This window comes from Abrus precatorius, unplaced genomic scaffold, assembly GCF_003935025.1.
Source record: "Abrus precatorius isolate BTA unplaced genomic scaffold, Abrus_2018 Scaffold2, whole genome shotgun sequence".
Taxonomy (NCBI): Eukaryota; Viridiplantae; Streptophyta; class Magnoliopsida; order Fabales; family Fabaceae; genus Abrus; species Abrus precatorius.
In genome coordinates this window covers 22,246,497-22,318,585 of record NW_020874362.1, presented here as the reverse complement: position 1 = coordinate 22,318,585, position 72,089 = coordinate 22,246,497, and the positions used below count along the sequence as shown (strand labels likewise).

The window sequence follows — 72,089 nt, the reverse complement described above, 5'->3', positions numbered from 1 at the left end:
TTGTAACATATCATTATTTTTAGTAATTTGCTAAATTCATTAATTATTTATTTATAAAAAAACTAAAAGGTGAATAATAATAAAATTTGACTTTAAATTAGAGTAAATTCGGAATATTATTTTAAGAATCAATACATTAACTACTTTTAATGTTATTTTTTAATTTGTATTATTTAATTAAAAAAGACATAAATAAAATTAGAAAGGAGTACAATGAAATGAGGAGTAAGAAAATATAGTAAAAATTTATTGTAAGAATAGAATAATGCTTAAAATAGTAATTAAACATCAAAATCTACTTCTACTAAATGTTTTATACTTCATTGTAAAATCATGAATTCAAGATTGGTCAACTTTTTCATTGTCATTTTATTTTTCTTCGTCCCTATCACACCACCCTTTAGTTTATACATAAAATATTAAATATGAATAAGAGACACATACCTATAGAGATAGCATCTAATTGAGAATATATCCATGCAGTTCGTAATATAAACAAGAATAAATGTTGATATAAAAGGAGATGAAGGTAGCTAGATCCGCTACACTTATGCTCAGTCGAAAAGCTCTTGTCATTAGAAATTAGGGCACTGAATAACTTACATATGCATACCTTTTCTTTAGACCAACATAATTAGGTGACCTATGTAATACCCTCTTTTTCATTATTTGATTAATTGGTGAATTGTTTGATATTAGATAGTGTTATAATGTGTTTGGAAATGAGTTATGAGTGTTTTGAAAGAAATCTGGTCAACGGATCTCACTCAAGCAAGATAGGTCTCGCTCAAGCGAGACTGAACGCTTAGAACCACAAGATTTTAGGGCATTCTTGTAACACCCCGGATTTTTATAATAATATTTTAATATGTTAATATAAGTGTATATGTGTATTTTCATGTGATTGTACGTTTGATTTACTTATATGATGATATGTATGTATATGTGTGTGTGTGTGTGTGTCTGTGACGTGAACATGCATGAATGAGTGAAATGTAATGTGGATTGTGGCTAAGCTGGAGTTGATTGAATATATATGTATATATGTATATGTATGCAGGTTGAATGGTTGAAAGGATTGTATGGGACATAGTGTGTATAATGGAATAAATTGCTGGATGAGTATTATGTTGAAATTGGTGTGTGTGTATTGGAAATATTATGCGTTGAAGTAACGTGAATGAATATCAGCACTTATGCCATTTGTTGAAAACGAATGTGGGTCTATGTGCCGTGTAATGTGAATGACTATGGGCATTGTGTCGTGTGCTGTGAATGAATACTATATGTGGTTGAAATGTGTGTGAATGAGGCATGTCAAATGCCGTTGTAATGATGCTATGAATAGTTCAGCAATACATTGGGAGTGTAGAAGACGGAGATGGTAAAAATACCTTGGGGAAGAGAGAGTGGTGATGACACCAACACTGAGCATAGGTGCACCACAGGCACACACTCTCCTTCTTACTAGACCTCTGACCAACACCTTTGCTGAGAAACTTATAACCGCCCATGTAGTATCCGTGAGGTGGGGGTAACCGACGACCATTCATGGTGTGAATCTGTATTCACAGTGCCATAGTAAGCGTGACTACGTACGCTGAGTGCAAGTGTGTAAAATGTTTGGTGCTGTGAGTGCATCAGTCATGAATTGAAACGAAATGCTTGAAAGTGATGCTTGTGATTTATTATACTTTTGTAGAATGTATTAGAAATTATGTGAAGTATAGGCAAGGTGAGACTCTATGTTTGCTTGTGTGTTAAATAGTGTTGAGTACCCACCCTTATATTTATTTTTCAGGTGACCGAGACGATCAGCACCAGGCTTAGTGAAGGGATGGATGACACTACTATAGGACTTAGAATGTTTATGTTGTCCTGAAAACCGAGATGTATTAACTAAGTCCTGTAATAATTATTTGACTTAAATTGTAATCCATCCTTATATTTTGAAATATTTTGCTGAACTAAACATTGGGAAATCGTTTGCATGAAAGATTTTTTTTTTTATCATTCCTATTTTTGTGAAATTTATTATTTTGAAATTAAAATTAAGGTGTTATAATTCTTGCTCAAGTGAAATGAGTCTCACTCAGGTGAGAATGAGATAAACTCAGCCCAACTATCATCTTGCCCAGGCGAGATGAGTCGCTCAGGCGAATACTCATAGAAAAAATATTCAACTCTCTGGATGTCATCTCACTTGAGCGTAATTTATTGATTTATTATCCCTGTTTATATTGTTTGACTTAAATGTGAATTTATGTTTGGTAATGAGAACAGAGACATTCTTATAGAACCTTTCAGGGAATAAAGATGATGGACCCATAGAGACTTGTTAGATTGTCTGAGTTACTTATCACCAGTACAATAGATTATATAGCTAGGAAGTGGCAATGGTTATGCCATTGTAGTTTTATTGTACACAGTAATGATGGTTCTGATATTATATTTACTTTAGAGATGACTACAGGATAAGATGTACTCTTAGATTACTCTGTGCAATATCTTTATTTTATTCAAAACAATAAGAAAATAAGTTTGGAATTAAGAAGGAAAAATTTAGTTAAATCTATTTACCAACTGAATATAACAAGTGGAATTATAAAATATTCCGTTTATTTTGCTCAAACTCATAAAAAATTAAATAACAAAATAATAAGAATTAAACCAATTTTAAGAGGAAACATTAAAATGACATTAATATACATGGTTCTTATCATGTACAAGATGTTGACATTTGTAAAATATACATCAAAACACATTAAGACCCATTTACAATATTTACAAAATATAAAATATAACAAGTACTAATGAGTAGCCCATCCACCAAAAGATTCAAATAAAATACTAGTCATTCCCATACCATTCCTCTATCATCATGATGTTGTCGAAATTGAGATTATCATTTGATCAAAGATATAGGTCGCCTGAATCTGCAGTAACCTGTGTGTCAGTAATTTGCTCAAAAGTCTATCTAGATGGTCTTTCGAGATGGTCATGGTCGCGATACGTAAACAAATAGGTCACGACTGCTGGAGTTCTCACGGTACTAGGGAATATATATACACAGAGGGTATGATATATTCTACTTACAAGGAAATTAAAAGTGATACTATAGTATAGTTCCATATCTATCATAACGATGTTCTTAGGTACATCATCAACACGTAACAACAATTTTAAAGTAGCATAGTCTTTGATATTCATTAAATACAAAGTTGTCCTTATCGTATTCCTTTCTCATTTCATTTCTCTTTCCATATTTCATATCTCATCTCTCTATTTTACGCTAGTTCATTAGTACATCATACATCAATCAATCATTGCTGAGAGTAGGTGACCCTCGGACTCAGTCTATAACATACATACATATACACTAAAAAATAAGAACTATACACATCATCAAATACCACACACATGCTTCAAACATAACAAAAACATATTTTCATCCAGCATATACTCAAAATCAAACATTTCATCACAATATTTTCATGAACACAAACACACCACTTTCTTAGTAACAAGATAGAGCTCTCCTTACCTTAAAAGACAAGTTTGGTGAAGAAAAATGAGAAAAGGATGGTTCACGGACCAAGGTAGTTTTACACCTTACAGAAAAGAGTATTCTTTGAGTAAAAAGGAAACAAAGAAGATAGAAGTAAGAACGAGAAGTTCGAGCTTTGAGATACTCACCGATGATTTCATGGAGTCAAAGTTTAAGCTTGGTTTCAGTGTAGTTTTAGAGTTTTCAAAGATTTTCTCTATAATAGGGAAGAGAGAGTTTAGAGAAAATGATAGAGGAATGTGAGTTTTGAAATAAACTAAAATTTTTATGCTGAAAATCTCTTAAATACCCCTCAGTCCCGTACGCTCTCGCTTGAGCAAGGAATATCTCACTTGAGCGACGCATTGCTCGCTTAGGCAAGATACATCTTGCTTGAGCGAGATCTCAGCTCACCTGAGCGAGATCACTCTCACCTGGGCGAGGTGACAATTGAGATAAATTTATCGTATCGCACCTAAGCGAGATTCATATCATCTGAGTGAGATTAGCCTGAAATAAAGTGTTTCTGGGCGCTCTGTGTCACTTGAGCGAGATCCCCTGCACCAACTTCTTCTAAAAGCTCTTCATAATTCACTTCTAACACATCCTAATACTTTTTAACATAAATTAAAACATCATTTTCTAAATAATGAAAAGAGGGTGTTACAATTCTCTCACTTTTTTAGAAATTCCGCCCCCAAAATTCATTGATTCAGAAAGAGATAAGGATAGGCTTCCTTTATTTTGTCTTCAAGTTCCCAAGTGGCATCTCTTTCATCACTCGCGTTCTATATTACTTTCACTAGAGATATATCTTTGTCCTCGAAATTCATTGATTCAAAAAGAGATAAGGATAGGTTTCCTTCAATTTGTCTTCAAGTTCCTAAGTGGCATCTCTTTCATCACTCACGTTCCATATTACTTTCGCTAGATATATATCTTTGTCCATCAACTGCTTGATCCGATGATTGGCAATCCTCTCCGGTAAAACATTATAAGAGAGATTTTCCCAAACTTGGATAGGGTCAAGTTCTATCACATAAGATGGATCTGGAATGTATTTTCTGAGTTGAGACACATGAAATATAGGATGCAAATTTGATAAATTTGGAGGCAATACAATTTGATATGTTACAGGACCAACTCTACTCAAGATTTCGAATGGTCCAATAAATTTGGGGGATAGTTTTCGGGATTTCAATGCCCTATCGACTCCAGTAATGGGAAAAACTCTCAAGAACACATGATCTCCCACTTGAAATTCTAAAGGTTTCCTTCGACCATCATACTAACTTTTCTGACTATCCTGAGAAACCTTGATATTTTCCCTAATCATCTTGATTTGATCTTTCTGCCTTTGAACTAAGTCAGGTGCATATAGAATTACTTCCCTGACTCGTACCAACACAAAGGTATTTTGCATTTTCTTCTATATAATGCCTCGTACGGTGCCATCGCGATGCTAGCGTGATAGTTGTTGTTATAGGTAAATTCCACCAAGGATAGCCACTCCTTCCAAGTTCCTTGTTGCTCCATCACGCAGACTCGTAACAAATCTTCAAGAGTTTGGATGGTCGCTGCATTTGTCCATCGGTCTGAGGATGATATGTTGAACTAAGTCTCAACTTAGTTTCTAATGATCCTTGCAAGCTTTCCCAAAATTTAGAAGTGAATCTCAGTTCTCGATCAGACACGATGCTCGAAGGCACTCCATGTAGCCTAACTATCTCCTTGATATATAGCTTTGCTAGCCTTTCCATCTTGTACTTCATATTGACTAGAAGAAAATGGAAAGGCTTTTGCTTAGTCTTTGGCAGACTATCCCACTTCCATTCAAAAATTTCCAGTGGTTATAACTCCCCTAGCATACATTGGTGTTCCGTCTTTGACTTTTTGCAAGTCAAATATTTCACCATATACTCTGCTACCTCTTTCTTCATCCCATACCACCAAAAGTTCTTTTGCAAATCTTGGTACATTTTTGTCACTCCCGAGTGGAAACATAGCTTACTTTTATAGGCTTATTCTAAAATCATTTGCTTCAGCTCTTTGTTTTGAGAGATACACACTCTGTCCTTGAATTTTATTAGCCTATTCGAATCACAATGAAACTCCAAGTTCTTTCCTCCATCTTTTTGGTGCATCATTTCTTGCAAATAGAGATCTTGTTGCATGGACCGAACTTGAGCCAAGAAATCATTACTGATCTTCAAAGTCCCAAGATATAGACTATTGGGTTATAGCTCTATCACTAAGTTCAAATATCTAAATTCTTCAATCAGCTTCCATTCTTTCATCATCATGGCCGATATGTGCAAAAACTTTTTACTCAACGCATCCGCAACCACATTCGCTTTCCCTAAATGATAGGATAACGCGAAGTCGTAGTCTTTTAGAAATTCAATCCACCTCCATTGTTGCATGCTAAGCTCTTTTTGATCGAACAGGTACTTCAAGATTTTGTGGTGGCTAAAGACTTCAAATATTGCCCCAAAGAGAAAATGTCTCTAGATTTTCAATGTAAAGACCACTGCTGCCAGTTCCAAATCATGCGTGGGATAATTGATCTTGTGAGGTCGTAATTGCCTAGACGCATATGTCACTACTCTCTTATCTTGCATCAAAACACATCCAAGACCTTGTCCTGATGTATCACATTATACTTTAAACTTTTGTTCATGATCTGGCAAAATTAACACAAGTGCTAATGTCAATCTCTCCTTCAATTCTTAGAAACTTGCCTCACATTCCTCATCCCAGTTAAAATCATTCTCTTTTTGCGTCAACTTTGTCAAAGGTAAGGCTATCTTAGAAAATTCCTAAATGAACTTTCTATAATAGTCGTCCAATCCTAAGAAACATCAGACTTTCGTCGGAGTAGTAGGTCTTGACCATTGAGAAATTATTTCAACCTTAGCTGGGTCAACCATAATTCTCTTACTTGATACTAAATGTCCCAGAAATTGTATATGTGATAACTAGAATTCGCATTTTGAACACTTAGCATATAATTGTCTCTCGCTCAAAATCTGTAAGACAATCTTCAAATGCTCAGCATGTTCCTCATGGCTCTTCAAATAGATCAAGATGTCATCTATGAATACCACCACAAACTGGTCCATATATTGATGGAAATTTTGGTTCATGTAATCCATAAATACCGCTGGAGCGTTAGTCACACTAAAAGACATAACTAAGTACTCATAATATCCATAACGAATTCTGAGCGCAATCTTTGGGATATCTTCATTCTTCACCTGAATTTGATGGTAACCAGATTGCAAATCGATCTTTGAGAATACCGAGGCTCCTCAAAGTTGATCCACTAAGTCATATATTATAGGAAGAGAATATTTGTTCTTGATTGTTACTTTGTTCAATTGGTGGTAGTCCATGCACATTCTCATACTTTCATCCTTCTTCTTTACTAAGAACACAGGAGCTCCCCATGGTGATACGATCAGTCTCACAAATTGTCTCTCCAACAAGTCCTCAACTTGTTTCTTTACTTCAGCTAACTCAATTAGCAATATCCGATAAGGTGTAATGGATATTGGGCCTGCTCTTAGCATAAGGTCGATCGTGAATTTAATCTCTCTCTCTGGTGATAGTTCAATTATGTCCTTTGGAAGGACTTCAAAGAATTTGTTCACCACTGGTATGTGCTCTGCCTTCACACTCCTTTCTGCCTCTCTAGAAAATAGTACCATAAAGGCCTTGATGTTGACCACGTTTCTTGAGTCACCCTGACATATATAGGAACCTAGGACTTCTCAGTACACTATGACCGAAAATTAGTGTTTTCTCTTTACAATAAAAAAGGACATGATTGAATGACAATCAATCCATTCCTAATACAACTTCCAACTGAGAAAGGGGCAGACAAATCAAATTTACCAAGAAATTCCTACCATGAATTCTCATAGAACAACCTAAACATGCATACAAAGTCACAACAGGTTGATTTATGGGAGTAGATACTACGATAGTATATGCCAAGGAAGAAACAATTAATTCAAGACCACACACACAATCCAAAGAGACGAAAGAATGGGTAGCACCAAAGTCAAATAAAACATCTACAAGCTTTTCTTTCTGAATACATTTACCTCGAATTAGGTTGTCCGACTTTGCTGCCTCAGAGCCAATCATAACAAACACCTTGCCTTGTACATTGGACTTCAATCCACCACTGCTCTTAGATGCTGGTTTGTTGCTCCCATTAACATTTTCTCTCTTTTGGGGTGCAAACCAACAAGCACTAGTTGTATGCCCCATATTTCCATAGTGACCACATGCGGCAGTTGGCTGTGGGCAATTTTGGATCATGTGAGGTCCCCCGCATCAGAAACACTTCAATGGTTCCTGAGGAATGTTGGAGTTGTAGCTACTACCTCTGCGAGGTGCAATCTCGCTCTCTTGAGATTGAGTTGGGCCTGAATAGGGTCTCCTTTGAAATCTCGATGGCCTTCTATCTTGCCTCACCAGTCCTCCAACTCGACTGTCCATAGACTTCCCTTTTGCGTTTGCTTCATAAACTCAGCATTTGCTCACTAAGGTAGGGAGGTTCGTCACTTGGAATACACTAACTACCGTGCGTATATCAGCTCTAAGCCCATTCTCAAATTGGGTGCACAAATCCTCCTCGCCTCTGTCATGCTAAAAGTAGGGCCAATATTTTATTAACTCATGAAATTTGGCAGCATATTCCTCCACTAACATGTCTCCTTGTTTCAGCTCCAGAAACTCCCTTTCCTTTTGTTTCTGTAAGTCTCTAGGGAAGTAATTTCTCAGAAAGCAAGTCTTGAATGCCTCCTAAGAGATATACCCATTTTCTTGAGATAGGGTTTGGCTACTGAACCTCCACCAGTCTTTGGCTTCTCCATTGAGCATGTAGGTGACATAATCCACCTTGTGCTCTTCATAGCAACTCATTGCGCTAAAGATCTTCTCTATATCCATAATCCATCATTGAGCTCCTTTAGGATCAAATTTTCCCTCAAATCTCAGAGGGTTGTGTTTTGTAAAGGACGATAGTCTCTGATACTTTACCAGCTCAACTTCCTGGTTCTATACTAGAGCTTCTAGTACTTGAGTCACGCGATTCAGAATTTCATTTGTGATTCCTGCAGGTCTACCTTTACCAGCCATGATTCTATATTGAAAGAGACCAATCGAGCTCATCAGTAACCAATATTCACGTCAGTACGCATAAGCAATCAAGGCAAACAGGTCATGCAAATTCCTATTTGGAGAACCAAACATGCAATTCTAACAATCAATCAACCTATATTATTGTTAAGCAAGAATATAAGAGTACATAGCACAAACAACTAGTCCCATACCCCAGTCCGATTTGTAAGAACTACTCTGATATCAAATTGCAACATCCTTATTTTATTCAAAATAATAAGAAAATAAGTTTGAAATTAAGAAAGAAAAATTTAGTTAAATCCATTTACCAACCGAATATAACAGGTGGAATTATAAAATATTTCATTTATTTTGCTCAAACTTATAAAATCTTAAATAACAAAATAATAAGAATTAAACCAATTTTAAGAGAAAATATTAAAATGACATTAATATACATGGTTCTTATCATGTACAAGATGTTGACATTTGTAAAATATACAAAAAAACACATTAAGACTCATTTATAATATTTACAAAATACAAAATATAACAAGTACTAATGAGCAGTCCATCCACTAAAAGATTGAAATAAAATACTAGTCATCCCCATACCATTCCTCTATCATCGCGATATCATCATAATCGAGATTATTATCTAATCTGAGATATAGATCGCCTAAATCTGCAGTAACTTGCATGTCAGTAATTTGCTCAAAAGTCCTTACATAAACAAATAGGTTACAGCTGCTAGAGTTCTCATGGTACCAGAGAATATATATACACAGAGGGTATGATGTATTCTACTTATAAGGAAATTAAAAAAGATACTATAGTATAGTTCCATCTCTATATCATAACGATATTCTTAGGTACATCATCAACATGTATAGCAATTTTAAAGTAGCATAGTCTTTTATATTCGTTAAATACATAGTTAAGTCTATTATGTACATAACTATCTACAAACCTAATTCTGTCTCTGGGTGCTGTCATCTTAGTCTCCTGAAAGATTTATGTAACGATGAGTCTCTATTCATATTACCAAGCATACATTCACAATTAATAACACAGTAAAATAAAGGTAATACAACAATCAATTATGTTACAAAATTATATTCATATGCATGCAACAATCTTTGTATATTCAGCTTATTACTCTTCATCTCTCTCTTAATACTCAGACTTCTCATTTTGCACTTTCACTGCCTCTGGGATCCCTCGAGGTCTTCCTTAGCATAGATAGCCACTGTATAACCGTAGCTACACAGATACAAGGTGTGCTGACCCGGCTCTTTTAGTAAAAGCATGATCAGAGTATCAGTCAGGAAACAAGTGTGAAGCCTGTAGTGCTTCTACTCTCATTTGTTTTGCGCAATTCAAGAGAAGCATTCACCACCCTCATTTTTCCAAAATTTCTCATTCGTCTCTATCTTCCACACTCTAGTGTATCTCTGAACTATCCATGCTTGTCCTTATCGTATTCCTTTCTCATTTCATTTCTCTTTTCTTATTTCCTATCTTATCTCTCTATTTCACTTTAGTTCATTAGTACATCATACATCAATCAATCATTGCCGAGAATAGGTCACTCTCGGACTCAGTCCATAACATACGTTCATATACACTCAGAAATAAGAACTATACATATCATCAAACACCACACACATGCTTCAAACATAACAAAAATATGTTCTAAACATTTTCAAGAATACAAACACACCACTTTCTTAGTAACAAGATAGAGCTCTTCTTACCTTAAAAGACAAGTTTGGTGAAGAAAAATGAGAAAAGGATGGTTCACGGACCAAGGTAGTTCTACACCTTACAGAAAAGAGTATTCTTTGAGTAAAGAAGAAACAAAGAAGATAGAAGTAAGAACGAGGAGTTCAAGCTCTAAGATATTCACTGATGATTCTATGGAGTCGAAGTTTGAGCTCGGATTCAGTGTAGTTTCAGAGTTTTCAAAGCTTTTCTTTGTAATAGGGAAGAGAGAGTTCAGAGAAAATGATAGAGAAACGTGAGTTTTGAAATGAAATGAAATTTCTATGTTGAAAATCTCTTAAATACCTCTCAGCCCTGCAGGCTCTCGCTTGAGTGAGGAACATCTTGCTTAAGTGACGCATTGTTCACCTAGGCGAGATGTATCTCACCCAAACGAGATCTCAGCTTGCCTGAGCAAGATCATTCTCGCCTGAACAAGATCTCTCTCGCCTGGGCAAGGTTGCAGTTAAGCTGAATTTATCGTATCTTGCAATCTCGCTCAGAGCGAGATTCATCTCGTCAGAGCGAGATTACCTTGAAATAAGGTGCTTCTGGGTGCTTTGTCTCGCTTGAGCGAGATTTCTCTCTCTCGAGTGAGATCTCTTGCACCAATTTCTTCTAAAAACTCTTCATAATACACTCCTAACACATCCTAATACTATTTAACATCAATTAAAACATCATTTTCGTAATAATGAAAAAGAGAGTGTTACACTCTGGTAGTGGTAGAATCCACCATACCATATGCGTAGTTATGTAAAGAGATTTGACAGGCCACCAAATGCGTGGAACTATGTGTATACTTTTTTGGGCCATGATCAGCATGGGAGACCAAGACATTGCACCGCCGAGCAGATTAGAGGCCCTACACTGGTTGATGACGGGGTGACCTTGATGAAGACAAAGACTTATCCTAAGAAGAGATAAAGAGGTGATTTGGAGATGATGACTAGTATCGTCTTCGATCCTTTGGTGGATAGACTACTTATTAAGACTTTTCATATTTTATATTTTGTAAATGATATGAATGAGTCTTAATGTATTTTGATGTTATATTTTACAAATGTTAACCTCTTGCAAATTTATGAGAACAATATATATCAATATTATTTCAAATTTTCGTTTAAATTTGTTTAATTCCCATTACTTGTCATTTAAATTTTTATAAGTTTGAGTAAATTAAATGAAATGTTTTATATTTTTGCACCTTGTATTTTCCTAGCAAACATATTTAAATTAATTTCTCTTCTCAATTCTAAAATTATTTTTCTTACTATATTAAATAAATAAAGATGTTACAACTCATATGGGACCAAGCTCTATTACCAACATGCCAAAAGATTCTTAAAGGGCTATGTATAATTTGTGTAACATCAATTACACAATTTTTTATTAAAATTAATAACTGATTCTTTGAAAAAGTCATTAAGTATAATTTCAAGAATTTTTTGATAATTTTAATTTAAAAAATTTATCTATTTATAACGGCTAAGAGTCTTAGAAAATTTGTAAAAATTAAAAAAAATAGTAAAAATAATATTTTAAGCATTTTTTTAAATATTTGATTTATTTTGACTTTTTGCTGAATTTATTTCTTTTAATTTTATACGTAAATTAAAATATTTTGTTCAACCTTCTTAAACACGAAATAGAAAAATTTAGTGTTAAAAATTAAATTAGATTCTTGTCTATTTAATTTTATAATTCTTTTGAATTATGGAGCCTTCTGCACATTATTTCATAAAATTACTTAAAATTAATTAATTGTAAGAATGAATGATCAAACTTACTTTCACTTTCTCCTATTCTAACTAGCCGTGTGAAGTGCTCTTTCATTTTCTTTGTTTTCTTTTTAATTTTCAAGGTAAAAACATTTTTAAATCACTTTTTTTATAAAATTTTTATATTATTTTTATTTAAAGCTAAAAATTTGTGTTATATATGGCCAATTTTTTTTCTAATAATTTGGTTTTAAATTAATGGCTTCATTCTTTTTCAAAAAATATATTTTGTGACATCTCACCAGAAGTCATGACTTTATCATGACTTAGTAGTATATCAATACTGCATCTCTTAAGTAGTGGTTTTTATTTTCCTACTTTGACCATCTCTTGGTGTATATATTATTTTTATGAACTCAACATGAGTATCAATGTTAATGTTACATCAAAGTGCACACATATTTATCTATAATATTCATTCACATAATTGCATGAAAAGAAATTCATTCTTAGTCTCAATATGATTAACCATATTAGCACTTTTAGTGCTTCTCAAACTAGTCTCTTTTGGATACCTAAAAATAAAATTTAACATGAATAAGGGTCTAATCCCTACTAGGGAATAATCTAATTCCATTCACACGACTTGACAATCATTCCCTCTGGCAAACATCTAATTGGAATTGAATTTTAGAACATCAACCTGTTTATATGAAATATCCTATGATTTATTTATTCGTAATGCATATCATGCACTTCAAACATTCTATATGCTAATCAACTGAGTACTAAGCAGCCTCTATTAGTCCCTTAGATCTTGATAAATTTAAATATATACCCATGAAAATCCATATCCAAATATAATGTTCCCCTCCATGCACATAAGGTAAAACAAGTCTTATTTATATATAAATTTGATTACACATTCTTGTTTTGCAACACATAGTCGAGAATTTAAACAAGTATGGAATATATTACAACCCAAAATAACCACATAAGTCCTAAGGCTTCATCCTCCTTAAGAATGATCTTGATATTTATGAAAGTTCAAAGAATTGACATTTTCTGAAACACTAAAGATAAAAGAGCAACTAACAACAAATAGTGACCAAGAAACAAAAGGAGTGAAGTGTGTAACAAGTGTCAAAATTCAGGAAAGAAATAAAGGAGATCACAATTCAATCACACAACAATGGTCATAATGATACATGTTGAAAATCTATATTTGTAGTTATTAGTGGTCTAACTAAGAAAACCTTAACAAAACTTTTCACGCAACTTTTGGATCCACACTTATCGTTGCAAGTTGTTAGGAGTTTTACTAGCTAGCTAGATATTCATATAATGGTGGGGACTTGAATCTCCACCTACTACAATTAGCTCCACCAACATTATATGTCTTAGAAGTAAGTAGGGATAAAAGAGTATTGCACAAAGACTCAGTGAAAGCCCTTTACCAAGTTCACTCATAGGACTCTTAAGGAAAATCAAACTCTAATCATCCCCTAGGTCGCTATGGCATCCCTCCATACCATTCACCTCGCATCATATAATGATACATTGGCTTTCTTTTCTATAGGGGAGAGACATTTATACTCATTCGTCATCTGAATAGTTTAAATTTATTTATTTTTCATTTTGCCACATCATCAATGAAGGCAATTTCTTTTAGGGCTATGCCTCTTTTCCAACAATTTAGATCTTGTAAATTGAGATGGGCAAGAACTCATCCTCATGCTTTCAAGCATGCTTTTTCTCTCAAGGCTTATATATTTAATTCCTATGGATTGTAATTTCCCTTTTTCAAGAAAACATGATTTTGACATTACACTTAAAGATTCATTTATTAATCTAAACCTTAAAGTCTTGGGGTAAAGCGATAACTCGCTTATTAGTTATAGTATGATTTACATGCAAATACTTTTTATATTTTCACTAATTTCTTTGTTTTTATAATAATTTTAGTTCATGAATGAGGAGTCTCAATCTAACTACCACATGTTCATGTATGCTATATATGTCATCACACACAATAGACTACTAATACCAAGATGTCATTTTTGAATTTTATCATTTCAAAACTCAGAATCAGGTACATGTGATAAGTCTGTAATTAAGCCCTATTTTACAGCCTATATATTTATATTGACCTATATTTTAGTTGGGGTTTATACTAATTTATATATTAATTATGCAGTTTGGTGTAAAGATGCCGCAAGTGGACTTTAGGTGCGTTTTGGGCCCAAATTGATGGAAGATTAGAGTTTCGCAGCAGTCAACACGCCCAGACCTTTTCAACAAGCACAGAGGTGCTTAAGCATGGCCGTGCTCGTCTACGAGAAGCCTAATTATGAAGAGTCTTTAAGGTTTTCAAACCCTATTAAAACGAGACCATAGGCCTCGTGCGTGACACCATTTTGATATTGGCTTTTGCTCTGGGATACATCTCATCTCGTCTCTCTTGCACGGGATCTTTGGCACACTCTTGGCGGAACATGGAGCTTCGAGCGATCATACTTGAAGATTGGGAACACATATCACACTCTAGTTTGCTATTTCTTTTAATTATAGTTTTGGTTATAATTGTTTTAGTTCTTTTCTTTAGCATGAGTAACTAAGTCCATAGCTAGGGTTATAGGAACTATTGTTCATGAATTTATAAGGTTTTGACGTTTGAATATATATTTGATTTTCGTTTCATGATTAGATTTTATCCTATTGTACTTCTCTCTTAATCCTAATTAATTATATCGTCAGGCGACCATACCTCGGTTAATTAATAGATCTATAGGGTAAAACGAGACAAAGAATTAGGTGAACCAAACCAATCTTTCTCTTCATTAAATTAACAAATTCATAAGTTCCTTAAGCTTTCTTAAATTGATGTCTTGCATGACCATTAGGGATGTTAATCTAGAAAAAAGAATATTAATATTGCATGACCATTGGTATTAATAGTATTCGTATGAATGATTGGCACAAGGAAATCAAATTTAGAGTTAAACAGAAAAATAACATAAAGGATTGAATGAGAAAACTTGTATGCCCTAGGTTCCTCTCTGATAAGTTTAACCAAGACATACATTATATTTCTTGCTCTTAGTTTTATAATTGATTTTATAAATTCTTGTTTTAATTAATCTCGTATCTTTGAAGCTTAAACAATTGAATTAGAAAATTCTTAGTAATTGAAAATCAATCCTTGTGGGAAGATATTTCAGAAACTAAATTTAAGAATCATTTATTACTTTTTGATGGGTACACTTGTCCTTCGAACAACATGCATTCAAATCAAACAAATACAATCAATAGGTCCAAATCATAAATCAAGCATTTAGAATTTAGGTTAAGGGAAACATATCTCTTTTATCTCAATTTTCCTTACTAGCTACTTGAAAACATCTCTTTCCCTTACTGATTTTTGGTGTGATTATCGGTATTTATTGAATATAGGAAGTGTCCAAGTGGTTCCTACATGAGGGATTATTGTTCGTGGGCAAATGTACCTGTTAAAAAGTAATAAAGGGGTTCTCAAATTGATTTCCTATAATATCATCTTACAAATATTATTTTCAATTACCAACAATATCGTGATTTAATTATTTTAACATAAATAGTGCATAATTAAGTAAAATAGAAGTATAAAATAATTAAATGAGAAAGTAATAAAAAAAATCAAGAAAATAAAACAATTTATAACCAAAAAAACTATTCATGATGAATCTAGGACTTTTGGTTTCACTTTTACACCTCCTTAAGTTTTAGTTCAATCTCAATTCCTGTTTTCGTATAATCCACAATGACTTATACCAAAACTACTAAAACCTAATGGTTATGCAACGTTAGCATTTTTCTCCCTAAACTATTATCCCTAATGGTCATGCAAGGCAAAAAGATAGAGAAAACATATAGAATCTTTGAGTTTGTTAATTTAATAACTGATTGAAAGGAAAAAAAAAAGTTTGATTCACTTAATTCTTTATCTCATTTTACTCTATAGTTCCATTAATTATATGTGGTATAATGACTTACAATGCAATCAACTATAATAAGTTAAGAGTTATTAATTTCAAACATATAGAAATATAAACAAGTTAGAGAAAAACCAATCTAGAAAGAAAATCACAATTGTCATTAAACATAAAAATAACAAAAATTGTGAAAAGGGTCTACTATAGCCATACCTATGAATTTACCTACTCATAATGAAATAAACAAAGAAAAAAAATTACAAAGAAGTCTATATTCATTCGAATTAGAAATGCAAATAAGAGGAATCTTCAAAGAAAAAAGATGAAAATAGTTCTTGTCTCTAAAAAGTATTCTCAGTATCCTACATATTCACTAATAATTCCTACTCCTAAAGGGCTCCAAGAGTTGTAAGAAGTTAGGTAGGTAAAAGTTCATCTCGTAGGCAACTTAAGTTCCTTTAAATAAGGTTTCCAAAATCCTAAAAAATCTCCTTATTTGAACCACTAAATAAGTAGCATGATTGTGTACACCATTAAGCATTGTCGTGCTTAACCTCAAAGCACCCCCAAGCTGACTTTTAAGTAAAGTTATGCTTCATTTAGAGCGTAACCTTGCTATCCATAATATTTTTTAATTATGACCAAAATGCTTTTTTGATTTGTCAGTGATCTTCTCATGCTAGATTGCACCAAATCATAGAAAATGACAAAATTTTAAACTCTTAGACATAAGCATTTCACTATGTACCCTATTATCGACTAGGCTGAATTAGGTTGATTTTAAGTAGCTAGCATCCTAACTTGCTATGTATATATGAGTTCTTCTTTGTAGAAACTACTTGGATGTTTCTCCATTTTCAGTGAATATCAATAATTGCATTAAAATAGGTAAGAAGAAGATATGTTCTCAAGTAGCTAGGAAGGAAATTGAAATGAATGGATAGGGTTTCCTTAACCTTGAACCTCTAAGGCTTGATTTATGTTTTGTCCCTATTTATTGTATTGTTGAATTAGATGTGTATGAACGACCTAAGATTCTAAAATAATGAATTTTGAAAAAAGATACTTTTGAGTACTAGTGGTATGTTATATGTGCTAAATATGGATGACATACATGAATGTATTAGTAGGTGGATTGAAACTCACGAATGAGGAGTGAAAGTTGTCATGAGACAAAAGTGTTAGTAAAAAAGCAAGGAGTATTGGCATGCAAATTATACTATAATTGTTAAACAAATTACTACTTTGCCCCGAGACCTTAAGGCTTAAACCAATAAAAACGAAACTTTGAGTGTTGTGTCCAAACTATGTCTTTTCGAAAAAGGTAGCTAGAAGTCATATGAAACAAATATATGAGCCTTAAGGGAAAGAGGTGAGGTTGGTGAGTCAAAATTTGCTAAAAAAACATGCTTAAAAGCATAAGAATGGATACTTATCAATCTCAGTTTACAAGGTCTAAATAGTTAAAAAGAAATTGCTTGCACTAATAATACAATGACATGTAAAATGAATGAACTAAACTATTCAGATGGCAAATGAGTACAAATGTTTCTCTCCTATGGAAAAAGGAATTCATTATATCATGATGTCATGCGAGATGAATGGTATGGAAGGACACTACGACAACTTAGGGGATAATTAGGGTTTGAATCTTTGTAATAGTCCTATGAGTGACATTGACCAAGGGCTATGACTGTGAGTATTTGTGCAGTGCTCTTTTATCCCCACTTACTCTTAAGACATATCATGTTGGTAGAGTTAGTTGCAACAGTTGGAGTTTGAGTTCCCACCACTATATAAATATTTAGTAGGTTAGTAAAACTCCTAACAACTTCTAACGATAGGCATGAATCCAAGAGTTGCATGAAAAGTTTTACTAAGAACTTTTGAGTTAGAACACTAACAATTACACACATGAATTTTTAGCATGCATTGCATTAACTCGAGGAGATGAATGTGTTGTATGATTGTATTGTAATCTCATTTTTTTTCTTCTAAATTTTGGCACGATGTTACATCTCACTCCTTTATTTCTTGGTGAACAAATTATACTATAGTTTGCTTTTTTCTTTTTAATGTTTATATATTTAGAAAATATCTATTTCTTAAGCCTTCATAGATATTGAGATTGTCTTTGAGGAGGACGGTAGAGAATGAAAAGAAAACTGCCGTAAAAACATTTTATTTATGTATTGCATTTTAGTACCTATTGTTTAAATTCTCTAACTATGTGTTAAGAAAAATGTGTAATAAAATTTATCTATAAATATGACTTGTTTTACTTCATATACAAGGATGATAATATGTTTAAATATGAATTCTTTTGGGTATACAGCTAAATTCATCAAAGTCTAAAGGATTAGCAAAAGCTACTGAATTCTTAACAAGTGTGTTCTTTAAAATGGATGAAGTATATGATACGCATTGCAGGTAAATAAATCTTAATGTATTTTTTTTATAAACAGTCGATATATGATCTAAAATTCAATTCTAGTTGGATAACTAATAGTTAGAATGACAGTCAAATTGTGTAAATGGAATTAGATTGTTCCCCTAATAGAGAAAAACCCCATTTATGTTAAACTGTATCCTCAGCTACCTAAAAGAAAATCAGTTTGATAATCACCAAAAGTGCTAACATGGTTAACTATTTTGATGTTAAAAATAATTTCCTTTCCATGTGATAACAAGAGTGAAAACTTAATCACCGACTCTGATATAACATTAAGATTGATGTTCACGTCAAGTTTGTCAAAAACAAAAAATTCACCCAAAAATGATCGAGGCAGAAAAATAAACAACAATATTCAAGAGATGCAGCACCAATGTACACCAAGTCATGATAAAGTTACAACTTCTATGTTGAACATAATTTATATATATATATAATATGATGTTGTTACTATTAATAAATTAATTAATATTATTTTTTTAATAATAAAAGTGAGAAGTAATCCATTGATAAATCGGTTTGACTTCGTTGGTTTCAACTTTCAAATTCCAAATGATTCTTTCGTCCAATTTAGCAGACTAAACATACACATATTAGCCATCCGATGTGGGATCGATAGATCCAAAACTTCTGCAATGGACAAATGTGAGCTTAACAGGGGCATGCATCACGCCCTCCCCCGTATAACTAAAATTGATCAACTGTAGCTGTTCGCAGCTATAAAATCATTGTCCTCCGTCAAAACGTGTAATATATATTCCACCTCAAACATGTGCCTACAGGTAAGCATCAATTCTTAAAGGTACCCAGATTAATGTATTACTTACTACTACGAATAAGTAAGTTTAAACACGTACCTTCATGATGAAGCTATTACAATAAAAGCATTGGATTCTCCAACAAAATCACTTTCATTAATTAGTTTTTTGTTTGTGAGAGAGATTCATGTAGAATGGGTATACAAAATGTGTGCGTTACACTTTGGTCTTAAAGAATAGTACATATGTGGCGTGTGTATATATGTTCCCGCTAATCTCAAGCTTCTTTCAAAGGAACCAGCTTCTGTTCGCAATCTATGATCTATTGCTAAAATGTACATGTTCATATATACACTATCAATTTAGCGTAGATATTCAGTACGGTTATATCCCTTTAGTTCAAGGGACAAAAGTATAATGACGCTTATAATTTGCAATCAAAGGGTATTTCTAAAGTGTGTTTGTACACTCACGTGTGCCATTTGTCTGCAGCAAATACCTTAGTAGCAGGTATAGAGCATATATATGATAGTGAAAAATCTTAGTGAAAAATCTTACAAAGTATAATGTTGAGAATCTGGAGGGATTAATTAATTAGTAGAGTTAAATAGGTCATATATCTAACAGGTTGTAAATTCAAATTTACAGTTGTATTTTTAGAGTAAAATAAATGTATATTCTTTATAAATACTTTTTGAGTTTGACAGTTTTTCTCATCTTAAGATAAAAGTTATAATATTTATGTGAACATATTACTTTCTATTTGATAAAGGTTATATATTAAGGGAGATTAATCTAATGTTAGTTATTATATAAGTGTGTTAGGTGAGTGGCATTTGATCGAAGATCTTTTATTTCTATTCTCAACAGTTGATTAGGACTCTAGTTTGTTATTTCAATTAATCGCTAAAAACTACAGTGGTATAAAAAATGTTTCCCCTCTTTTATATTCCTTTTAAATCATTGTACTCGTACACAAAGTGTTACGTTGGATAAAACGTTATCTTTTGTTACCGTAAATGCATGAAAATACACAAATCAAGTGTCGTGTAGGGACCTTCTCATCAGTATAAAGCAAAGATTTCAGAATCCCTCCCACCTATATATAAAGAAAACAAAGCACACACCTTATCCTATGTGGTAAAATAAACTCGTCTTGGACCACCCTTTCCCTTCTCTTACACGCTTCTTCTCTTGTCTTCTCTTACAAACCCAACCTCACCATAATCGTAACGCAACGATAAGCTTCTCTGTTTTTCACTTGCATGCATTAATTTCATTGCACGGCATCTCCTTCCTCCTATGAAATAAAATATAGACACACACACATATATATATATAACTCAAGAGAAAATTGCATATGGGTATTATTAGTAGTTATTGTATTCCAAGGTTCTTCCTTGGAGCACTCTTGGTGGGGCTTGCTTGTCTTCTAGTTGCTGGAAAGCCAACTACACTATCAACGCAGTTAGCAGAAAGTCTCAAGCAGGAACATGTGAGAGGTAGAGATAAGCCTATCAACCATGCAAAGTTGGATATCAACCACATAAGCAAACGAAAAGTTCGCAATGGACCAGATCCAATTCATAACAGGTTTGTCTAGCTAACCCCAACACATATGCCAGATAGTCAAATTATGCTTGTTAAACATTTCATGGAATCAATTTGCATCCATAATAACTATTTGATATCGCAACATATGATGACATGCCTTTTACCTCTTCCTCTGTTTAACAATTATCAATAAATTTTGTTAAATTTCGTCCATATTTTGACTAACTTTTTTCTCGTAGCACTACACAATACATATGCCTCTGTAATTATAATTTAATTGGTCACTGTTAATTAGATTTTTATTGTGTTTTAATTTTGACTTTACGACAACCTTACTAGCTGTGGAATCTATCATTTATGGCAATGTAAAATTTGCGTTTGATTATTCTTTCAACAGTACCATACCCCTACTTACAGATTCTTTATTCATCTATTTCATGGTGTTTAATTAGCTCCCTCTCTTTCACAGAGCTTAACAAAAAAGTAGGACTAGCCAACTATGAGGGGGTCATAAAGAGGCGAAGTTCTTTCGTAATATGTTGTAGGGAATATATCCTCTTATCATATGTTTGAAGTAGATATTAATTAAGATAAATATTTAATAAAGAATTGTGATAATATTCATGAACAGATATCTAATTACGGAAAAAATTTACATAAATAATGTTATTTCTTCCTATTGATGATATATTTTTCTAATACTTCTATAAATAAAGTACTAAATGAAAACACATTTAATATTTTTTTATAAAATATAAAATTGATAAATTTAATCATTAAATCATCTTGTATTACTTGTTTGATTATGTATATAAAATTTCATATAATTTAAATATTTGTATGTGTGTTATCTAAAATTTAATATTTATTTATATTTTAAAAATTAAATTTTTCATTAAAATAAAGTGATAAAATACTTAATAATTTTATATTTTTCATAAAATTTTATTAAGTTGATATACTTAATAAATATTTTTAACTAACGGTTGGATTATATAAAAATTTATTAAATGATATGAGTGTGTAAGTTTGACATTAAATTAGTGTTAATGAATGTTAACTCTTTAATGAAAAGCAAATGAATTTTAATATCTTAAAATAAAAAAAAATTATTCATTTCGTAAGCAAAAGGATTAGTGAAAAAATGTTAAAGGTATTTAAAATTATCCAATTTCTATATGGCAAGATCGCATCAAAACTTCACACGAGAATTTATGTATATTCCTAACAGCTGCATTAAGTAACTAGTTAAAGATGATTTAATATTAAATGTATTTATTTATTTAAAGAGGTATAAAATGATTTTAAAAGTATAATAAAAAATTTCTTTTCTTTAGTTCATTCATATTAAAAAAACTTAATAAAAAGATTATTTATCACATTAAAAAATTAAAATATAAAATTTCTTATTATTTGTAATAAATATTGTTTTATCAATTTTTACAGTTTTTTTTCTATTTACAGTTTTTTTTAAACACTACTAATTTACCCCTTAACATTTTCCCTTCATAAAATAAAATAAATATTTCTTACTCGATGCCCATATATAGTTTGCAAGATCCAAGAATTAAAGCATGGCTATTCACTTTATTCCACTTACTCTAACAGTTACGAAGAATTCTCCTGATAGTCTTCCTTTCGATTTTCCTTTAATATATTTAGCGCTAGACACATAGGTATGCATGAAGCACAGGACTTAACACAAAATATTATATATAATTATTTTCATTGTATTGAATATGTATATTTTAAGAAAACACAGTAAACATAGAAGAAGGAAGAACTGAAAATGTACAAAAAACTTGTTTAAAATCTTGTTCTTAGCACAGATAAAGTATTCTTAGTCAACCACACAAACATTAGATTGACCTATTTTTATAATTTGTTTCAGAAGAGTTGGAAATTATGGTCGACCTCCTGGTCAAACTTAGTTAAATGGGAAATCGACAAGCTTCAGAGCCCTGTTGCAGAAAACGATGACATATATAGGATATAAGCCATCCACTTGTGACATACAAGAGATACAAGACTAATTCAAGTACGCACATGCAAGGGACTGTTTCACTTGCACCAATTGAATTGTTACGGGGAGAGTTGGGAAGCTAAAGTGGGAGAAAAAAGGAAATTTAATTGTTCCATGATTAAAATAAAAAAAGGAATTAGGATTCTCTCATATTAATAAACAATGTGATATGGTTATGTTAAAAAGAGAAAATTTTAATTTTAATTAAAAAAGGAACTCATCTTGATTGATTTTAGATCTTATTAAATAAATTTGATAAAATAATAATAATTCTTTCTTTCTTTCTCTTACGTGACTATACATCATGTTACTCAAATACCATGAGATAATCCAAAGTACAAAAGAATAATCAAAAGGTGTGTTAGTTTCTGCTGAAACTGGAATTTAGGGAGTAATTACAGTTTTTTGGACTTATCTTGAGAGGAGGCTCAAGAGGGAGAGAGAAAGAATTGTTATCATCAATTTCAATGGAGTGGTTTTAGTGTATGCATATAAAGCAAATTGCACAGCTTTAAAGTTTAAAAAAGCTGAAGGAATAGAACACAACTTCACAAGGACAAGATATTATTGTAGCAATGGCAGCTGCAATGCATACTTTGGAGGACATCATCAAGTACAAGTCTCCATGTCAAAGAAAAGAAACGGCTTTAGCCTGTTCACCGTTATTTTAAAACATCTTTTTTCGTTTTTTCTTGTTATTTATTGTAAAGAATAAGCATGAGTTCTTAAATTAAAATAAACTCCAGCATTTAAAGGTGCCCGTTGGCGCACTTGTTAAAAGAAGGGTCTCCTTGCATCTTGTGTTAGTCTTTTTCACTGAATTCTTTGGTGGGTAGGGTGAAAACTGATTAGTCTTCGGTCCATTCAATCATTTTAAACTCTTAATATAGAGTTTTTTTTTTTTTTTTTCAAAGTTGAGTCGTATTATCTCCCCGTAACAAGACGTATGCCTGACAAATGGAGGATCAGTTTGAGTTAATTCAATCCTAATATGCGTGGATTAGGACTAAAAAGTCTGCATAATCAAAAGGTTCATTGTATAAAAAGTTTATAGGACTAAAAATCTCAAATGTTAAGTAGTTTAGGACAAATCTATATAGGCCTATTACTTTTGATTCATGTTATTAGATACTCAAGTTGATTGAAGCATTTCATAGAATATCAATTCATAGCAGAACAAAATCAAATTTTAAGAGTATGTTTGATTTTATTCTTAAAAACAGTTTTTAATTTTTAAAAATAAAATGTAATCTAAATTTGTATTGTATTTTATTTTTAAAAAATAATATACTCTAAGTTCTTTTTATTTTATTTTTTCCTGATTATTTAAATTATTATTTCATGATTTTCTTTAAAAAAATATTAGGAACACATTTTTTTAACGCACACTTAAATATAGACTAAAATTTATTAAAAAATATTAAAAAAGGGAGAGAAAAATATTACATTAAAAGTGAAAAATAATGAAATCACGTCATTTTTTTTAAATTTTAATAAATTTTAATTAATAATTAAAAATATATTAAAATATGTTATTAAGATTCCACTTTACTTTAACATCAATTTTGCTCTTATATTATGATAATTTTAGTAGATAGCATTTACACAAGTTATTTACAAAGAGATGCTATTAAACAAAAATTGAAAAATAGAAAAAGGCATAAAATGGACACATATATGCTATTAAAAGTTATGATTAATTATTATTATTATTATTATTATTATGAAAATTTTAATTTTATTTTATTAGAATGGATATTAGAGTAAACTTGAACTAAGTCCTTTAAATTTAAAAAATAATAAGGTAATTTATATGGGGCCTTGTGAATTAAGAGGACATTTATATCCTCTTATAAGTAGAATAATTATCACAATTAATTGTATATTAATAGATGGTGAAGTTAGTAGAAGTAGACAATGTTTAATAGTTTCTTGAGAATTGTGACATATACAACATATGCCACATAAGATAGCCTTTTATTAACTAGAATTGCAAAATCAAAAACTTCATTATGATTTTACAAAGTTCTAATCTTATAAAATATCTTGGTTTCCTATATTATCATCTAATTATTCTTTGGGATTACCATAAAAGAGAAGGTTGTGTTTAAGAACTAGTTTCTTCTATTCCTCTAGCTACATAATAAGTAAACCTAACAATAAGTAAATTTGCCTTTGTATATAGCCAAAAAAAGGTAGTCTACTCCTTCAGTCCATCTAATTTATGTTTGCACGACCTTTAATCTTAGGGATTATGGGATTAATTATGTAACTTGAGTAAAATTTCAAGTGTGATTGGTTTGATAAAGTGAGGTGGTTGACTCTTAAATTGAGAGAATACTTATTCTCTAATACTAATAAACCATCCATGATCCACTTGTCATCATAAATGTAATCTTGTGATAAATTGTCATTTTATTACTTTATCTATGAGATTTTAACCTATTTTTCTATTGTAATTGTTATTTTAGAAATCAATTTCAGAATCCACTCATTCTTTGTTCATTTTTAACAACTTTTTTTTTATAATTTAACTTCTTCTTTTTTTTATCAAAGTTGTATTGTTACTGCCTTCTACAATAAAATCAAGAGAAACTTAATCAATTTAAATGGTAAAATAATAATTCTAATAGAAAAATAAGTTAAAATATCATGGATAAAATGACAGAATAGTAGTTTATCAACTTGACTACTATTTGTTATAGTCCATTAACCTTGTTTTTTTAAGAAAGTCTTGTCTTGTAATACATTATTCCAGACCTACAAATTGCCTCTAGTTCTACTTGCATTAAAAATATCATAGTTAGGAAACTATAAGCCTTTTAGAACCTAGACCTAAATAGTTATTAAATATGAATTAGCCCTCGATGCCTATTTAGCTAAGTAAGCAATATTCATATAAATGAAATCATTATTAAACCTCATTCCACAAGTACTTTTACTTGTTGAAATTAGCTCCCACTTCTTCCAATATAGCCTTATTTCCTTCCACTTATTCCTCCACCAAAAGTTTTTTCACTAGAGAGCACAATGATTTGCAAAATGATTTTGGAAAACAGTAAGAAAACATTGCATAGGAAATGGTAGCTTGAAGAATTTCCTTAATCTACACTTCTCTCTCATCTTGGTTAATAATAGCTCATTCTAATCCTTTGTTCAAGCTGAGACCTTCTCCTTTATTCATTAAATTATATTACACTTTCCTTTGTCCTAATCTATAGGAATGTCAAGGTACGTGCCAACATTATCCCAATATTGAGTCTTGAAAATGACTTTCAATAACAGTTTAGTCCCAAATTTGAGAAGTTCATCTTCTAACCAGATGCTAACAAGTATTTATTTAGAATATTAAGAGGTTGATATGCTTCTATAATAGATGTCTCTCCAAAAACTATAGTATTGTCAACAAAAAATAGGTGTGTAATAATAGGGAAAGTGGGGAAAAGGGATTCCCTTTACCTGAGGGCTCTTTAAGGTTTCAAGGTTATACTTTTATAATCATTAAAATTGTTCTTGTATGTGACATATTGAACAAGGTACATAATCAATTAAACCTATTTTGTGTCAAAGCTAAAGGCTAGAAAAACTCTTTTCAAAAAATCTCATTTCAAGGTAGAGAAGGTCTCATGGACAATGACTATGTTATCTTGCATGCATCACCCTCCTAAAAAAGTACTTTGATAGGAGTGATGAGGTTGATCAAAGAACCTTTGAGTCTTAGAACCAAGATCTTGGTTATAACTTTAGCTAGAAAATTGTAGCAGTTAATAGGTCTAAATTGATTAATTTACTCAAGATTAACGATTTTATGACTTAGGATTATAAGAGTCTTATTAACCTTTATGGGTAGGCTACTCTCTTGAAAGTACTTATGAATATCAATATAGACATCTTTAACTATCTCCCAATTATTATGGAAAATAAAATATTTAACCCATCAATCTTAAGAGCTTTAAGTTTCCTAAAGTTATTTACTCTTGTTTTAATCTTTCCCTTTGAAATTAGCTAACATAAGTCATAGTTTAGATTAAGAGACACTTTTTTAGGTATGGGTTAAATATAGTTATTAATAGCCTGAAAACTCTTTGATGCGTAATCTTCCTTGAAATGTTTATATATGGTTTTGATCATACTCCCTTTCCCTTTATCCAATCTCTCGCTTCATTTCTTAATCTATGGATCCTAATGTGTTGCCTTCTCTAAGTAGTTGTAGCATAAAAAAAATTTATATCGTCTCTCAACTTCAACCACTTTAACCTTGATCAAATTTTTTAAAACATTTATTCTTGTTTTCACAATTTTCCTATCCTCCCATACATAGCCTAAATTTGTTCCCAATTCTCATCTTCAATGGTATTGTTTTGGAAGGATAATAACTTCTGATGAAAATTTTATATATCCTCTTTATCATTTGAGAAGGTATCCCACAAAATTAAAAAAATTTCTACGACTTAGGACCAAGCCTAATGCCATTCAAATTAGCATGAACATGACCCATGTGCTAAGTTATATATATATATATATATAATTTGTTAGTATAATTTTCAAATGAATATTTTAAAAAAATTAAATGATAATACTTTTTCAAGTTATTTTTCTCTACTGTTGAATAACTTTTTTACATTTAAAATATATTTTTAAAATTTAATATAATATTTATTGTTAATAATTATAATATTTTGAATTTTCTAAATTTATAAAATTGATTAAAATTTAAAATATATTTTAATTGTTTATTTAAAAAATTGTTTTTATTTTATAATACTCATATAGCGAAAAAAAAACCACTAGTTTAACGTGAAAAACAAAATTCTGATTTAACATTAAAAGTGTGTTTTACAAGGTTTTTAAGATTTTAAGTTAGCCATTATAGCTTATTTAACTAGTTTAAATATTTGCAAGTAAACTTGTTTGACAAAGCTAGCTTAATTTAGGAGTTGAAACATTTTAAGCTAGCTATCAACGGCTTTTAACAAACTATTTAAAATAATAAACTTCTCACTTTAAAAAAAAAAATTATCACATTTTTTTACCTTTTTCACAAACCCTTGACTTAGCGTTCATCATTGTGGAATACTACCTTTTTGAATCAATATTTTTCACATTGCACTGATTATTTTAATTATTTCAATATTTATTTTAATTATTTATAAAGAATTTTATTTTTATTAAAAAAATTAGAACAATGATTTAAAATACAGTTATTTTTAAAATAATATTATTTAAAATTTAATTCAAAATTAAGAAATAAATATTCTTAAATTAGATAAAATATAAGTTTATTTAATTAAATTAAAATATATTGTTTTGTTAGAATGGTAAAAGGAAAATACATCACAAAAAATATATATTATTTAATAATTCTAATTTATTATTTAGCTTATTCACTTTCAGGTTTTAATTTTTAACTTAAATTTTACTAATTTGTCTGGTAATTTTATTAAACATGAAAATTGGAACACAAATAAAAGAAAGTTAAAATAATAACAAAAAAAAAGAAGCTAAAATTACTACACAAAATAAAGTAAAATTTAAATTTAAAAAAAATTAATAACTTTCTTCAATATATGTCTTTGCAAGTAACATATAATTTAAGACATTGAAGATAAATTTATTAGATATTATATAAATAAGTCTTCATTTTATAATCTATTTTTGAAATATTTTATTTACATTATTTAATTCTTTATTTATTCTTAAAAAATAGTGATAATAATAACACTAAATAAATAAATAATGTATAGTGTTAGCATTTTACTTAATCTACCTTTACATAAACTTACATTACTTAGATTTCATAAAAGGTGAAATTTTTTAAAATTAAAATAATTTTTATTTAATCAAATGATCTACTCATTAATCAACTGAATATATCTCACTTTTCTTATTGCAAAATCATCAAAAGTTAGTGGGATCTAATATATTTAGAGTAAGGATATTTTCACACTGTGTAACTTTAAAAACTCTTACATTTGATTTAAGCCTTTCATTTAACTTATATTTAATGAGTTATCATTTATTACTTTACTGACTATTTGATGTAAGTTAAATAAAAGACTCAGATCAAATGTAAAAGATTTTAGATTTTTACTAATGTGAGAAAATTTTTATCAATATATATATATATATATATAATCAATTAATTTTTTTTATTAATGAACTAAGTTGTATTTTCATCTTAATAATTTATTTATTAATTAATTAAAATAAAATTATTATGAAAAAATTAGTAATTTTAAGTTAAACTTCTCTACCTTTTACTTATTATGTTATCATAGAAGCTTACGTGTGTACTAATAATGTCTTAATTCTTGTACAATGTGATCTATTCTCAAAGTTATATATTTATCTTTTTAATCTTAATCAACTTATTAATTAACTTTTTTTTTCCAGTTTATATATGCAACATTGTATAATGGAATGTTTATGTTACGTAACTTTGAATTTTCAGAAAAATGGGTTAGTTGGATGGAAGCTTTTGTGTATGGGGATAGCCTGTCAGCTTTAACTAATGGTTGTCCTACATTGGAGGTTCATATTGGATAGGGCCTAAAACAGGGGGATCCTCTTGCCTTTTTTCTTTTTCTTGTGGCAACGGAAGGGTTAAAAGTTCTTATGCGGAAGGCAATAGCATGTGGGCGGTTCTCTGGTGTGAAGATTGGGGTTGGGGGACCAGATATTTCTTTGATGCAATTTGCGGATGACACATTGATTATGAGAAAGGCTTCAATTCAGAACTTGTGGACTTTGAAAGTAGTATTGCATAGCTTTGAGTTAATTTCAGGTATAAAAATTAACTTTCATAAAAGTTGTATATTGGAGATTAACACTGGCGATGACTTTGAAAACTTGGCTGCAGAGTTCCTACATTGTAAGATTAATAGCTTTCCATTAAAGTATCTTGGGTTACAGTTAGGTGTTAACCCAAGAAAGCCTAGTGCATGGAAGGGTGTATTAGAGGCTTTTAAAAATAGGTTGGCGTCATGGAAGCATAGGTATTTATCAATTGAAGGCAGGGTGACTTTGATTAATGTCGTTCTTAGTTCTTTGTCATTACACTCGTTATCCTTTTTTAAGGCACTGAAGTCAATGATAAAGGAAATTGTCACTATCCAGCGAAATTTTTTATGGAAGGATGTTAAGGATGGATCCAAAATCCCCTACGTGAAATAGGAAACGGTTTGTAGACCGTGGAAGAATGGTGGCTTGGGCATTAGGAATGTGCAATGGTTTAACTGGGCGCTTCTTAGTAAATGGCTGTGCCGAGGTGTTAATTGTTCTAGTTTATTGTGGGTGCGAGTGTTGGAAGCTAAATATGGCAGACTAGCTTCTGCTATTCAGCGTCCACTAGTCCACAACAGATGTTCTTTGTGGTGGCGTGATTTGTTGGAGGTTATTCATCAAGAAAATTCATGGTTTGATGAGAAGTAGAATAGGAATGTGGTGCAAGTTTGCACACTTTTTTTTGGAGAAATAAGTGAGTAGATGAAGTGCGATTGTGTGAGGCATTTTCACGATTGTTTGCGGTGGTGAGGAATGTTAAATCTTGTGTATTGGAGAATAGTTTTCATAATAGTACTAGGTGGGTTTGGGATATTAGTTGGCGAAAAGGACTATTTCAACATGAGATTTTAAGCTTTAACCCTTTGTTAGAGCTTGTCGCTGGAGTTTCTATTAAGGTGTAATAAGAAGATAAATGGGTAAGGAATGCGGATTCTTCAGGTTGTTATTTAGTGCAATCTGCGTATTCATGACTATTTGAACTTTTTGGTAGTCCTAATAGTGTAGATTAATGTACGACAGACGCCTTGCAAAGGTTATGGAGAGGAAAGGTCCCTCTTAAGTGTCTAGTATTTTCTTGGCAATTGTTGTTGAATGCATTTTCTTGTAAAAGTTTGCTAATTGATTGTGGTGTTCAAATTGATTATATAACTTGTTGCTTCTGTCATGATTTGGAGGAACTTCCAACTCATTTATTTTTAATGTGCTCAGTTTCATCTCAAAATTGGTATTTTACAACGTGTTGGCTTAGATTCTCACTGGTTGTACTTTCAGATTTATCGATTCACTTGCTTTTTTGGATTAGTGTTGGTTGCAGTAAAAGAGAAGGGATGTGTTTATTAATTGTTTGGGTAAGTACAGTATAGTCTTTGTGGTTACATAGAAATAAAATAGTATTTTCCAATGGTGTTTTAGATGAGAAGGAAGTCATAAATTCTATTATTCTGAAATCTTGGAAATAATTATCACTTGTTAGCAAGAGAGAAGTTATTTTGTTAGTAGATTAGTATCTGAACCCACAAAATTGTTTCTATTTTAACTTTACATAAGCATGTTTTTAGTTTTTATTTTCCTAAATAAGTATTTATTTTTTTCTCTATGTATATGGGTTTTGAATTCCCCTTGAACTCTCTAATAATATATATTTTGCTTAACGAAAAAAAAATTGTATAGTGGAACGTGTAGTCTTCTTCCACCTTGTAATATTATGTATTGCAAGAAAACATATATAACTATATTATCTTATATGTTGTACCATATAATTTTATTTTTAAATAAATCATATTTTAAAATGGATGTCGTTTACAAATTTTTAAATTTATTAACCAATTTATTTACGTTTAAGGTAGAGTTATGCAACTTTGTTTCCTATTACACTAGAAAATATGCAAAAGTGAGAACTAAATATGTCAAAAAATAAATAAATATTTTTTTGTTTTAAATATCAATTAATATTTTTTATACATAAATTTTTTTCTTAAATAAATAATATTTATATAATCACTTTCATTCGTTTTGTTTTAGAAACTTACTTTAGTTTTCATTGATAAAAGATAGATTGAATAATTTTTACTCCTTTACTTGAGATAATTCACAAAAAGGTGATAGCTTGGAAAAGGAAACTAGTTAATAGAGTTGGTAAACTCTACTTGGCAATCTATTGTAAATCTTTTTCCTATTTATTTCATGCAAATTTGGCGACTACCTTAATATGTTTGTTATGATATCAATAAGGTGCTTAGAGTTTATTTGATCTTCTAATAATTTAGACTGTAGACTATGTCAATGGTTGATTATGACAAAATTACCTCTCCTAAGAAACAAGGTAGTTTGGGTGTTTGTAATATGCAAATGATTACCTCTCTTATAAGTAAATTGGTATGAGATATTTTATAGAATAAACCCAAATTATGGGTTCAAATCATAAAGAAAAAATATATGAAAGACAATCCACTATAATCTATTAAACCAGACTCAAAAGAATATTTGGAATAGAATTATGAAGAACTATAGCATTTTGAGAGATGATTTTAATTTTCAGCTAAATTCTTATTCTTCTTTAGTCTGGTATTTTGATTGGACTAGACTTAACCCAATTGATAACTTAGTTGATTTTGCTCAGATCTTATATATAAATCTTACAGTTAGCAATTTGTTTGTTCATGGCATTTGGAAATTAAATTGACTTGCCACTTGTATCTTGCAACACATCAAAGTTTATATACACTAGCTTCTTGGGCGAAGACTAGTAACATTGAGGAGGTACAAAATAGAGACATATTGTGCAAATGTAGCTTATGCTTGGCTCAATGGTTTAAGATCCAATCTTTTACCAATTTCATATTTTGATTAGATCTGAAAGTTGCCAGAAATAGAAAAAGTTTGATTTTTCATTTGACTTATATGTCATGTATATTTGCCCAATAATGCTTTGCATCATCATTGTGGGTGTTTTGATGAGATTGAAGATATTAGCATTTGTCTTAGAACTTGTCTTTATAAATAAGTTTGATTTCACTTGGAGTTTCATTTTCTCATTGTAATTTGCATGACCCTACTAAAACTTTGATTGCTACCTTAGTTAGGCATAGGGATTCTATTTCCTATTTATCAATTCTTTGGTGGCTTTAGCGTTAGAGAAATAATATGTTCTTTGATAAGGAGAAATAAAGCATCTATCATGTTTTGAATTTCATTAGTTAATCTAAGAAGGATGACTCTACTAATTTCAAACATGTTAGCTCTCAAACTCATTTCTTTTTGGGAGATATCATGGGATCCACCATCTTTTGAGAACTATAAAATTAACGTAAATGGTAGTTACAGGATGGACTGTATGCGTTGTGGTGGTGTTATCAAGATTGTAGAGGTAAATGACTTGTATTTACCTCTTTTGATGGTAATGAGTCTATTCTTTGTGTTAAATTGAAAATAATATTTTGGGGTCTCCATTTAACCATATTAAAAAGTTATCATATGTTGATTTTGGAATATAATTACTTAGAAGCAGTGAACTTATTATGAAGAAATCAATATTGATCTTTCTTGTAGTGTGTTCAATTTTACAAGATATTCATTGTCTCATGCAAAATGTCTCTCTTGTACTCATATGTGATGTTGTTTGAGAGATTAATTCAATAGTTGACAAACTAGCTCAGTTGACACTTTTGTCTTAAGATCTCTTTCACCCTCTAGATAATCCTCCAGATGCATATTTTAGGTTTCCAATTTTAGACAATTTACATTATTTGTAATTTTCTAGTAATTCTTTGGTCCTCTGGGAGGGATGGTAGTAGAATTAATGCCTTTAGTTTATTATCAAATACGATTTACATTGACACTAATTATACAAGAATTTTATTAAATTCATTAATGTGATCTATCATTGAATTGCACTCTCCTATCTTGAGGTTGAATAGTCAGCACGATAAATACTTTATTGGTTGCAAATGACTTCTCCTACATACTTAATAATTCCTTCATCAGATTTGTAGTAATTTTTCTCATTTATAATGTTGAATGCAACATTCTTGCCCAATGTCAATTTGACCACACCAAAAGTTTGTCGATCCAACAACTCTCAATCTATCTACTTCATGTCATCTAACTTCTTTTTTGTCTAGGATTGATATAACATTTTCTAATATTGATAATCTTTATCTGCATCTTCTACAATTGAAGTCTTTGTAACGCTCCGAATTTCAGTAATATTAATTATTACTACTTATATAAATCTAAATGCATATATATGTGTGTGTTGACTTACTTGATAATGATGCTTATGTGCATTAGGTATATGGATGTGTGAATTGTGTGTATGCATGACTGGATAAGGCTAATATGGACTAAGTGCCTAAGTGCAGGGAGTAATTATGGGTTGTTTTTACTGCAGCGAGAGAATTCTCGCTGTAGCGAGAGGGCCCTAAGAGGAAGGACCAAAACTGTCGCCTTGTCGCTGTAGCGAGAGACGTCTAGCTGTAGCGACAAAGCGACTGTTTAGGGTACATTTCTGGGTGCAGTCTCGCTGTAGCGATATTATGCAGAAACTAGAGTGCATTTTTCTCTAATTTTTTCACAGTAGTGAGAGGGCGTGTCATGAGAATATCTCACTGTAGCGAGAGTGTCGTTACCAGAAAAGGATTTAAAGGGGGTTAAGGTTCGGGAAAAGTTATATCTCCCTCTCCCTTCGAAATTCCTTTGATCCTCTCGTTCCCAAAACCCTATTCCACCAATTAATTGCCTCTAAAGCCGTTCGGGAGCTTGATTGAAAGTTGAATCCGTGTGGGAAACGCTTGGAGGTTAGTTTTAATGGTTAGGGTTTCGGTTTTTTATCTCTTTTCTCTATTTTCATGTTTTCCCTGGGTTCTCATGGAGTTTCTCCATGTGTTTAGGATGAAATCTGTGAAGAGGAGCAGTTCTTGGTGGATTTAGCACGTGGGATGTTAATCCAAGGTAAGGGGGACTTTACCCTATCTCAATGTATTATAATTCTTGTGTTTTTTTATGATTAAAGCAATGTGGCTAAGATAGAAGATAGAAATTGTGTTTGATAAAAATTAATATGCAATGTGATGTGTGGTAGAATAATTGGACCCCGTGAGGGTGATTGTGTGTGATGGAATGCCATTAATTGGTGAATTAATGATATTGTGAATAAATATGGGCTATGTACCGTGTAATGTGAAATGAATGTGGGCCTAGTGCCATGTATTTGAGTGTCATGTGGGCTGTGTGCCGTGTGTAAGCATGACCATTGCATGCGTGAATGAAATATGTGTGAATGGGCGTGTTAGCGCCGTTGTAATGTGTTGTGAATGGTTCATCAATACACTAGGGATGTGGGAGATGAGGATTGTAGAAATACCTTGGGGAAGTGGGAGTGGTGGTGACATCGACTGCGGAACAGGTGCACCACGGGCCACACACTCTCTTCCTGACTAGACCTCTGACTACTATCTTTGCTGAGCGATCCGTGACTACTCACGTGGTATCTGTGAGGCGGGGGTAACCGGCGACCATTCATAGTGTAAATTTGTTATCACAGTACTATAGTGAGTGTGGCTGGTATGCATATGCATTGATTTTTGTTTTGTACTTATGGATGTGAATTGTTGTATGTGATTGTATTTGTTGAATGTATTAGGAAGGTTCTGGAGGTGAGACTCTATGTTGATTGTGTGTTTTGGATAGTGTAGAGTACTCACCCTTACATTCATTTTTCAGGTAATCAAGACGATTAGCACCGGACTCAGTGAAGGGACGGATGGACTGCTATAGGACTTAGATTTTATTTTGAAATTTGTTGTAACTAAACTAGTCTTGTAGCAGTCATTTGATATTAATTTGTAACCTTTCCCTTATTTTGAAGTATTTTATGAAAATTGGTTATTTGAATTTGTGAAATTCTTATTAAATTGAAATTAAATTTAAGGTGTTACAGTCTCTGCTATCAAATTTCTCAACCCTTACTTTCCTTTTCTAGCACCATTACTTATGATGCTTCTTCTAAAGAAAACTCGCAATACTTCCTCTAAACTGAGGCTTTCGTGAAAAACTAAATCTTTGCTTATGTGAAATATCAATAAAGCTACATTCAGAGAGCTTACTAAGATAAATTATTTATACTAGTTGTTGGGAGCAAATAAAGAAAGAAAAAAAGGAGAGAAAATGACATAAGGATTTAACGTGGTTTGGTATACATTATATATACCAACATCCACAACTGAATTAGAAAAAAACTTTACTTTTTACTATATATGTAAAAATATTACAAAGTGCTACTTATATAGTAATAATAAGATAAGTGTCGCTTAAGAATAAATAACATGAGACTTAATTAGATTATATAATACTAATACTTTCTTTTAATTTTGTGGAATTTGAGAGTATATGCGAGTTGATAAAGTATCTAAATTCAAGTGTTTTGATACACTCTACAAACATTATTATGTCAGATATTTAAAAAGTTTATATTATAAAATAAAGACAAGTTCAAGCAAGTTTTGTATAAAATTTTTAATAGAGTCTATTTAACTTTTGATATATTGACAACTTATACCACTAAGAAACATATTTGTTTTGCAACACACTTTGTTGATGATAAATTAAAATTAGCTAGTAAATTTTTTAATTTCTATTAAATAAAGCCTTACACACTAGATTTGAATTAAAAGCTATCATATAATTGTTTCAAAAGTTTGGGAATAGACAATTATATTCTATCACTTTAGACAATGTTTTTGTAGATGATAGTTTGCAAGATATTTTGAAAGCTCATCTTCTTTTGCAAAATAACGTATTTTGTGATGGTGAATATTTTCATATTTGTTATTCTACTCATATACTTTACTTGGAGAGAGTATTAAATATGTGAAAGGATTCGATGGAGGAATGATTAAATTTAAAGATTATGTGCAATGAGTTGGCATTGACACTAGTGTTGGTTTATGATTGAATATCCTAATTAGGTTGAATTCAACATATTTTATGCTTCAAAGTGCAATCAAATATTAAAAAAAAAATTATTAAAGTGACCAATTCAAATTATAAATATTGTTCATAAAAAAAATGGAGAAAAGGAGAGAAGATGCATGAATTTGTAAAATCATTTTATGATACAGCTAACATAATATCAAATTCTTCTTACCTTGGAAGATTGAGTGTATGTTAGGTAAAAACTTGGTTAATGATGATAAGATAATAAAAGAAATGTTTGTGAGGATGATTTTAGAGTAAAACTAAATCTAACATTGGGAAGAATAAATTAGATCTTTATTTAGAAAAAAAAAAAAAACACTCGATTAAGGGTATTACTTGATCTTTCTAATTATCTTACTTCATTTTATTTTTTTAAATAGATTGAGCAACTACAATTTAAAAAATATTGTTGCTGATATGTTAGTTTCTCATAGAGAACTTGTGGTCAATCTTTAGCCTATAAATATATTAATTTTTCATATTCTACAACAAATATAATCCATGCTATAATATTGCATGGAAAGCTCTTGAAGTTTAGGGCATGCTAGTCAATTGGGAACATATGTTCTTCTAACATGTATTTTAATGTATTTGTGGTGAATGAACGTTGATACTTAACTTTTTAACCTTTATTTATCTTTTTATTATAAGTATTTTATCTAATAATTTTATTTTCTCTTATAAGAATGGAATGAGTTTTTAATATCTCGAGACCTATAGATATTAATTGGTCAATGTTTTAATATATTATTATATGTATATGAGTATATTTTTAATAAGTGAGTTAATTAAGACTATTATTATTATTATAAAAATGTTAAAACTAATTTAATTATATATTTTTTAGTAAACTCACTTAATTAAAGTTTACTAAATAAGAATGTATTAGATAAAGGTATGATTGATAAGCTTGTTAATTTATATATATATTTAAGTTAATTATGATTATAAATTAAAAATTAAGACTTATTAAAAATATAATTATTATATTTTCTATATTTATATTGAAATAAATGAAAAATGTATTTGTTACTTTAACTTCTTATAATTACTTTTAAAAGATATAATATTTAAAATTAAAATATAATTTGAAAATGAATATTATATTTATGAATGTCACAACGAAAAAAAACTAACTTATAAAAATATTTTATTTAAAATAAATCTTAAATTTTTTTATTTAAAAATCAAAACATTCAGTTTATATACAGAAGTAGTGGTTTGAATCTAGTTTTCTGGCTGGCGATTTTTCCTCACTCTTCTTTTCCCTCGTTCACAAAAATATAAATATTTAGTTAATATTATTTATATTTTATGGTTTTTAAGATTTTTTTTGTTTTTTTGTTTTTGTCTGTATCTCGCTGCGAAACCCAAAACTGAAGAGACGAAGAGAAAGAGAAAAACAGAGCCGGGAATGATTGAGAGACCAAAACCAATCAGGCCAGCTTCAAAACGGTGCGTCTCACCCTCCGCGGCTCGCTTCTTAACCCTAACCCTAATCCCGGCATTTCTCCGGTCGCCGTCGACGACGCTCCGGTCGTACTAACCCACCCAACCAGAAATCCATCAATTTCACCGATTCAACGCTTCATTCTATTCTCCCGCAAGATCGAATCGATCTGCAAAAAGAAGGGGGGCGATCTCGTAGGTTGAAACGATGCCGTCTCACGCGGATCTGGACCGTCAGATCGAGCACCTGATGGAGTGCAAGCCTCTATCAGAGTCGGAGGTGAAGGTGCTGTGCGATCAAGCGAGGGCGATTCTGGTGGAGGAGTGGAACGTGCAACCGGTGAAGTGCCCCGTCACGGTGTGTGGCGATATTCATGGCCAGTTCTACGATCTCATCGAGTTATTTCGGATTGGAGGGAGTGCACCCGATACCAATTACCTCTTTATGGGTGATTATGTAGGTTAGTAACTCTTCGAGTTCCGGGATTTCTCTTTTATATTGCTAAGAAGAGGGTGTTTTGGCGACTCGATGTGTAATTGCTTTCAGATGGTTGTGTTGAGTTTTAAAGTTGAACATTTTATACTGATTTAGGTTCTTTCCGGTGTTTTCTTTTTATACTTGCACGGGTTCTTGTTTTAATGTTAATGATGTTTGGCTGAGTAAAATGAACGAAGTTGTTTGTTTCCGTATTTGAGTTTCATGTTGTGTCTGCAACATTGATGCCTTTGCGGAAATGTAATGATAAGAATATGAACTTTTGAACTCCTTGGTTTAGTTGTGTCAACCCAACGTTTGTTAGATGGAGAATTGTTAGGTGAAACTTGCTTCTTCCTTCCCTTCCTCCTGGTGAGGTGATTGCCGTGTATCAATGATTGGGATTTTGCGTAAGGGTGCTTTGAAGTTGAATTGTGAGTGTTGGATCCTGTTATGGCAGTGTGTTTATTTTGGCACAATGTTGGTGGCACTAGTAATCAAGAGCTGGTGGGATGTAAACGTTAGCACTGGATATGGAATAAATTATAACAGTCCTGATTGTTGTGATTCTATTTGTAATTTTAGTTATTGTCATCAAGTTGTGATGGACAAATCCAATTGAAAATTGCACCAGCAGATATATCTAGGATGTATATCCTGAGGGGTGAAGCTGTGTGATGTCCAAATTTCACTCCTTCAATATGCTTGACGCTCTGCCAATATGTATCTGTTAAGTATGCAAGGGGATTTTTATTCTCATCTTCTTTCACACCTTTACAGATGATGCTTGATGGGGGATGAGATTGTTACTTTTCCAGTTTGTAGGAAATAGGCAATGATTTCTGGTGACTATGATTTATAGTTTTATTTTGTTTAGTAATGTTTAAAAGTATGTTCTTAGTTGAGATTTTTGGTATTGCACTATATATTTGTTGGTTTATAAATTTTTATACATTTATGTGTGCATATCCTAGACATATTGAATTCTACATTTTTCAAGAATAGAAGTGTAGCTGTGCACCTGTATCATATCTGTCCATCAAAGGTTGTACCATTGGTCATTATTGTCCTTTCTTTTGTCATATGGCGTTTTATGATTTTCAAGTTGCTTTCCTTAATTCATGCAGATCGTGGATACTATTCAGTGGAGACTGTTACGCTTCTGGTGGCCTTGAAAGTCCGTTACAGAGACAGAATCACAATTCTCAGGGGAAATCATGAAAGCCGTCAAATTACTCAAGTGTATGAACTGGTTTTTTTTCATTCTATATTTCTTACATGACACAATGTCTGGATCCATCATCATTTGTCACAATAAGGTCTATCATGTTCAAATTGAAGGTTTGATATATACTCAAGCATAGCTGTTACATGTGCTGTATGCTACAGTGAGATCACATTTCAGAGTTGCTCGTGGGTGCTACAAAACTCAAAAAGTGTCATGTTTATGAATTGCAGTTGTCATAGCTGCTGTAGCAGCAGTTGTCATGGCTGCTATAGCAAGTGAAATCAACACATTTTGCAGCTGAAGCCCTAATTTAGCTGTGTTTCTCCTAGGGCTTTTAAGGGGGATAATTTTCATGACTTCACCCACCTCTCTAATTGAATCATGGGTTTCAAATGAAACCTAAATTTTCCCACACTCACTCTTCTATGAGTATCCACCCTTCTCCAGTGACAGTTTCTGATTGGCAATATTTTCAGTGTTTTCTAACCAGTGATGACTTTTTCTGTCCAACCCTGCCCTGTGTCCATTTTCTACCTATCCTTGTTCTCAATCTTTGACCGCTCTCTTTTCTCTTGCCAAGTGATTCATTATCATTAATAATAAATGTCTTTAATTTTGGATAATTTTTTAATATTTGAGCATTATATATGTATAGTATATTAATATAAATTACTTATATCTAATTATCTATAGTTTCAGAGTATGACCATCCTTTATCTTGTATCGCAATTTCATGGTCAGCTGCTCTTTTCTGCTATCTTTGATTCGTATTGAAATTTTGAGGATAGATAGTGGGAGTTACAACCTTGATACATCTAATCATTGGCTTTATTACCCAAAATAGCTCACATGTTTGTGCACCTTTTATCTAGATGGCAACAATTTGGTTTTGTAATGTATATGGCATATTTCTTTTCTTTTTTGGTTTGTCTTCTCATCGTTATGCTGACTGGATATTTAGTTTTAGGACATTATCAATTGAAATTAGAATAAGACGATATTAAGGTAATATATGTAATGGTTGCTGCTAGCTGTCTATTAGATGATGAGTGCTGTTGTAGACTAGTACTCATTTTCACTAAACCGAAATAGGTGTGAAATATATGTGACATGTCTAGCATGCTCTGTTGAGATGAACTTGTATATGAATTCCTAGGGCATTGTACATGAAAGGATACTCTTAACTGTGAAACATTACATAGCAAGCTTGTAAGTTGCATCTGAATGAAAGTGTTTTTAAAACCAATTCATCAATGATTTGACAGAAATGAAAAATGAAAAGAAAAAGAAAAAAATCTCTTCAAACACTAGAAATAGAAGCGTTTTTGTTTTCTTTAGAATTGATAAATGTTTGTATTACTGTCATTTAATCTATATCCTTCACCTTCTGCTTTCAGGTATGGCTTCTACGATGAATGCTTGAGAAAATATGGAAATGCCAATGTGTGGAAATACTTTACTGACTTATTTGATTATTTACCTCTGACTGCCCTCATTGAGAGTCAGGTTTGAGTTGAATATGTTGCAGAATGTTCATCTGACTAATTTTATGCCAGTCTTTAACTTCTATGGATATTACAGATTTTCTGCTTGCATGGAGGTCTCTCCCCTTCTTTGGATACACTGGATAATATCAGAGCATTGGATCGTATACAGGAGGTTTGTATGTAATGGCTAGCATAAATGCCTTGAATTGTGTTATGATTTAATTAATATTAAGAACATTTTTATGTGAACAACAGTATCTTCAGCTAGATATACGTCTGATGCTTAATCTGGTTTGAGAAATATTTTCACTTGACGTTGCTGTTGTAGTCTGTAATACTGTCGCTTTACACTGGAAATGTTTCATCTAGGACCTAGTGACATACTATAATGTCTGCTTTCTCTTATTTTAAATTTTAATTAAATATTTAATATGTTATTAGCCTAGCCAAGCACATTACATACATATTGTAGGATATCTCGAGCTAGACCTAGTGTAAAATTTTTAATATTTTAGGATATCTCATCTTTTGGTCCACAACGGAATGCCATATCTTAACATTCATATCGGTTGTTGAGGTTATATGGATACCTGGTGATTATTTCACCTCGTTTGCCTCACAACTTCACTTGTACATTACAGGTTCCACATGAAGGACCAATGTGTGATCTCTTGTGGTCTGATCCTGATGATCGCTGTGGGTGGGGAATTTCTCCACGTGGTGCTGGATACACATTTGGACAGGATATAGCTGCTCAATTCAATCATACCAATGGTCTCTCCCTGATATCCAGAGCTCACCAGCTTGTTATGGAAGGATACAATTGGTGCCAGGTGACTGACATGAGTAATTTGAATCAATATAATTATCTTTTTCCTCTGGCAATATCTTATTTATTGTGTTGATGACTCTTCTAGGACAAGAATGTGGTAACAGTATTTAGTGCTCCAAATTACTGTTACCGATGTGGGAATATGGCTGCCATACTGGAAATTGGAGAGAACATGGATCAGAATTTTCTTCAGTTTGATCCAGCTCCCCGGCAAATTGAGCCTGACACTACACGCAAGACTCCTGATTATTTTTTGTAACTTCATATATCTGCCTATTTGTGGTTACTGCTTTCTTCCGATACTGTAGATGTGTCTTTAAGGAAAGAGGAATTTCACTGTTTAAGTGGAGGATGATCATCAACATAATTCTTTCTTTTGGAGTTTACCAGCTGCTGCCGCCACCTTATTTGCACAAGAAACCAATAGAACTGACACAAGCCACCAATTGGTGTTGTATATTTTTGGGAGGAAGCGGCAATATCATGGTATATCTGGTTCTGTAATTTTTTATTATTAAATTAAATCTCAAGTTAGAGAGCAGATTTTTGAGTCCTGACAATGACGTCCATTTGATACATTTTGACGGTGCCAAATGAAAGTGCAGGTGTTGATTTTACGTGATTAAATCATATCATGGTAGAGGATTGAGTAGGGCCTATGCATTGAGACTTTTAAAACTAGGAATCTGAGTTTTTTTGTTTTTTTTAAAAATAATTTTAACCAATATCATTGGGTTTTGCTGCTCTGCTCATTTCGCCGTCGATTTCCTTTTATACTGAACTGCACCTACAGAATGTTCTCAAATTTATGTCGTGTGAAATCATGGGTTGAGGTGCCAACTTATTCAGAAGCTTCGCATGATAGAGGAGCTATAGATTTAGTTAATTTCATTCTTAGGGTATGAGATGGTCATAACTCAAAGTGGGCATAAATTGGAAACTATGTTTTTACAAGATTTAGTGTAATTTTTTTTAGAGTACAGGATTTATAAGCACAGTTAATCAAATTAAGTACATTAAAATAATAACATAAAGAAAAACAATAGTCTTTTAAGAAATTGTTTTAATGTTATTTTTTAGTTGATTGCCATGTTCAAGTTCGGGAGAGGTGGAAGAGTAGAATCAAAACTAGGTACAAAATATGTATTGCGACACTGCTAGGCGTCGATTGCTGTCTAAATCCAATGAATTCTTCGGTGGAATTTGTATAAATATTTTGTTAAGTACAAAGCATTGATATTATCATTTAAATTCTCAAAATTGAACAATGACACCTGGATTTATTAATGTCAAATTCTTTCTATAAAGAATATATTGTGAAATTTCTAACAAAATGTTCACCTATTAATAAGAAGGGAGGTGGCAAAATAAGTAGCATGTTCAATCATACAGAGTGAAAGGGTGATGGATATGAAATTTGAGTTTTCGGTTTCTTTAAGCTTTAGTTATTATTTACTGATTTCACATGAAGGGTTGTTTAGTAACAAACTATCCAAATATGAATATCAATAATAGCCAAATGCTGTCAGCTTGGATATAGGTAAAACACACTCAATCTTCTTTAAATTATTCGTATATATTTTTTATGAAGCATAGAACACAATATGCACCGCTCCACCACACCAAATGTACAGTTAGTTTTATATACAGAGAAAATGGATACCTTCACGTTAATAAACTTAGATGCTTATACTGTTTAATAATTTTTTATAAAATACAAAAACAATTAATTAAAAAAAAAAGCTCAAAATATGACATGTTAGAATCAGGCTATAAGCAAACCATGGCCAATAGAATTTTAAGTTTTTTATTATATCAATATTAAAATATTTATTACATAGCTAAAATAAAATTTAAATTCTCTACCAACTACGTAAAGTCCAAAATATAAACAAAAAAAAAAAAACCATCAAAACATTAAGGCCTATCAACGAAGATTCTAATGGGAAGAGTAAACATTTCTACTAGCATGCAACTTCATTATATGATATTTTAAAAATAATAATAAATAAGGGGTGAATCACATAAACTTAATAAAAACATAATAACTATAATAAATAAAAAATAAAACAAATAACACATAAGTAGTTTACAATTATGAAACTTATAACATGCTATTTGTGTTTTTTTTAATTCATTCTTATCACTCTTTCAAAATCTTGGTTATAAATCAAAAGTTCATAAATGTACATTATTGGATAAAAATATTTTTTTAATTATAACTATTATAACGAAGAACGTAAATACATAAATATATATATATATATATATATATATATATATATATATATATATATATATATATATATATATACTAGAAAGGTCACTCACAAGAAAATGAAAGTTCAGGATAAATTTACCTCAACGATAACCCTTTCCTCTAAAGGATAATTTTTTTTTAAGGGGTATATTCATCTAATAGATAATCTTCTCTTTGTATGTATCATGTTAAAATTCATCTCAATGGAGTTAGAGTCCTCTCTTTCCAAAGTATAATTTGATACAATTGGACCTTAGTTTCACTAGGTTCTAACATAAATTCTCCTAAAAATTTTTACATCATAGAAAAATGTTCTTATATTTAAATAAAAAAAAATTCAATAACAAAAGTTTCAATTCATACATCAAAAAATTAAATATTATCAAAAAATTAAAATAATTGCATCTTTCATAGTTCATAAATAATTTATTATAAATAGATAAAATACATATAGCAATAAGCTTCATATGATCAATAAATAAATTTAAGACTTGTATTACCAAACAAATAATTTTTAGACAATAATACATGATAAATAATAAAAATAACAATTGTAAAAGAAAAATGTCACTCATTATCCACTCATAAACAGTGAAGAATCAATTAACTCGCTTTTCAAAATTACTTTAGAATTTTGAGAAAAATACAAGAAAACAAGTGCAAATAGTTTTTAAACATTTTTTTAATAAGTTTTTTTATTAAGTTTTATACTTTTTTTCTTATTTTTGTGCTAATTTTTAGTAGACCAGCCTATTAGTCCGCTGGTCTACCAACATTTACTTATTTAATTTTTTAAATTTTTTTGGTCTTTGGCATGTTAACTCATTATCTTGTGAGCCTACCCTCAAACAAGTTGAACTAGAAAATCTAGCTCACTTCCAAAAACGAGACAATGGAGGATGGCTTGTTTTATGGTGAACATTTGGTAAGGCGAGGGGGGTTGGATACTTCTACCCTTATACATCTTTTGTATAGTCTAAATATATTTTATATGAACCTTATTATTTTTTCAAAGTCTTTCATCACACTTATCTTGGTATATGGCATATGCTTTTTTCAAGTCGATAAAATTCATATGTAAGTTTATTTCTTTGTAGTGATACTTTTCCATTAATAAGTTCATATTTTGAAGTGTTTTAATGACTTATTTTTATATGTTTGGTCCTTATTTAATGAAGAATTTATACTGATTTATTCATTAATTGTTGTAGATTATCACAAATCAATTCAATTATCAATGAATTAAGGAAGTGTTTTAGTCACAATTGAAGACAATTTGATATAGAAAGCAAGATCAAGCACAACAAGAAGCACGACCTTTCTTAACAGTCAGCCTTGGAGTTGTCTTAAAGACTATAAAGCAATATTTGACAATGAATTTGATGGAATTGAATCCAGACTTGATGTTCTTAATAAACTTAATTGGGTCATGTACATTCTATCACTCACACTTATCCTAGGCGAAATAATTTGGTATGTAGGAGACACAATTGTCATTATTAGGTTAGCATATGTCATTTGTTAAGTTTCAAGAACTAGTAGTTCAAATCCAAGAGGGAGAACGTAAGGTGAGTCTTGCCTAGGTCTCTGACTTAGACATTAAGATTAGGCAAAGTACCTATTAACTAATTGGCTACTAACAACAAGGGTGTTGGTAATGTCATAGTTGACACTACAACTATAGCAATATTAACATTGTCATTGCTAACTTTTTGGGCTAATACTACTGCCCTCATATGAAGTCCTTGAATTACCACTACCAGTGTTGTCACCTCTATTTTTGTTATTATTAGTCATGACACAATATCTATTATATAATAACATGCATTAAAACGACAGTAACATGCGAACAATATAAATGTAACACACTAATTCAATCGTTCTACTAGACGTGTCAATTTGTTTATAGTAAATTTTTTTAATAAATAAATGAATTCAAAAGCAATTTGAGATTGACTTTTATATCCTCTTAATAAGTTCTTTTATAATACTTTTATGCTTTAACAAATTAATTAACATTTAGAGCATAAAATTAGAACATAAAAAATTGAAGAATAAAAAGAAGAACTGCAACATAATCTTAATATGAAGCAATAAGAGATTATAAAGAAACAACATAGAGAACTATTGATTTCTTTTCTACCCGATCTAACTAATGTAGAACTTTGACGATGCAAGGATTTTGAGTGCAAGTATTTTAGTGTAAAAGTAGTCACCTCTAAACTATGAAATAAAAACTATTTATAGATATTACATAAAGTAATTGCCTAAAACATGTTAATCTATCACAATCGCCTAGAGCACATTTTTGTAGCTGTTTTTGCATGTCGTCTAATCTTTGCCATGTATCTTGACATGTAACTGCTCATAACCACTCTTAATGTAATGATATTTCAATTTAAATCCTCCATGTTTGCTGGACTCTTTGAACTTAAAATTCTTTGAGAAATAGCTTGATCCATTGTCTTTGACGAAGCATCTTCAACCAATTTTTCACTTTATTTAATGAAGCCAATGTTTTCGAAAACACCTCGAAGCATCCTTTTCGACTAACTTTTGACATTTTTTATACCTTGTAAAACTATTCATGATCATATTAAAATGTCACTTTTTGAGTAAAAATCACATTTTCTTAATCACAAGTTCTTATGAAAATTAGTAAAAAATATTCTTCTATTTTGACTAAAAAACGTGTTTCTCCTAAGCAATACTTTATCCAAAACTCGTAAAACATATCATTACCTTTTTTACTAAAAATTAATTTTTTCTTTGGTTATGATTTTTTTTGTAAAAACTTATCGAAAAATGAAAAACTTTACCAAGGCCATGTTATACAAGATTTTAGTCAAAACACACTTAAACTATTAAACAAAGCTATAATTAATCATACATTATTTAAAAAAATGCAGACACATTTTTTATTTTATCTTTTTTACTAAAAAGTAGCTCAAATATACACTTTCAACAAACTTAAGAACCTTATTTCAAGCATAAATTAATATAACTTGAGAAATTTTTAGTTTTTTCCAAACACCAAGTGTAATCAGAGCTTAAACTCGGGATCGGATTAGAGATGCATAGATGAATATACATCGTTTCATCATTGAAGTACCTTTGTCCATTGCAAAAAATCCTAAATAGCAACTAAAAGATAACTACTCTAAATGATTATTTAATCCCTAACCAACGTGTCAAATTAATCGATCCTTAATTTTGTTCCTCTTATTCATTAATAAGTCCTGACCAACGCATAACTTTTGTGTTGGCGACCTCTAGGCTAAGAGTCATTTTGTGCTGATTGGACAAAAATAATGTGCGGCTTAAGACAAAAAAGGGAGAAGTGTTCCTTGTCTGCAAGAAAATGTAAAAGATAAATAAATGAAATAGAGAAACACATTATCAAAAGAAATCAGGAAAAGTGACCCCAAAAAATATGGGAATCATGCACAAAAATAACCTGTATATCAAGATTCCAATTTGAGTATTTGAGGCTTCAATTTATTATCCAATGCCACTTGGAATCCATTGCTGCCATTGCTCATAACATCAACAGTGTTATGATAGCACAACCAACTAAGCCATGATAAATTGGCTTTAGAAGCTCTATTACAGACCGGAGCTGGTGAAAAATGACACAACAAGCTCTATCTCGTCACTGTATGTTCAGGGAAAAAAATGAAACAATAATCGTGCCACTAATGAATATTGAGAACAAAATGAAATCGCCACGTAAGATACAACGTACTGATTCTGACAAAGACATTGGTCCTAAAAGGGGTGGTTTTATTTATCTATAGTGAATGGAAAGAAGAAATTGGGGAAATAAACAAACGGAAGAGAAATTCATTGGGCGATATTAGAATCTTGGTGGATATCATGCGTTATAGCATTTGATCCGTGGGGGAAAAAAAAGACAATTCGAGAAGTTAAGGCTGCAGGAATCAATGCTTTTGCTGCTTTGTTTCACTCTCAAAAACCTCTAACTTTAGATCAAACTTCTTTCTCATCACTTAAAGACAAGCAAGATAAGGTCTTTCGGAAATGGTTGAAGATTCCATGATTGCATTTGGTCACTAACAATTAATTGAAAATTTGAAAGCAAAATGATATTTCACGATCGATGTTTGAAAATTCTCCATTTTCTTCTTTTCAAAGGTGAGTAATTGATGCCTTGATAGTCTAATTGGACTAAAGTCGATTGTCTTATATGGGTTCAAAGTCAGTGCTCCTTCAAACGTGTGGTGTTCCATTAGGGTCCACCAAATATATAATTCACCTGTAATAGAGCCATGTTTGATGGACTTGAAAAGTTTTTAGGAGCCAAATGTATAATTCACCTATTATAGAGCCAACCCCAATAACAATTTTATTTTTCTACGTTACCTTCATTATAAGATAAATAATCCTATTTTAGTAGACTAATGGGATTTTATGCATAAAAAATTATACAATTTTTACACAATATCTTAACTTTATTAATTTACGCGAAGATTTGATAATTTTGCTCTAACTTAGACAAACTCTTTTCGTTTGAATCTTTTTTAACAAGCATGCATTAATTATTATATCATAGTTACAAACTTATAATTTACAATGAACACCGTATAGTTACGTGGTTCATATAGGTACGTGATTTGTCACTTTTTATATAATTGTTACGTTACGAAACTTTCTTCAAAGGCGCTACAAGGAATGGTGTAACGGTTGTTGAGAGAACCCACTAAATATGGATTATACATATCTATAACCCTTTTAATTTCACATTTTCTTATAATTGTAGAACCATTCAAGCTCACCTCTTTTATTGTTCTTTCTTCATGCCTTTCTACTCTTTTCCGAGTCATATATATACTTTTTTGCTCAGCTCGTACACCCCATCGTCCATGGCCAACGGGGACTACAGACACAACAAGAAATCGGTTTGTGAGATGTCAATGTTGTTGGTAGCCAACATCATCAGATTATCATCTCTAAGATGCTCTACCTCGAGTTTTACAAAAGAATTTCCACCTCCACAAGAGGAAAGAACCCATGTGCCTCCGGTTGGCAAAGGCAACACAAATTCGGTATCAAAATTTTACAAGAAGAGTGGAAGAACACAAGAGCCAGAGAGGATTCAAAGGCCACGTTCATACCTAATGAAACCACGAAAGGAGGATCCAACAACCTATGTGAGGCATGCACTAGACGATGTTGACATCAACGCTGAGAACTACATCAGCTATATTCGTGGAAAGATTAGGGATAATGCTAATATTGAATATTGATACAAATGCTACAGCAGCGAAACGCTTTCTGCTACACTATCCTCTTCTGGTATAGTTTAAGTAGCTTTTTTCTCTTTTAGTATTGGTAATTTATTGTGTAAAGCTATATCAGTTAATGGTGCTAAATCAACAAGATCAATAAAGAACTAGACCTAGTATTTAGTTTAATGGTTCTACCAAATAAATGAGGTACATATAAAATATTGTTTGGCTTCTTTTCCGATAAATAAAGATAATGAATAGAACAAATTAAGCATGCGGCGGACATAGTTTTCTCGTCAAGAAAATAATTGAGATTATAATTATATCTGATTTTAATATATTTAGATCTTGCTAAACAATGTCATAAGAACTTGATTAAGGAATTTTGTTTTATAAAAAATCACACTGAAATGTATTAAAATCACTAGAAGAAGAACATTAATAACATTTGTTAACAAAAACTTTATACTTTTAATTCCTTAATATTTTAAAGACAACAGTAATTATTTACCTTAAAACCTTTATCTAATGCTTAATTGTCATGTAAATATAACTACACATATAATGGTATGAGGATTCAAGAAAAACTGCATAATGCATAAAAAAACATGAGTGATAGAAAATGTCCGGCGAATGGTAATATAATCCTGTGGAATCCTCTGATGTCATGAATATACCATATAAAATAGTGTCGGCTCAGTTAATTTAAATCGATTAAAACATAAGGTTTGAGTGTGTTAAATTAAGATTAATTATAGATTCTTTTAGGCTGATTCATAGGAACTTTTATTTGATTAAATTTGAATCAACCTGATGTATTTAAATGGAAAATTAGTACTACCTAAATCATTTCACCATCAATTGAAACTTAGGCTTAACTTTAGTATTTTTAGTTTGATACTTTTCGATTTTTATTGCACGATTTGGTCCAACTAGCTTGACATTTGTACAATTTTGGTTCCCTAATTTTCAAATACGTAATTTTAGTGCCCTTATTTAAAAAACAAAAATTGCACGTGTGTCTCTGTTTGTTTAACTATGGTGAAAATATTTTCTCATTGTTTACGGTGAAAAATAAATATTGTAAACAAATAATACAAAGATCAATCTGGGGATTGGATTAAGTCTTCTTTGAGTTCTTTTAAGTGTATTGTTAACGTGATGCTCAAACTAACGGCGTAAAAAGAGTATTAAGCAATAATAGGGAATAGTAAACGTGCAGAATTGAATCAAACGTAGAGGTTTTTTACAGAAAAGTGTGAAATAAGACACAAATTGCAGAAAAAAGAATGAAAGCAAACAAAGAAGTTGGAAATAAATTGCAGAAAGGTAAATGTGCAGGAATGTAAATATGCTGGAATGTAAACATACGACTCCTCACAACGGCGAACAACGGCCACCGTAGGTCTCCTTGTAGCTGGTGTCTAGCGCGGTGCAGGGTTTCTGTGTTTCAGAGAGTTTAGGTGCGATGTCTAGGTGCAAAAATTTGTCCTCCGTAAAATGACACTTTGGGGTATTTATAGGCAGGAAGATCACCACCGTTCTCCTCCTTTTGCGGGCACTTCTTAGTAACTGTCTTCAACTGTTCTGTCCATTATCCATGATTACTTGTGATCCTGCTGTCGATAACTGCTGGTAACCGTTATCACCCACGATCTTTTCTTTGCATAGTTGAACATTTGCCCAATGTTGGTAACTGCTAATAACTGCTTTTGAACTTAACCTTTTAAGTCAATTTTTCATCTTTCGAGTTGTTCTGGTAGGGTCTTATGAGGTTCATTTAGTTTATGGCCTTAGAATAATTTCTCTTTGCCTTCTCTTTTTGACTAATTCTGGAGTGTTGAGAGTTTGTCTTGATCTCGTGGACTTCGAATATTTTCTTTGCTCATTCCTATTTTTCGAGCAATTCTGGAGAGAATCTGGAGCTCAACCAGGTTTGTAAACTTAGAATATTTCCTGACTACTTGTTTTTCGAGCAATTTTGGGAGTCAGGAACTTGGAAACTCCTCAAAATTTCTCGAAAAGGTCATCAGTTTTGTGGACTTATAATATTTTCTGACTATTTCTTGTTTTTCGAGTAGTTTTGAGTGTTAGGGACTTGGAAACTCCTCAAAAACTCCTCGAAAAGCCATTAGTTTTGTGGACTTAGAATATTTTCTTGTCAGTCCTATTTTTCGAGCAGTTTTAGATGTCAATGATTTGGAAACTCCTCGAAAAAGCCCTTAGTTCTGTGGACTTGGAATATTTTCTTGTCTTTCAAGCAGTTTAGAGAAAAATCACCAATGTAACAAAAATCTCCTTAAAATAGCTCGAAATGTGTCTCTTTTAATAAAAACTAAAGGTCTTGGGTAATATTCCACTATTCTCTTATGTTCAGGCCTATTTTTTGGCTTCTTCTTTGACCCTCAAAATTTTTTCAAAATGTAACTTCTTTTAACATGATTTTTAACTTAGAAAATTTTCCTTACACCAAACACTCATGACGTGTAAGAATGTGAGGTGATATTTTGCTCTCTAATTTTCATGTGTAGATGTTCTCTATGTCTTTATATTGCTTTTAGTCTGAATGAGCTTCTCTAAAAACGTGTTTATTCTTTATGCATAGACACATAAAGTCATCACTATAATTAACAACAAAATGAACATAGAGATTTTAAATGACATTTTAACAATATTAAAAAAATTACGAAGACCAAAATCAAAAGAGTGTCAAGTTAAAAGAAAAAAATGTGAAATAAAATATTTGAGGATAATTTTTTTCAAAAAATAGTCAAATTAGAGGGACTAAAATTATGATTAAGCCATAAATTTAATAACCTTGTTTAAATTAGATAACAAATATAGTTTATAGAAGACAAAAAAAAATTGAGAACATTAATATTATGGTGAAATTAATTCCCCTAATTAATTTTTTTTCAGCTACAAATTTTGAACATATAAAATCTGCCTCAGAGAATTTAAAGACATATACTACTTAAAATGATAGAAGCAACGAAATGTAATGCTTTAGAGACTAAAATGACAAATAGTCGAAAAGAAACTTCAAAATTCAACTAAGCAACTTTTCTATGACTAACATTCCAATGGAAAATCACACAATATCATGGAAGACCTTGCATTGTTGAAAATAGTAGAAGATGGCACGTTTCTGGATAGTCTAACTCTACGGAGGATGTGTTCGACATAGAAATGCAATATATGAACAGCTAAGTGAAGGCATGCACAATATTACCGCACGTACAACATAGATAGATAGATATGTATGTGTGAAGCAGTTTTTAAGTGTATGTTTTTTAATAAATTTAATTTTAATGCATTGTTAATTTAAAATTTTTATATTATTTATTATAGAATATAACAACATATATTTAAATGATAGCATACAAAATTTTTTAACTGTTAATATATTTAAATTAATTTTTTATTGTATTAACTGTATTTATATAATATTAAATTAGCTTGGATTGAATATACTAACAGTTAAGCTTCAATTTGCCTTGTCTTGTGAAAAAGTTTATCATAAAATGGGTCTAAAAAGTTGGCCTATCTCAACCTTCATTTTAGTTGGCTAAAATGTGTAAAATCTTCAATCGTGTCTGACATTTTCGATGGGTTAAGGAAGCCAACTTATTAGTCTAAGCCAATGTGCCAACCCTAACATATAGGCAAAGTATTTGGCATAATTTAATGTGGTGGCATCAAATAGAGTGACATTGTAAATTAAATACTCCGAAAAGAAAAATGGAGACTAAATTACTAGTACGCCAAAATTAAAAAGCTTCAGACACAAAAATAAATACTTCGTTTGACAAAATGCTAAATAATTTAAAAGATAAAAATTTGTCTCACCTTCTATTATTACAGTTTGAGAAGCTTCCTTTTTTGAAGGGCTTTTTTTTTTTTACAATGAGATTTTCTTCTAGTGATTTTTTTTTTTTTTACTGAGACTTTCTACTCATATTTGATGGGTTTTTTTCTCTCATTTATTTGACTTTTTCTACTTAAAATATTTCTTTCTTCCTGAAATTTGTTCCCTTTATCCTATGTTTTTTTTTTCTTGTCATTTTCTATTATAATAAATTTTGCTATAGTCCTACGCTACAGCATACCATTATTTTTAAGCTGCCTTTTTGGTGGTTAATTTTAGCCTTGTGGTCTATCTTACTTTTGGGTTTGCGTTAGAAGGAAAAAGAAGAAATTTGTCACACCATTCAAGATAATTCTTTAGTTACCAATTTAACATTAGTGGTCTAACTTGGTTTTGGGCTTGTGCTAATCGAGAAAAAAAATGAAAAAGGAAGTTTGTATTCTTCCTATGAATATAAATATTGCAAATTTAATTCTTATTTTGTTGAATTGTAGTTATAGAAATTTTAAAGTAATTTAGATATTAGCATGTGCGTGTGATTATTTTGTGTACATGCTAATAATGACTTCTTTATTTAGCACTCTTGATCGTAAGTGTTCGATGCGTATTTTATGAATTAACTTTTATATAAAAAATGATAATTTGATAAAAGAAAGCTAAAATTATGTTTTTTTCTTCTTCTAATTTTTAAAAATTGAATAGATTCTTTTTTGTTAATAATATTAAATTTTTTTAAAATTATATTTTTTTTATTGTATTGTTTTTCCTTAAATTTGCGACTTCTCTTTGTTTCCCCACCTCTTCTTCCTTTCCTTATTTTTCTTTTCTTATCCCTTTTCTTCTTCTTTCTAGCTCTTCAATTCCCTTCACTGTATAGTAAGACATTGTTAGAAAAAATAATGATGATAATGTTGAAACCGAACTGGAGTCCACAATAAGTGGATAAGAGTATAATGAGACATTCTAAGTAAAAACATATTTTTAAGTATAGACGGACTCGATAACCTAAATAGAAGCAACAATTGTTGATAAAAGTTTTGCATTGTACTTGAAGAGAAAAATAATAAACCAAAAAACCAAGATGAAAATTAGGAGAGGAGGAAGTCCCATGGAAGGAAGAAGATGAATTTTTTATTTTTAATAAAGTAACTTTTATGATAAAAAAAATGACCTATTTAAAATGCCTATAAAATTTAAAGAACTAAATTAAAATTTTAAAAATTAAAGAATCAAAGCGAAAAAAAAAAAGTTAGAGAATTAAAAATATAATTTTTCAAGAAAAAATATTTTGAAGTTTGAGACCAAATAAGTTTTCAAGCACAAGTTTGCATATGTAATAAAAGAAATAACATTTTGAAGACCACTAAAAATATATCATTAACACGCTTTAAGATATTGTTGAAATTTATTTTAAAATACATATTATGAATGAGAATATTAAATTAGGAGTAAAATTCACATAATTTTAACAAGTTTTAATTAATAATAAAAGTGTATTTCAGAAAGTGTATTGTTAATATTTCTTTAGTATTTTTTTCCTTTTAGAATTATTACTGATATTTTAAGTTATTTGACTATATTACTACACCTAATTTAGTTTTTCCAAGTGTTAAATTAAAATTAAAATAACTTAAGTAAGTTTTCAAAGAAAGAACTTAAAAGAATTTTGATGACATACTTAGAACCTTTTCTCATGCATTATAATTTGAAGGTTTAAAATTTTTAAAATTAAAATTAATTTTAAATTTTATAATTTCACTATCTTTTGTATTTTTCACTTTATAAATAGCAAGAATTTGACTTAAAAAAATAAATCAAGCAATCACACATTAAGAGCTGATTTGAAAGAACTTAAGAGTGATTCATGAAAAATACTTTATGACTCAGTTAAGCTATTTTTAAATTACTTTAATAATTTTTTTGGTATAACTTATCAATTTGCTTTCACCTTATTTCATTAAATTTAAGACATGTATTTTAAAAATAATTTATTCAATAAATACTTAAATACATAATTATTCAAAGCATACTAAATATATGTTGTATCTATTTTCTATCATTTTTTCATCATGGAATTACTTTGACATTTTTCATATATAATCGTTTTTTATCTAATTTTTTTTTTAGTTACTATACGTTCATTTTAACATTCTCATTCTTATCACCTTTTTTTTTTATGTTGTTCCTATAAAACCTAACGTTTACTTAATATAGGATAATTGGTCATATAGTCATATGATGAACCTTTCTTTTTAGTGTAATAGGTAATTTATTGTCATAAATAATTTTTAATGTCTTTCTTTACTTTAATCACCTATCTTGTATTATATAAATAACATCTTTATTAATTTATTCATAATTCTATATAGAATTGACTTGAAGTACCCAAACTTTAGAGATTTGTTATATAATGTCATCTTTAATTTTACTTTCAATATATGATTCTTATTTTTTTTTTTACTAAAATTGTAATGCATTTATTATGTTTTACTTTCTCTTAAATAAAAATCTTTACATTTTAAAGTTTTCTTCCATAACTTAATTTTAGAGTTAACATTTTCTATTGTTTCTTCAATCAAAATTATGTCATCTACAAAGAACATGCACTTAGAGATAATGTTTTGTATATCACTTGAAGCGCATCAAAGACTAGGCTAAATAAGTAAAGGTTCTAAGTAGAGCTTTGATATTCTCACACATATGATTATCCCCTCATACATGTTTTATATATCCCAAATTCATGCTACACAAACATATTTCTTTTGTAAAGTCTTCTGCAATACTTCTCTTAACCAACGATCATATGCCTTTTTTAAGTCAATAAAAATTATTTGTAAATTTATTTATACTTTTCTATCAACTTTTACTAGAAGTATATAAATTTGATTATAAACCTTCTTAGCATAAAACCAAATTGATTCTTTACAATCTCATTTTTTTATCCTAGTATATGATCAATCACTTTTATCCATAACTTTACAAAGTAATTTATGAGTTTTCTCCCTTTGTATTACATACAATTCTAGATATCACACTTATTCTTGTATATAGAGACCATGGTTTTCTTCCTCCACTCATTTGATATATTTTTCAATCTCAAAGTCTCATTAAAGATTTTAATGAGTCATTCAATTCTTAGTTCTCTCATATTATTAAAGCATATTGTTTTACTATGCTTCATCCTCTTAAAATCTTTTTTTAGTTCTCTAACACAAATTCTATGATAATATGTTAAACTTAGATCACTTACTTGAGTTTCTAATACTTCTATATTTTCATTTATTCCTTGTCTATTGTTAAAAAAATTATTGTTTATCTGTCTTTAATGTCTTGATCTATATAACCAAAGCTTTTCTTTCTTTATCCTTAATATATCTAACTTAGTCCAAATGTTTATAATTTTTTTCTCTAGTTTTGGCAAGCTTATATATATATATACTCTTCAACCCAGTGTTCTGCTTGAAGAAGCAGGTTTCGCAGTAGCTGCCAATCTTCTACTGATACATGGACAACTGTGTGAACTGATGGACTTACCAATTTTAATTGTTACAAAGGACGATGCTACCATATTGAACCCGTTGCTGAAGAAGAAAATCAATATATTGCTTATGTAGCTTATCCCTTAAACTTTTTTTACGAAAGTTCTATTATTAACATGTTTACTATATATTATCATTCTTTATTCTAAGATCTTCATAGAATTTCTTAAAATCCTTATATCATACTTCACTCATGTTTTTCTTGTTTCATTTCTTCCATTTCAATACATCACCCAATTATTATTATTATTATTATTATATACAAAATTTTGAAACATGTCTATTTTATTTCTAACCTTCTCTTACACATTCTTATTCCACCATCGAGATTCTTTATCTTTTGGTCCAAAACACATGTGTCTATATAATATATATATATATATATATATATATATATATATTATGTTCTACATCCCTATTTATAATAATCATTATAATTGAACTTTATTTCATGTATCTTGAATAATTTCAATTCTTAATTTATGTCTTTTACAAGTGTATTTGTCTTAAAAATCAATTTTTGAGACTTTTTTTAGTACATGGACTCATGACAACGCCTTCAACAAGTGCACTAAATCGTACAAGTAATATAGTGAAAGTAGTATTATTCCCACAGAGATTAATGCAAACACGTATGGGTTCACTAAATTGAACTAATTGAATGCGATTAGGATTGAAGGAGACTCTAAAATATTAATTGATTTAATTCACTTTACAAGTAAATAAGCAACAAAATTTGAAATAAGATGAGAAAATTCAATGATAAGATAGTTAAGATTAGACTTCACCCATTGTTCATGTGATAAACTAAACTTCCTTATTAGTTCAAGCTCTTCTTAAGATGTTAAGAAAATTTTCTACTAAATTAATTCATATCCAATTCCTTGGTATGCAAATTCTCTTGAACCCATACACAAAGATTAATTCCTCAATTTCAAATGTATAAGTCTAAGGTTCTAGAATACAAGAAAACCAAAAGATCACACACCCAATAATTTCTATTCCTAAAAAATTAAATGATGAGATAAGTAAATCAAGAAGCACAACCACTCATTTCATTTCTAATGTCAAGAAGGTTCATCAAAACAAAGCATGAGTAGCTAGTTCATACCAAGCATAAAGAATAGATTTTCAAGCTAACATCAAAAGAAGCTCAAACTAGAGTCAAGAATTCAATTATATCACAATCCCAAAGGAATCCATCAATCCTAACTACAAAATATTTAGTAGTGTATAAAAATCGATTATTGGACAAGTGCACCCATTGTCAGAGTAATATTACAAAAAAAATAGAGTACCAAGTGTCATATCCACAGGGACTGTTACTAAGGTTTACTTCCTTGATTACCCAATTGTTAACGAATATAAGCAAAGAAATTATGTTAATAAATTTTGCTGAACTAAGAAAAGAATAATTTAAAAGAAACAGATTTCTATGATAATAAAATCTAGAAAAATATGACTAAGTGTATTCAAGAAAAATAAGTGAGTATCTAGATTGTAAATCCTCTTAAGTGTCCAAATAACTAGAATTCTCCATCAACTACTTAGTTCTAGTCTTTTGTTGCTGCAGGAACTCCTAAAATAAATCAATACCTTTCTCAAGGATAATGGTTCCTAACCTTCAGTTGAATAATCAGAATCTCTTCCTTAATTAGTTCTCCTAGGTTGCATTAAGTTCATTATGAATTCCATAATTAGGGTTATTCTTAATACAGAAAACTTATGTCTTTCTATCTCTAGAAATACATTCAAGTCCTTTTAATTGAGCAACGGTAATTTCATGCAGGATTTTTACTCAAAATCAAACAAGAAAATAAGATATGAGACAATTAATACTACTCAATTAAACTCAAGAGAAAAGAACATGAAATACCATTAAAAAAATTTCCAAAAGGATTGGTCACATAGGATTCATTACATCTAGATACTCAAAGGAAAACTAGAACCTAAACACAATTACAAAAGAGAGAAATTAGAAAAATTGATTGCATTCTCTCAGCCGTCACGAGCTCTTTCTTTCCCAAAAATAGTGTGCCCTAGGTTTTTGTGCCAAGTTCCCTTTTATAGGAGTAGTCCAAGGGCTCATTTTCTCGCAAAAGTTCAATTTTGACGTACATGAAAAGTATACACCCATATACACGACCATGTACTTTGACCGTGTACATCTTTGGTCTCTAACATTTTCTCTTCATAGCTCTTCTGAAAAGTACACATCCATGTACACAATCATGTACATTGATCGTGTACATCTCTGATTTTGATGATGTACTTCAAATGAACGCGACCAGTGAGATACACGTTCATATACACAGGCGTGTAATTGCCTATGTATATCTCTAGTTCTGATTATGTGCTTCAATTGACGCGACCAATGAGATACACGTTCATATACACGGGTGTGTACTTGCCCGTGTATATCTCTTGTTCTTCTCTTGCTTCAATTCTCAATATCTTTTAAGCTTTCACTTCTTGATCATTTTTCTTAAAATATGAATAAAAATGTATTTAATAATAAATTCTCTCAATGAATAGCTCAAAAATCTTAATTATCATTCATGAATTACATTATAGGATCATGTATAGAAGGCATTTATCATTTAGCAATCTATCACAGAAATGAAAAACATAAGAAAAGAAAATGTTCCCTTAGCCAGTTCTTGAGAAGAAAATCTGAGAATCTTCTCCAATATTTCTCTCCAAAGACCTTAGTATGGGTCTATTCTTCATGCTCTAAAAGAGTTGCCTCCTAGTCTTCCCTCAAAAAATCCTACCTCTTTTACACTGTGTTTCCCAATCCCTTTTATCTTACACAATATATTTTTGTCAACATCAATAAGGTTGCGTCTTGATGTATAAACACTTGCGCTTTAGTAATGAAAGTCTTGCAACTTCATTAACTAATCGTGATAAGCGCCTTAGCGCATACAAGCTTACGCCTTAGCACACATAGGTCTGTGCCTTGCCGCTGAATAACCTGCAATCAAAATCTCAACTTTAGCAATTTTCACCCAAGACAGTAGTAAAGTAAGAAAAATTATAAAAACTAGATTTCTAATAATAATAATAATAAATTTGGAAGAAAAAAAAAAGAAGTTAAAGAAGAAAAAAAGAAGATTGAAACTAACTAAAAACTACACACTACTAAACTATTAACAACTCACGTTAAAAAAATATACTCAATACTTTGAGGGTTTAAGAAATAATACTATAGCTATGGTTTTTACTTTTACTTAATAAATAGAAACTAACTTAATTTGTTTACTTAGCATGTAATCTTAATGTAAATGTAATTCAATATATTAGTGAATAAATTATCATAAGTTATTTTTTATTTTTTTCTTCTCCTGACAATTTGTTAGATTTGCACCATTTTATACCTTATTTACATGGAAAATGTGTTCATTAGTCATTGTGGGAAGTATTTGAAAAAGGCAAAGCAAGCCAAGAAAAGAACTTATATGTAAGTTTAGTTAGCTATCATGTCCAAAAGGATATAGTTCAAGTTAAATAGATTTTGTTTATTAAGCATGAGTTTATAAGCTTATAAAAAGTGACCTCAATTTTTTTCCTAAAATGTGTATCACACTAATTTTTAAGCATTAACATGCTCCAACAACTTTTTTAGGAGATTGTTATTTTACATCGTCAAATTAGATTTTTAGAGTAACCACACTAGAACTATGTCAAAAATGTTATTCTTTGCTACATTCATGTGACTACACCTATATTCATATGTGTTTATGGCCAAAAGTCATGATTCTTTGACACTTTTTTGAGTAGGAATTAAGAAGATGTTTGAATCCACTATTTTGAAGCTAGATTTTTGTCGAAGCCAAGAATCACTCTAATTTCTATCCATTTTGTAACGCCTCTAATTTTGTAATATTAATTATTGTTATTTATATAAATCTAAATGTACATTCATGTGTGTATTTTCTGATATATGTTGTGAATATATATATATATATATATATATATATATATATGTGTTTGTGTGTGTGTGTGTGTGTATGTGTGTGCACGACTGGTTGGGCTGAAATGGGTTAAGTGCCTAAGTGCAGGGCATATTACTAGGTTGTTCTCGCTGCAGCGAAAGGGCCCTGAGAGAAGGACTGAAACTGTCACCCTCTCGTTATAGCGAGATTCTGCAGAAACCAGAGTGCAGTTTTCTCTAGTTTTTTTGTTGTAGAGAAAGGGCGTGTCGTTGTAGCGAGATCGTTGTAGCGAGAGTGTCGCGACTAGAAAAGAATTTAAAGGGGGTTAGGGTTCGGAGAGAGTAATTTCTCCCTCTCCCTTCGAAATCACTTTGATCCTCTCATCTCCAAACCTTTTTTCACCGATTATATTGCCTTCAAAACTGTTTGGAAGCTTGATTGAAGGTTGAATCCATGTGAGAAACGCTTGGAGGTGAGTTTTAATGGTTAGGGTTTCGGTTTTTCACCCCTTTTCTCTGTTTTCGTGGTTTCCCTAGGTTCTCATGGAATTTCTCTATGTGTTTAGGACGAAATCCGTGAGGGGGAGCACTTCTTGGTGGATTTAGCGTATGAAACGTCAATCTGAGGTAAAGGGGGACTCTGTCTTACTCTTTGTATGCGATTTACCGTTATTTAATTGAATATTGTGATATTGCTGACTAGAGGATAGGAAATTACTGTGAAATATGATGTGGGCTATGTGCCATGATATATGCATATTGTGTGTATGGATGAGAGAATATGTGGTTGATGGAATTTTGCTATGTATTGAGGTGTGTGAACAAATGTGGGCCTGAGGGCCGTGTAATATAGATGAATGTTGGCTATGTGCCGTGTAATGTGAAATGAATGTGGGTCTAGTGCCGTGTATTTTAATGCAATGTGGACTGTGTGCCGTGTGTAAGTATGATTACTGCATGCGTGAATGAAATATGTGTGATTGGGCGTATTAGCGCCATTGTAATGTGCTGTGAATGGTTCAGCGATACACTAGGATGTGGGAGATGAGGATGGTAGAAATACCTTGGGAAAGAGGGAGTGGTGGTGACACCGACTACGGAACGGGTGCACCACGGGTCACAGACTCTCTTCCTGACTAGACCTCTGACTACTATCTATGTTGAGCGACCCGTGACTGCTCATGTGGTATCCGTGAGGCGGGGGTAATCGGCGACCATTTATGGTGTAAATTTATGATCACAGTGCTATAGAGAGTGAGGCTGTTGTGCGTATGCATAAGTTTGTGTATTATGCTTGTGGGTGTGATAATGCTGTTGGTACTTACATCTGTATGAATGTATTAGAAATAAGTTAGAGGTGAGACTCTATGCTTGATTGTGGTTCGGTAGTGTAGGGTACTCACCCTTACATTCATTTTTCAGGTAATCAAGACGATCAGCATTGGACTCAGTGAAGGGGTGGATGGAACTGCTATAGGACTTAGGATATTATTTTGGAAAACTGTTGTATTTGAATAAGTCCTGTAGCAACTGTTTGATATAATTTGTAACCTTTTTTTCTATTTGAAATGATTGATGAAACTTGAATTAAAAATAGAAATTTTATTATTTTAAAAATTTACAAAATTTCTTATTTATTGAAATTAAATTTAAGGTGTTATACATTTTTTATTTTTATTTTTTTTCACTATGTTGTGCTAGGTTCTTAAGGTAAAGGAAAACGATTTTCAATATAGAGTTAGTTTGGGTAAATGAATTTTAATTATCACTTAAATGTTTATGTTTATTAGAAAATTGATTGCAAAGGACCAATGAAAATATAGCACTCTTTATAGAAAATTACCTTGTTTGAGTAAATTTCTAAGTAAGTACTTATAAAGGGAAAAAAGAGTAAAATAAATAAACTTATAAGGTTTAAACCATTTATTGAATCTCAATGCAAGGGTTTGACGTGTTAATTTATAAGATTGCTTAATTTTATAATAATTATATGAACCGACCACTCATACAGTGATTCTACAGTTAATTAAAAATTGTAAATAATTTAGATTTGAAATAAAGCAACATAGTGATTGACTACCTAGTGATTAGAGTTTATTACTATGTGTTTTCTTAAATTCCTAAATGCGATGCATGTCTTAATTGAATTTACTTTAGGAGTTAAGTCTTTTGATTAAGGAGAATTTGTGTATTTAAGGAATTGAAACGTAAATAAATTTATGAATTTAGTCATCAATTTAGACTCAAACCTAAATTGAGAGGGGACTTAACTGGAAAGGTAGAAATGGAATGAATTAGGTCCAAATTATTCAAGAATAGTGAATTTTTACCTGTTTTGCTGCACATCCTCGGTTTGTACGGATTTCAACATTTTAAATAAACAATTTTAGCCTACCGTTTGGGTTTGATACATGTCCATTCTCAACTCTCAAGCGTGTTTCTAAAAATGTTTGGGATGTTATTTATTGGACGGAGATGAAGATGATTATTTTGTATATTAATTTCTTAATTTTCTTAGTTATATCAAAATTTTACGGCGAAAAAATCACTTCTATAGTAGTGACATTTTACTCTATAAGTAATATAGGAGTTAATGATTCAAATAATATTTTTTTTAAACTAATTACTAAAATAGATTAAACAACAAACTAATTTTCTATCTGGAGTTAAATTTTGCCACGTCAATCGATGTTTCATATAAAAGTTGGACAAAATTAATTTTTTTATTTTTATTTTTATTTAATTATTTTGTTTAAAATAGGGACGAAACACTCACAATATAACACATGTTATTAATTTTGTATAAAACTGGGATGACACTGTAAGATCTTGACATGTGTCAGAATCTTGATAAATTTGTCTCAAATATTGACAAAACTACAGGATGTTGACACGTGTCTAAATCGTGTTAAATTTGTCTCCATATTGGACGAAACCACACGATGTTAACACGTGTCTACATCGCATTAAATTCATCTCCATATTGGACGAAATTACAATAAACCCACCGGTCCCTCCCCTACCGCTGTACCCAAATATCCAACAAAATTTTAGTATATGTATGCGAATGGGGATCCAGATTGAAGTGCAAAAGGGTTCGTAAACTTTCAAAGACTTGAAGAACTTCCAGGTTAGTAAATTTTGGATACTTTTATGAGTTTTTATGTTATTGAAAAATTATTAAAATAATTTTTTAATAACTAAAATAAATAGAGATAGTTAAAATTTATGAATATTTAGTAAATATATTTTTGTGTATGTTGAAATAAAAATTTAATTATTTAAATACTGTTAAAAATATAGAAGTTAGTAGATAGTTAATATTAACTTGTGTAATAAATAAAAATGATGTTATATATTTGTTGTAATATAAAATAATGTGAAATGTGGTAGTATGTTTGTGTATGTTAATAATATTTTAAATGAATTATTTATATAAATAAGTATAGTTACAATTGTTTATTGATTTTCTTTTCCTTTTTTTTTAAATGCAAGATTAGTGAGATTATTATTATTATATATTGAAATGGAAAAATTATTGTTGGAAATGAATGTGTGACATTGAAAGTAACAAAAAAATGATAAAGATAAGAAGAAGTATAAGTTTTATGAATTAAAAAAAAAATTCATGACAAGTTGAATCTTAGTAAAAATCATTTCATATCCAGAATAATTTCTCGTTTTATGGTTGATTCAAGCGCTAAACAATATACGGCATTGAATATATGTAATGATGAAGATATTAATTGTATGATTAGTGCGTATCAACAATAAAATATTATAACTGTTATTGAATTATATGTGGATGTTGCATTTGGTGAGAGTTCAAGAGTTAGCTCAAATATGTTGAATTTAAGCTTATTAATGTCACTGCCTAACCTTATGAAAATGGGGAATATAAATATTACAGAAGGTATAAATTATATTATAATTTTAAATTTTTTTTATATTTAGTGACTACACATATTGAATAAGTGTATGTATTTTGAAGTATGTGCAGAATTATGCAGTTATGAAGATGAAATCAATAGTGCTGATGATGATGATATTGATGAAGGACATATTTTGTTAGACAGCTCATCGGATACAGATGTAGATGGTGATTTTGATTCAAACTTAAATTTACAACAAGAAAATGTTTGAGGTAATATTTATAGAGTATATTGATTAAATTAATTATTTTTTTAATGATGAATAATGTATGTTTATATATAGTTGTAGGTGAAATACCCTTTTGAAATATAAGTCCACACTACAATTATATTAATTGGGACTACCCAAACCAAGAAATTGAAGCAAAAGAAATTAGTGATGACAATTCATAGGTTATTGGAGATCCTTTACATGTGGGTTTATTATTTGACTCCAAAGAGGAAGTTAAAAATGCTTTAAAATAGCATGCAATGAAATTACACTAGAGTTATTTTGTTGTTGAGTCAAAACCAACAAAGTTGTATGTGAAGTACTTAAACTATAACAATGGTTGTCCTTGGAGAATAAGAGCATCATTGCTTAAAAATGCAAGAAAGTGAAAAATAACAAGGTGTGGGGGTAAGCATACATGTCTCAACCCAACAATATCGGAAGATCATACCAAGCTAGATTCAGATTTCATTTGTTTATGCATCATTAGTAAGTTTTGCATAAAATCTTATTTCATGAAGCGTTTTGACAATAAAGGGACTTACCTCTTTTGTTTCGTTGTTTTGTAGGTATGGTTAATCTTAAACCATCATTGCCTATAAGTTTAATTCAAGAAAGAATGACAAGTCAATTTGGATATAAAATTTCATGCAAAAGGCTTGGAACACGAAACAAAAGGCGATTGTAAGGTGACTGGGATGAATCATATGCTACATTGTCAAGATAGTTAGAGTACATGTAATTTCATGCTCCAAGGTCTGTTTATAAGATTGAAATGAAGCCATTTGTTATTGGGCATCAGGAGAATAACAAATTTAGAGTATTTAAGCGATTATTTTGGTGTTTTCATCAATATAAGGAAGCATTCAACTTTTGCAAGCCTATTGTTCAGGTAGATGGAACATTTTTGTATGATAAGTATCATCACACATTGTTGATTGCAATGACACAAGATAGGAATAATTGTGTCCTACCACTTGCTTTTACAATTATTGAAGGAGAGATTTTGTCAGCGTGGGAATGGTTTTTGACAATGATTCATGTGCATGTAACAACCAAGACATGATTATGTTTAATATATGATAGGCATCAAAGCATCAAAAGTGTTGTTTCAAACCCACATATTGAATCGCAACCTCCTAATACATATCATGTTTATTGCATTCGTCATATAGCAAGCAATTTCAATCATAGATTCCAGAACATTGATTTGAAAAAACAGCTGACGAAATTAGGTAACATGACTCTTTTTTTTTTTTACTTTTCTCTTAATTTATATTGATTTTAATTGTTTATTAATGGTGGCTTAATTGTTATTTACAGCATATATACCTTCGAAGATTGTATTCGAAGAGAAGTTGAGAAGATTTTGCAATGAATCACCAGAAATATAAAGGTGGATTGACAACATATCGAAGGAAAAATGAGCTTTGAGTCATGACGATGATGGACGCCGTTATGGGCATATGACTATGAATTTATCAGAGGCTGTTAACAAGGTTTTGAAGGGAGCAAGAAACTTACTTATAACTGCTCTAGTCAAATGCATTACAAACAAATGGTTGAATATTTTGTGAAGCGTGGAGAGGACGCTTTGAATGACCTGAACACTGGTAAGAGGTATTATTCAAAACTGCTACTAAAAATGCAAAAAAAATCAATAAGAAGCATCTTCACATCAAGTGAGACGTTATGATATAGAAAGAACAAGATTTGAGGTTGAAGAGGCATTCAATCCTATCACGCAAAGGGGTGGTAACAAATGGATTGTTGTTCTGTGTAGAAGATACTGTGAATGAGGGAGATTTTAAGCATATCGATTTTCATGCTCACATGTAATTGTTGCTTGTGCATCAGTAAGTATTGACTTTTGACAATATGTTGATGATGTTTACTCCATACAAAATGCCGTCAACGCATATTCATCACAGTGGTTCCCCTTGGGAATAATAGTAATGTGCTTACACGCAATGAGTGGAAGTTAGTTCCTGATGAGACGAGAATCAAAAGTAAAGGAAGACCAAAATCAACTCGAATTAGGAACGAAATGGATTGGGTTGAATCACAAAATAGACCAAGATGTAGTAAATATCATCCAATTGATCACAATATACGTTAATGTACTTCTATTTCGCCTAATGAGTAGTATAGAGGACTTTATGTATGACATCGTACAATGTATTAGGTTTATTATCATATGAGATTCTCTTTATTTATTTGTCAATAAGTTCATTATGTATGTTATTTTATTTATTAAAAATCTGCATATAAGTACCTATAATGTAAATCGAATGGTATATGCATTTAAATGAAGTACCATATGTCATAGAACAACTAGTCAAGCTACAAACAATAGAACATAGGAGGAAGAAACTAGTCGATCGCTTGAACCTTAGTGCGTCTACGCTGTAATCCCCTGCCTTCCTTACGGTCCCTAAGTTGACTGACATCTATCACTGGATCCTCAGCATTGCCACTCTGTATCGAAGGGTCAGATGAAGAAATAGGCTCCATAATGCAGTTCAAATCATTCTTCAACACTAGCATAGACTGACACAAGTCTCGCATCTCATTAAATAGTGGGCTCTCTCAAGACCATCACCCTACAAGTCAAATTTTTGTATGTTTAACAACATCATTATAAATCAATAACACAAAAGTTAAATTTGTGCATATAAGTACGTTTGATTACACTTACAAGTAATGATGAGACAACTACGTCCTTTGTCATCCAACGTCTAGTGTGAGCTCTATACCAGCGTATATACTCAGAGTTAGAACTTACGTCTAACACATCCCTAAGCTTCTCTTCCCAATTCTCTGATGTCTTTCCTCGCAAGGTCAAGTCATGTAGTACATCTAGCTGGAATGGGCCACAAGGTATATGCTGAACCATACCAAATTGACGTATAACTCGATCTGGTTGGTGCCACTCACACACCTGAAAACATATCAAAGGCAATATACGGCCTTCCACAAATCCATCCCCTCACGACATATAGGTGGTAACGAATTAATCAAATCAACTGAATATGGTTGCCAAATTATCTGTAAATAAGGAACAAATATTAAGGTAAGTATTCATAAATGATAAACAAATTGAAGTATGTTTATAATTGGTAACGAATTAGCAAATCCTCCCTTTTCTATTCCATTGGTTTGCCAACCACCTGCAAAAAAATAAAGATAATGTAAGTACAATAAGTATGTTAATAAAAGTTTAACAAAAATTATCTTAATATTACCTGGTAGCATATGGAAGATGGAGTCGTGTATGAGGGGGATTATCAGGAGTTAAAAATGGAAACCTATCTCATGTCCACATGACAAGTAAAGCAGTTAATCCACCTAAACCATGCCGATCAATATTGGTGGCCATACACAGCTCTCTATACAATACTCTCAATATTGCAGACCTCCAACTATATTCACCATTAACAGCAAAATTCTCTAGTAGATGTAAGTACCTCACTAACACTCTACTGCTAGAGTGATCGCTCAACATAAAACTCTCAATCAACCGCAACATATAAGCCCTAGCAAACCGAGTGATCTGTAAAGGATTATGTGCATGCATCGTCACATGGGTAAAATGTTGGTCTAACCAACTCATCTTCAGGAAGCTACCAACAAAAGCATCACGTGATGGTCTAATCCCTAGACTCTCCTCAACAATTTCAGCATAATTACCTCCAATAAGTGCTATCACAGGTCTTTCATCAATCTGTAAACCTAACAACACGGATATGTCCTCCAGAGTGATTGTACACTCACGTGGAGGCAAGTGAAAAGTGTGTGTCTCTGGCCTCCATCTCTCTACTAATGCAGTGATCAACTGAAAGTCTAATGGAAACTGACATACGTGAGCAATCCCAGTAAATCCTGCAAGCTCTAAATGTGGAAGGATCTCCTGTGGAACAACATCCAAATTAGCTAGAATAAACTGACTCTTTCTAACCTTCAAAATAGGATGTTCCCGACCATCCCAAATATGTTCAAATATGTGAATATTCTGTAAGTGTAATAATGAAGGATCCTCTGGTCTAAGATGGATGATCCTATTCTGTCCTGAAGATAAAATTATCTAAAAAATATTATATATATATATATATATATATATATATATATGTGTGTGTGTGTGTGTGTGTGTGTGTGTGTGTGTGTTAGTTTCATTGTTATTATAAAATATAACATGTTCAATAAATTCATAACATAAATCCTAATAATACAATTTCATATTTATTTTTATTTTTTATTAATTATCATTAATTAAATTATATAATCAATAATTGATTTCAACTAATTTGTATCACTCCAAAAATTTATATTGCATAACTAATCTTCTTATTTCATTCAAGATTAAATTATTTAATTAAAATAACTTAATCTCATCTTATTAATATCACTCTAAAATAAAAATTCAATAAATAAATTTATAATTTTATCATAAATAATATTATTTAATTATAATTTTTTATTCTAAATTATTTAATATCACTCTAATAACTTAAATTACATAACTAAAGTTCTTATTTCATTAAAGATTAAATAATTTAATTAAAATTACTTAATCTCATCTTATTAATATCACTCTAAAATAAAAATTCAATAAATAAATTTATAATTTCATCATAAATAATATTATATAATTATAATTATTTATTCTAAACTATTTAATATGACTCCAATAACTTAAAATTACATAACTAAATTTCTTATTTCATTAAAGATTAAATTATTTAATTAAAATAACTTACTCTCATCTTATTAGTATCACTCTAAAATTTAAATTCAATATATACATCTATTATTTTATCATAAATAAAATTATATAATTATAATTATTTATTCTAAGTTATTTAATATCACTCCAATAATTTAAACCATAAACCATAATTAACCAATATTAATTATATTTTTTTAATTATTTTATAAACTTAAATTTTTGCTACTATAATTTTAATATAAATTAATATGGTCAATTTTAATGCTTTCAATTTTAACTATACCTTTTTTTTTTGGTAATTATCTGTTCATTAATCATAAATCAATCAATCTATTTATATTTTTAAATGTTATTAATATAAAAAACAAAATTTATGTTATAATTTTTATACACTATTTTCTAATTATCATTTCTTATATAATTAATCAACCAATTTGATACAACTATTTTTTATTTTTCTATTTTGAATTTTATTTACTATTTATTATTTTATTTAATTATTTTTTACAATTTTATAAATTATTTACTTCAAATTATAATAATTCTAAATACAAACTCTAATTTTTTTATCTTAATATTACTATCAAATTTTAATTATACAAATTCTGGTTATTTTTATATATCTACAAATTTACCAAAATTATTTTAATTTAATTTTTAATCTAATTATTACTATAAGAAATATTTTAATCTACCTTTTACTATTATAATAAATATAAAAAATAAATTTATTAAACAAATTGAAAAACCTGGATGGGGGACAGGGGCTAGAGGCAGTGGTGGCAATTTTTTGTGACGTTTGGTTCCCAATGACGGCAACAAGTTCATTGGACGACGGCGTCTCTCCGGCAATGAGTTCCTCTTCTCTGTTCAACAGACGATTAAGTAGGTAATTGATTCTCTCAACGTTCTCAAAGTTTCAGTCCAAAATCACCAGAACTCACTGCAAACACAATCGATCTAGACACTTTTGTGCAATGGATCACAAATCTCACTCAAAAATCACTCTGAAATGATAAAAAAAATTCCCCTGCAAAGGTCCAGAATGGCAACAATGGCAGTTTGCTCAAGGAACAGCAGAAGAGGAGAAGGAAAGAGGGAGCACAGTTACCGTTGCTCCGCTGACATGTGGCCCAATCAACGTGTTTCGTCTCTGAGTCAGACAAAAAGATTATTTTATCCTACTCAGCGACGAAACACATTGATTGAGCCACGTGTCGTGAGGCAAAAAAATTTAATTTAAATTTTTTGGCCTTTTTGTTTCATTCTTATACAAAACTAAGTCCACACGTGTCCATTTGTATAGTTTTTTGTCCCTGTTCTAAATGATTTGAATAAATTAAAAATAAAAAAAATAATTTTACCTAAGTCAAATATGAAATCAAGGCTGATATGATAAAAGTTTGCTTCAGACAAGAAATTAATTTGGTTTTTAATTTATTTTGGTAATTAGATTTTTTTTAAAAAATATTATTTTAATCATTAAGCTGTAATATAGATAATAATCTTTTATGAGTATCATCAATGATGTTTTATAAGCAATACAAATATTTAGACAAGAAGTATAATATTTTAAAATAGTTTAATACTTCTATTAGAGTGTTAATATTAACATTTATCTCAATATCTTTAAATATGAAAAAAAAAATCAAATCCATTAATATTAGAATATAAAATATTTTTTTCAACATTAATATAATATTTTTGTAATTCATCTTGAATTAAATTTTTGGATCTAATAAAAATTAAAAACTCTTTGGTATTATTAAAATTATTCAAATCAAGTTTTAATATGAAAAAATGAATTAATTTTAAAAGTTGAAGCTAAAACATGAGTCTGACTTGTCTGATAATTTACACGGTGCTGTACATTCTAGGTCAAACACGTACATAAGATAAATAAAAATTATTAAAGCGATTTAGGTTTATTGAGTCTAGCAACGAAGTCCTGCTCTTTCACGTCAAAAGAACCAAGCTGATGAGTTCCAACATACAAAATTGATATCAAACAAAAAGTAATCATATTTGAATTATTTTAGGCTTACGTACACTCAAACATATATGTATTATATTAAATCAACATAATTATTAATTCTCGTGATACTTCGATAGAGTTCATTAAGTTGATATGAACTAATGGAAATGTTATTTTAAATAATATTTTGAAATCCGTACGTTTCTTCCTCTCCTTTTCAGGAGCTAAGAAAAATAAAAA

At 30.6% G+C, this 72,089-nt stretch overlaps 2 protein-coding genes across 3 annotated transcripts; both read left to right on the top strand.

The window, feature by feature from the left end:
• Nucleotides 1-38,034: 38,034 nt before the first annotated feature.
• LOC113857531 (serine/threonine-protein phosphatase PP2A catalytic subunit) lies at nucleotides 38,035-42,816 on the top strand. 2 transcript variants are annotated; one of them, XM_027489524.1, is made up of 7 exons: nucleotides 38,043-38,421; nucleotides 38,551-38,591; nucleotides 39,733-39,847; nucleotides 41,231-41,339; nucleotides 41,415-41,492; nucleotides 41,962-42,153; nucleotides 42,238-42,816. In XM_027489524.1, exons 1-7 carry the CDS (start codon nucleotides 38,339-38,341, stop codon nucleotides 42,409-42,411), a joined length of 792 nt encoding a protein of 263 aa, XP_027345325.1. In that variant the 5' UTR covers nucleotides 38,043-38,338; the 3' UTR covers nucleotides 42,412-42,816. The 2 variants fall into 2 exon arrangements, with proteins under 2 accessions (XP_027345324.1, XP_027345325.1); XM_027489523.1 differs by having other exon boundaries at nucleotides 38,035-38,591.
• Nucleotides 42,817-49,295: 6,479 nt separating this feature from the next.
• Nucleotides 49,296-49,679, top strand: LOC113860238. The gene has a single exon (XM_027492940.1). The coding sequence runs from the start codon at nucleotides 49,296-49,298 to the stop codon at nucleotides 49,677-49,679; it is 384 nt and encodes a 127-aa protein (XP_027348741.1).
• The last annotated feature ends 22,410 nt before the right edge of the window (nucleotides 49,680-72,089 follow it).

Bases quoted from the DNA above. Each gene is read 5' to 3' on its own strand.
- LOC113857531 (XM_027489523.1), top strand. From the start codon at position 38,339: ATGCCGTCTCACGCGGATCTGGACCGTCAGATCGAGCACCTGATGGAG. The intron at 38,592-39,732 runs GTTAGTAACTCT...TAATTCATGCAG, and splicing joins CTTTATGGGTGATTATGTAG to ATCGTGGATACTATTCAGTG. The intron at 41,493-41,961 runs GTTTGTATGTAA...TGTACATTACAG, and splicing joins CATTGGATCGTATACAGGAG to GTTCCACATGAAGGACCAAT.
- LOC113860238 (XM_027492940.1), top strand. From the start codon at position 49,296: ATGGCCAACGGGGACTACAGACACAACAAGAAATCGGTTTGTGAGATG.